The following is a 71,555-nucleotide window of genomic DNA, read 5'->3' as shown; positions in this document are numbered from 1 at the left end:
ACTTATAAATATATAAATTAACTTATAAAACTTATAAATATATAAATTCATAAATATATAAAATATATTATAATAAATAGATAAATATTATAGAAATTATATTATAATAAATAAATAAATACATAATATAGAAATAAATGGCATTCTAAAGAATGCCTCCCAGAATGCATTAAAGAAATTCTCGTTCTTTTGCTCTTGAATCAAAAGGATTTTAATGTTGTTCGTTCCAGGTAAGGGGGGGTGCCGATGGTGGGAGCTGAGCCAAGGGCCCAGAACAAGGGCCTTGGCCATGGGGAGGTGCTCTGCAAAATGCAGCTCAGTCCCTGGTGTGTGGTGTGACCTGGCTCCGCACCGGCCTCTGCTCAGGTCGCCTGTGGCTGCAGCCCTGGCCCGGGGACGCTCAATGGCCTGTCCTGGCCTCAGAGTGTGGAGCTGAAAACCCAGCCTGGGAGCACCCCATTTCCCGGTCCTTGTGCACCCTCAGCTGTGACTGGGACCCCGGCACAGGCCACTGGGATTTCATTCCTGCTGTGGGTGCCACTGTCTGCTGAAGGGCACAGAGCAGCAGAGCAGTGGAAGAGGGAGGACAGGAGATGAGAAGGCTGAGCCGAACAGCAGGGAGCAGGAGGCAGCAAAGCCTCTGACTCAGGAGGGGACACAAACGCAGGGACAGCGACCCACATTCCAGCTCCTTTTCCCGCCCCCACCGCGCTCCCAGCCTTTCCACGGCCGCGCTCCCGCCGGCGGCTGCCGCTCCGGGCACTGTCCCCTTGCCCGGGACGGCAGAGCTGCTGCAGCCCCAGGGCCCGGCACACGGCCGCACTCGCAGCTATGGCCGCCCCCGGCGCAGAGCCCCCGGGCGCTGCCCCCGCCGCCCGCACCCGCTGCCCGCAGGGGAAGGGGCTTCGCGCTGCCAGGGATGCGCTCCAGGCGCCTGCGGAACCGGGAACCGGGGAAGCGGGAACCACTGCGGGAAGGGGGAGCTGGGGACTGCGGTCCCGGCCATGCGGGAACCAGAGCTCGGGGGCACCACGGACAGGGGCTCACGGGGACTGGGGGGAAGCGGGGACGGAGGCACCGTGGGAAGCAGGAAGAGAGTGACGGGAGCAGCGCGGCAAGGACGGACCGGGAACGGGAGGGACCGGGGGAAGGAGGAATCGGGGACCGGGGAAAGGGGGAATCGGGGACGCGGGGACCGGGCAATCGCGGTCCCAGCGACACCGGCGCTGGAACCGGGAGTGAGGAGAGCGCCCCGCGCCGGGAGCCACGGAGCTGCCGCTGACGTCATCACCCGGCGCCGAGCGCCGTCCCCGCCGCAGTGAGGCGCTCTGCGCCGGGAGCCACGGAGCTGCCGCTGACGTCATCACCCGGCGCCGAGCGACGTCCCCGCCGCAGTGAGGCGCTCAGCAGCCCCCGCCGACGGCCTCAGCACCTACTTCAGCACCATGGTGTCTGTGCGGCTCTGCTGGGATGGCGAGAACCACAGAATCACAGAACGCTGAAGGTTGGAAGGGACCTCTGGAGGTCATCTAGTCCAACCCCCTGCACACGCAGGGTTGCCTAGAGCACGTGGCACAGGACTGCATCCAAGCGGGTTTTGAAGATCTCCAGAGAAGGAAACTCCACAACCTCTCTGGGCAGCGTGTTCCAGCGCTCTGTCACCTTCACTGTTAAGAAATTTTTCCTTAAGTTCATGTGCAACTTATGGTGCTTCAGTTTGTGGCCATTACCTCTAGTTCTGTCGGTGGCCACCAGGGAAAAGAGGCCAGCACCATCCTCCTCACTGCCTCCCTTGAGGTACTTATATACACTGAGTAGATCCCCTCTCAGCCTTCTCTTCTCCAGGCTGAACAGGCCCAGCTCCCTCAGCGTCTCCTCATGGGGCAGATGTTCCAGGCCCCTGATCATCCTTGTGGCCCTGCGCTGGACTCTCTCCAGCAGCTCCACATCTCTCTTGTACTGTGGAGCCCAGAACTGGACACAATACTCCAGATGCGGCCTCACCAGGGCTCAGTAGAGGGGCAGGATCACCGCCCTCGACCTGCTGGAGATGCTCTTCTTAATGCACCCTAGGATCCCATTGGCCTTCTTGGCCACAAGGGCACACTGCTGCCTCATGGTCAACTTATCCTCCACCATGACGCCCAGGTCCCTCTCTGCAGAGCTGCTCTCCAGAAGGTCGGTCCCCAGCCTGTGCTGGTGTCTGGGGTTTTTCCTCCCCAGCTGCAGAACCTTGCACTTGGCCTTGTTGAATTGCATGAGGTTTTTCACCGCCCAGTTGTCCAGTCTGTCCAGGTCCCTCTGGATGGCAGCGCAGCCCTCTGGGGTATTGGCTACTTCTCCCAGTTCGTAATCATCAGCAAACTTGCTGAGGGAGCACTCTGTGCCTTCATCCAGGTCATTGATGAATAAACTGAACAGGACTGGACCAAGGACTGACCCCTGGGGGACCCCGCTAGCTACAGGCCTCCAACCAGACTCGGCACCGCAGATCACCACCCTCTGAGCTCTGCCATCCAGCCAGTTCCTAATCCACCTCACTGTGCACTCATCTATCCCACACTTCCAGAGCTTGCCTAGGAGGATGTTGTGAGGGACGGTGTCAGAAGCCTTGGTGAAGTCGAGAAAGGCAACATCCACCGCTCTCCCCTCATCTATCCAGCTGGTCATTCCATCATAGAAGGCTATCAGATTAGTCAAGCAAGATTTCCCCTTGGTGAATCCATGCTGACTACTCTTGAGCACCTTCTTGTCCTCCACGTGCCCGGAGACAACAGCCAGTATGAGCCGTTCCATCACTTTTCTGGGGACAGAGGTGAGGCTAACTGGCCTGGAGTGGCCTGGATCCTCCTTCTTGCCTTTTTTGAAGACTGGCGTGACATTGGCCTTCTTCCAGTCTTCTGGCACCTTTCAAAGGTGTTGGAGAGTGGCTTAGCTATGACATCTGCCATCTCCCGCAGCACTCTGGGGTGCATCCCATCAGGGCCCATGGATTTGTGGGTATCGAGTTTCCTTAGGTGCTCTCTGACCCAATCTTCCTCTACTCAGGGGGAGTCTTCCTCTCTCCAGGCTTCTTCTCTTGTCCCTAGGGCCTGGGGCTCTAAAGGGCTGCCCTTGGTAAACACCGAAGCAAAGAGGGCATTCAGCAAATCTTCTTTTTCTGTGTTATTTGTAACCAGGGTGCCCATCCCGTTCACCAGCGGACCCACGTTTTCCCTGATCTTCCTTTTGCTGAGAAGCGGCTGGCCGTGCTGCGGCGGCTCTGGGTGCTCACCGTGCTGGGGCTCCAGTTCGTCTTCGAGCTGCTGCTGTGCCGCAAGCTGGCAGAGGGCACGCGCGAGCTCTGGTACGGGCTGGTCATGGCGCCCGTCTTCATCCAGCTGCAGCTGCTGCTGCTCCGCGCCTGCCGCGTGAACTGAGGGGGCGACGCGGCTGGGCCGGTCCCGGCGCCTGCTCCACTGCCGGCCAGGACGGGCCCGAGGTGCCGGGGGCTGCGGCCCAGAGCGGAGCCGCTGCGGAGCAGCCGCGTCAGGACGGGGCAGCGCTGAGCCCCGAGCAGCAGGCGCGGGGCCCGGGGGCCTGCGCTGCCCTCAGCGCCAGGCTTCACTCCAGCCACGGCGATTCTGACATCTCCGCAAAGGCCCCGTTTGTGCCGCGTCGCCAACGTCGGCCTCGCTTGGCTCTCGTGTGAATGTGTCCTGATGTGCAGGCCCTGTTGGACGGGCCAGTGAATGTAAAGCAAAACTGTAGAGATAAGGGAATTATACACATACAGCTCCTTGTTTGTTGTTGTTGTTTTTTTTACCCCTGGAAAGTGGGGGCCTTTGCCACCTCCAAGCCCAGCGCACCAGCAGCATCTTTGCCACCCCTTGATATTTCTGGCACCTTTAACGACACACGCTGGAGGGAAAAGATGTGAGAAAGAAATGCCTCTTCTTTACACGGTGAGACTTGAGTCACCATCCCTCATGGGCGCTTTGACCTGGCTTGTTCTCCTTGGTGTGAGGTGTTGTTAGGTCCGGTATCCGAACTGACAGGGAGAGAGACAACCACCATAGATATATTGTCTTTTATTAATAGAAGAAAGATAATAAGTATTACCAGCTAGCTGGGGTCCGGGCTTTCCCACGCAGGGGTCACACCACGGACCCCGACCACTTCGAGCGTCCCTCTTTTATACCGTTCTTACCCAAGAGTGTTCCCCCTCCCGTTTTCCTGTTTTGCATTCTTGTTAATGTTATCTATTTTGCTGAATTAAAACATCTGGATAAGCAGCCCCCCTATCATCCTGATTGAGGGCAGGGCACCCTAACCCCGCCACCTATCAAGGGTCCAGACCTTGCCATGAGCAGGGCATCCTGACCCTGCCATCTATCAAGGGTTCTGCCCCTGCCATGAGCAAGACATCCGGACTCTGCCAGTTATCATGGGTCCTTGTGCTCTAAGACTCAGCTTATTCTACATTAGCTATTTAACCCCTACCTTCCCTGCTAATGCACCCTACATTCCCCCCTTTTTCTTTTGCTAATATCAGAGAATCCTTTCTCGATCTTTCTGAGTTTGTCGCATGAACATTATGTGCATAGAATTAACTCGATTTGTAGCTTTTTCCATTACCCCCATTACACATTTCCACATTATACAGATACACAGTAACAGTAATAACAGAATTACAAATACGTGTAATCCTTCTTTTATCAGTCCTGATATCCACCCAGGTAACCCTCCAAACAATGACTCTAGCCATCCGTCCATCAGTCCTTCTTCCCGTGTTATCTTCTGAGTGTGTTCCTTGAGCCAGCGCAATTGTTGTTGAATCGATTGGCTATGGTCCGACAGGTTAAAACAACATAGTCCTTCAAACTCCTCACATCCCTGTCCATGGGCGAGGAGCAAGAAGTCTATAGCCGCTCTGTCCTGTAGTAGTGCGTGTCGCAGGCTGTTCTGATCGAGCAGGAGTTGTTCCAATACCTCGGTTGTCGCATTTGCTTGCTTCTCACTCCAACAGGCTAACTTCGAAAGCTCCCTTAATGCATTTCCTGCTGCAGCTCCTGGCACAAAGATAGCTAAGGCGACCCGCGCGGTTACAGATATTAATTGTACGTTATCATCACATTCCGGTGTTAAACCAAGGGAACGCTTTTGCCTTCTTTGTTCCTGCTTCATAGTTAACAACTTAGCTCTAGACGGGGCTATCATTGCCAGTTGCCCTAAATAACACGGTCCCCCATAGGCATTCTTAGGTATTCCCTGCCATGCTCTATCCCCACAAATTAGAAACACTCCATCTGGCAAGGCCTTAGCGGTATCATTATTCCATAGTAAATCTGTCCTATTATGTACCTGTCCTGATGGATCCCCCCCATATGCTCCTAAGGGTAATCCCGCAGGGTACCGTTCTTGTAACCCATCGACTGTCCCATTTATCCCACAGAATGTCCCGTTTGCATATATGGGACCGAAGGTTCCATCTCCTCCTATGGTCTTACGCCAGTCGAATATTGGGTCGGGAGATACATCAGTCCAACCCGAAGCATTCCACCATTGGGGCCTAGGGCCTCCTTTAATTATAATGTTCCATTGTGCCAGGAATCTCACTCCTCCCTTTTCTCCAAAAAACTTGTCCCCAAACATAAAACACGTTTGGGTCCAATTATTGGAACTATTTCCAATTGCTTGTGCCCCCATCAAATTGAGCTCTTGCGGGTCCCAAGGCAATGAGGTATTTAATCCCTTAATTAGCCTTACGGCACATTCCGAGGCACTTACTACCCCTGAACAGTTTCCCGTAGATACTTTTTTAAAACTGTTGTCATCAAATCCCGGCTTCCCAAACAAGCAGGTTCTGAATGGATTACTAGCGGTGGTGAGGGACAGGCAGAATTCCTGATTCCCCGTGTTATTTGCCCAAGTCACCCACATATTACTTCTCTCTTCTATGTTGTATATCCCATTAGAACACCTCAGAATCATAATTAGCAGGACCATAATTACCCAAATTGTGTTACTGTACATTTTTCCTAATTAATTTCAATTTCAGAGGATTGTTACTATTCCTTCGAACCTCCCACTCCTCTGCTTTCTTCCGCTCTTCTTTGTTTAGCTTCCGGACGTGGGAATGGTGAATCCAATGTCCTATTCCATCGACCTTAACGGCAGTGGGTGTTACTAAAATTACTACATAAGGTCCCTTCCATCTGCTTTCTAATGTTTTTGGGTTATGCCTTTTTACCCACACCCAATCTCCAGGTTCGATATCCATTTCTGACCCCTTCTGATTTCTTTTATACCAGTTTTGTAGTAATGGGAATAACTCATCTTGTATTTCTTTTAAGATCTGCATCTCTTTCCTCATTCCTGAGTTTTTAGTTATTCCCTTCCTTATCTCTAACGGATATACTGGGGGTAGGGTCCCAAACATTATTTCAAATGGTGTAAAGTCTAGTACATATGGAGTTATCCGGACCCGGTATAGGGCAAAAGGTAGCATTGTTACCCAGTTCTCTTCAGTCTCTTTTACTAGCTTAGCAAGGGTTTCCTTTAAGGTTCTGTTCATCCTTTCCGCCTGACCCGAACTTTGAGGATTATAGGCACAATGCAATTTCCAGTTGGTTCCCAGTGCTCGGTCTAATTCCTGTGTAACCCTTGCCACAAAAGCTGGTCCATTATCAGACCCGATGCTCACCGGTATCCCATATCTGGGGATTATTTCTTCCAAAAGTTTTTTCGGTACCACCTGGGCTGTTTCTTGCTTAGTGGGAAAGGCCTCCACCCACCCTGAAAAGGTGTCTACTAATACCAACAGATATCTATATCCGTATTTACCTGGTTTTATTTCTGTAAAGTCTACTTCCCAATGCCTTCCAGGCTCACCACCCCTTTCCCTTATACCTTCATGTACCTTCCTGACCCTCAATGGTTTCATTTCCGGACATGCTTGACACCCCTCTATTATCCCTCTTAATATTTTCCTCTGATCTTGGAATCTCAACCCAAACTTTTCTATTAACAGTCCCATTTTTCTTTCCCCCAAGTGTGTGGTACTGTGTAACTGTTGCACCATCTTCTGTTCCAACCACTTAGGAATTAACATTCTTCCTTCTGTATCGTAATGTCCTTCTCCTGCACTTTGCTTTTCTGCGACCTTTTGAATCCACTCCCTCTCCTCCGGGGTGTATTCATCCTCTCCAGTTTCCTCTTCTTCTCTTAAAGTGTTGTGAGTCAGGGCTAGTACCCTTTGTATTTGTCCTTCTAACGCAGCTCGCCGGGCTGCACTATCTGCAGCTGCATTCCCTCTACTTATCGTATCGGTTTTCTTCTGATGTCCTAAGGTATGCACAATTGCCACTGCTTTTGGTTTCTGCAAAGCTGACAGCAAGTGCAAAACCTCTTCTTTGTTTCGGATTTCTTTTCCTGCGGAGGTAAGAAATCCCCTTTCTCTGTATATTGCTCCGTGTATATGCACTGTCCCATATGCGTAGCGACTATCTGTATAAATCGTCACTCGCTCTCCTTCTGCCATTTCTAGTGCCTTAGCCAAGGCTATCAGTTCCGCTCTCTGAGCCGAAGTGCCGTCTGGTAAACGCTGGCTCCAAACTATTTCTCCCTTCTGATTTACCACTGCAGCTCCCGCCCTTCTTTTTCCTTGCTCGACCAAGCTACTTCCATCTGTAAACCACACTTTTCCCCCTTGTAGTGGCTCATCCTTTAAATCTTCCCGCACTGTCGCAGTTTCAGCTAACACCTCCTGACAATTATGCACAGGTGTTTCATATTCTGGGTTAGGTAGGAGGGTGGCTGGATTTAAAGTCGTTGGGGACGTATACATAATTCTTCCTGGGTTTAAAAGCAAGGCTTGATAATGAGTCAGCCTAGCATTTGTTATCCATCTTTCAGGCGGCTGTTTGAGTAATGCCTCTGCGTAACGAGGAGCCGTTACATACAGCTTTTGCCCAAACGTGAGTTTGTCTGCGTCCTTAACCATTAACGCCACGGCTGCAATAATTCTAAGTCATGAGGGCCACCCTGCGGCAACTGGGTCTAATTTCTTTGATAAGTATGCCACTATCCTTTTCCAAGGTCCTTGCTTCTGCGTTAACACTCCCTTAGCAATTCCCGCTCTTTCGCTCACATATCTGGGTCCGGGAGTGCAAGTGCAGGGGCCTCGAGCAGGGCTAATCTCAGTTCCTCAAAAGATTTTCCCATAGCTTCTGTCCACTGCCAGTCCGGTTTCTCTCGACTCGCCTCATACAGAGGTTTCGCTTTTTCTGCAAATCCAGGTATCCACAAACGGCAGTATCCTACTGTCCCCAAGAATTCTTGAACCTCCCTTGGAGATCTGGGCTCCTGAATCCGAAGAACAGTCTCTTTCATGGCATCAGTTAGCCATCTCCTACCATCTCGTATCTTATATCCCAGATATGTTACTTCAGGACTACATAGCTGAGCTTTCTTAGCACTTGCTCGGTAGCCTAGTTTATTTAATTCTTGCAACAACTTCCTTGTACCTTCCTCGCACTCCTCTTTCGTTCTTGCTGCTAGCAGCAGATCATCCACATACTGAAGCAATTTCACACTAGGATTCTGTCTCCTGAATTCACTCAAATCTTCCTGCAGTATTTCATTAAACAAAGTCGGCGAATTTTTGAACCCTTGTGGTAATCGGGTCCAAGTTAACTGACCCTTGTATCCGCTCTCGGGATCTTCCCATTCAAAAGCAAACATTTCCTGGCTCTGTTTTGTCAGGGGGATGGTAAAGAAGGCATCCTTTAAGTCTAAAACTGTATACCATCCCATATCTGGTGGCATCGTACTTAACAGAGTGTATGGATTCGGGACTGTAGGATGCACATCCTCCACTCTTCTCTCAGATCTTGAACTGGCCTGAAATCTCCTCCGGGCTTCTTTACTGGCAGTAGAGGAGTATTCCAAGGAGATTTGCATTTACGCAGAATGCCAGCTTCCAGTAACCTTTTAATGTGCTTCGCTATCCCTTGTCGAGCTTCAGGGGTCATTGGGTACTGTTTAACGCTAATCGGGTGAGCTCCTGGTTTTAATTCCACGACCAGAGGAGTTTTCCCTTTAACCTCTCCTACCCCTGAATTCTCTGCCCATACTTCCGGGAGTTCCCTCATCCATTTTTGAGTTTCTGGTCCAATTTCTTCCTTCCTCTCTTCATACAGTCTATATTCGTCCTCTAATCTAACAGTCAGGACCTGTATTGGTTGTCCTTCCCGGTCATTGATCTTTACCCCATCGTCCTCGAAATATATCCTTACCCCCAATTTAGTTAGGAGATCCCGGCCCATTAAGGGTACCGGACTCTCCGGTATATACAAGAATGAATGTGTGATTTGTCTATTAGCTACATCTACCTTCCTTTCTGATGTCCACCGATATACCTTACTCCCATTTACCCCTCGTACTCGAGCTTTCCTTGTCGATAGTTTCCCCGCTGCTTTATTTATTACTGAGTATTCAGCCCCTGTGTCTACCAGAAATTTTACACGTTTCCCTTCCATTTCTAATTCTACCCAAGACTCGGGGAAGGGTTCCGAGTCCCGGCCCCTTCAGTCACTATCTTCTTTTGCCACCAGTACTCTAGGTGGCCTCCTTTCTCCTTTTTCTGGACACTCATTTTTCCAGTGTCCTTTCTTTTTGCAAATTGCACATTGATCCTTTCGCCCACAGCCCGGCGGCGGAGCCACGTGACGGCGGCGGCCAATGGCAGGCGGCGGTCGCGGCCGCGGCCTGCGAGGATGACGTGAAATGGCGGCGGCGCTGCTGCTGGTGCTCGGCGCTGTCCGGGCGCGTTACGAGGCGCTTCTCGCCGTTCAGGGCCCGTTGCTGCCGAGTATGAACGGCGGGCAAGCTCGTTACCTGCAGCACGCGGCTCCCCCGTGGGGGAAGCGCTGCTGTCACGCGGGGGAGCCGCTCCTGAGCCTCGTGCAGGAGCAGGAGGAAGGTTCTTGGCCCTCGAGGTCCCCAGCGAAAGCAGAGGCCTCGTGCAGGAGCAGGAGGAAGGTTCTTGGCCCTCGAGGTCCCCAGCGAAAGCAGAGGGGCAAAGCAGGAGAGCGGAGACCTGCCCTAGGAGGCCGCCAGGAGGGCTGCCGGCACCAGGGACACACGTCAGCCACCACCGCGGCTGGGGCGAGATGAAAGGGAAGAGCAACCGCACGCAAGGAGGTCGGAACGCACCGTGAACGCGTTACCTGTGTCCCCAGGAACCTCCGTGGGACCTGCGTGGCCAGGCCTCCCCCCGTCCTTCGTATGGCCACCATGGAGCTGAAGCGCACAGGTCACTGACCAAAGCCCACGGAATCCACCAGCATGGAGCTACCAAAGGCTCCAGGAGGCCCTTGGATGAGCACAAGGCTGTTCTTGTATTTAGCACTTCGGTACCTAAACTTTAGCACCGTAAACACAATAGTTGGGAGTTATTGGTCAGGTAGAAAGGGAGGGCACAACAGTCATCACCCTACTGATTTTGTAGGTAGGAAATGTGATAATGCACAAAACAACAGGCAGTAGCTGCAACAGTTGCTCTACTAGTATCCATAGGCACTCACACAGATCACTTCGTTGTCACACACATTTGGAAATGGTTTTTTCCCAAGCTCATTTGGAGCTCATCAGGTGTGTCGGGGTAGGCCAAAGGCTTTATGCATTGCCAATAACATATTGGCTACTTTGTAACGTAGGAAACAATTCAAATCTTAGTTGAAAAGGTTTTTTTCTTAGAGAGACAATGGATTTTCCAAGAGAGATATGACCCTGTGTTAGGAACATACGAAAACAGAGAAAAGTATACAGATGAAACTGATTGATAACGTCATCACTGGCAGATGGAAACATCAATATTAGCTGGAAGAGACACCCTTGCGTACAGATTAACGGAGCAGGTGAATGAATAATGGCTTTCTGATAATTTGCAGCATGCAGGCTGCATTGTGACCTAACTGACATGCTGCAAGTCATTTTTCCTCTTTTGGGAGAATTGTTAGAATTAGGAAAACCATTTAATTTTGTCAACTGTAGCCACAAGAATACTGAGACAAGCCTCTGCAAAATGTTATCTCCAATCCGAATGGCACAGTTGTTAAATTTTTGTTTTGTTTCATTAGGCAAAGTGTTCTGTTGAAAGGCTTAAGGATGACAGAAAAGAGGATATAGGCATTTTCAGTAACTGTTCTTTTTAAAATTTTTTTTTCTTAACATGCTACCAAGTTTCTTTTGGTGCAGTCCTATTAGTTGAACGATTGTAATTTATATGCCCAAAGTGTAACACTGTATTTGCTGAAGGTCAAGATATAAGAAAGAATTGATTGCAAAAGTTTTGATGATAAATGTCTTGACTAGGAATACAGCAGAGAAGATGGAAAGGGATCTTACTTATTTTCAGATATTAAGACTGACAAGAGAGAAATACGTGATACATTATGGGAAACAGTATTTCCTAGAATGCCACTTAAGGCAAAACTTGGCCTTTTTCTGCAAGGAAGTCTTCCCCATCTCTCCTTCTGGCTGACCAAAACACCTTCCCCAGCCTTACCTGGAGTCTCTCCTACCTTGGTGCTCTCCATCTCAAACAAACCTGGTGATCTTCCTCTCTCCAGCCACTGCGCAGCAATCCCTTGTTCCAGCTCTCCTTGCTGCTGGGCCCCTGTGCCACGACTCACCTTGTCCTTCCGTCCTCTGCTGAGGACCCTTCCAGCCAGAGCCCTCACTGTGGAGCCACTACTGCTCCCAGCTAGACCCAGGACTGCTGCTTAGGCTGCCCCGGGCCTTCCTAAGGCATTACCTGTTACAGTTTATCATCAAGATCTTATTCTGTTTATTTATATAAATTAAATAAAAAGGCTATAATATATCAAAAATATAAATAATTTCCAGAATACATAAATACGTTACAAAAGTGGCTCCTTTTTTAAAAAAAATAACAATGTGTCCTTTTTGCCAAGACCTTTTCAGATCCAAAGCCCTCAAAACACATCAAAGTCAGAAGAGCTCACAAAATACATATAAAAGATGACCTTTTAGGGTCCAGGAGTTTGTGCAAGAGTTCCAGATGATGTTCACAACTTCTTTTACAATAGGTTTAAGAAGAGACTGTTCAAGGAAGAGATTTAATCGCTATAATACCATCTCCTTAAAAAAACAAAAACAAAAAACCCCACCTCTGTCAAGGATGTGCTCTGATCGGACTACAAAGACAAGGTAACACAGCCCTCAGAAAATGGAGCAGATTATATCTTGGAGATCCCAGCACGCCAATACCTGCTACATGCTGGACACACACAGTGGAATGTTGGAATCCAGGCTTTCACACAATTGCTGGTGTTAGAGGACACTGCAAAGCCATGAGAAATAGTTTAGAAGAACAGCTGCACACAGATTGAGGAGTTTTACCAGAGACCACCAAATTAACCAAGGACAGCAAAGGCCTCTTATTTCCACAATGTCCCCTGCGTAGCAATCAGTAGGGCCGCTCAAATACTGAATAAATAACTACTTGGAGAGTCTGAAGATTCAGGAAAAAAGATCTTATTAGGGAACTAAAACTTATTAGGAAAAAATGGAAAGCAAAGATAAAGAGGAGAAGCAGCAGGGGAGTGCACCAACAGGAGGGATCTTTGCAGCTGCCGCTGGAAATGGGAGAGAGGCTCCATTCAGTAGCGTTTCCTCTGTCTTCCGTTCCCCTTGCCTTTGGCTTCCTTCTCCTTCCGCTCTGCAGCCGTGGTGAAGGTGATACAGTAAGCATCTAGAAAATCCATCAGCTTTGCCTTGGAAATCTTCATGCCGTTTGCTTTCAGCTCTCGGTGCAGTGCAGCCAGCTCAATTGGCTCGTAAAAGAGGACCTTGTGGTACAGGACTGAATTTGAAATGATGCAGTTTCCCACTGCGTCCAGTGTATCTGCTTCCTGGGCTGCTGTCTGAGAAGCTGGGAGCTCCTCTTCCTCATCTTCGGATATATTGCTACAAGAACTAAAAGTGAGAAAAAGTGCAAAAAACAATCAAGGAAACAACTGGTCATCAAGGGCACACTCAGAGATGCCCAAGTCCCTGGCTGCCAACCCTTGCAATGCCCTGTGTAGGATCTCCGACACCAGCAATTGCCAAAGGGAGGGAGGCAGAACACGCCACGTGTTCTGCAAACCTGCACATCAAGCTGTGCCGGTGCTGCCCGGCATTCCTTGCTCCTGCTGCACTACTGCTGACACACTTGCTCTGTGCAGCACCACACGCAGTGCTCACCGAGCAGCGCTCCCTGCTCCTCTTGCAGGCTCTCACTCAACCCTGCGAGGCTCCTTGCAGTGCCAGCTTTGAGCTCTGCCCATGTGCAGTTTCACCCGTGAGCATTTCTGTGCTCTCAGAATAGCTCACTAGCAATTAGACTGAAACGTACAACAGAAGAACTTACTTCAAGTGACAAAAGCTCAGGGAAGCTGGCTACAGTACAGATCCCCTGTATTCTGCATTGACACTTATATTTCCCATTTTCCCAGCTCATCTCTGTGCTGCACAGTAGACTCCTTCGTTAGTATTTTGTTCCCCTACCTCTGTATACCAGTAGAGACGTCACTGCCATCCAGCGAGGATGAAGATTCCTGAGAATATGAAGATTCCTGAGATGATGAGAGCATCAGCTCCTCCTTATCAGCTACCAGAGAGCCCCTCTCTGGAGATACAGTTGGTGTGTTCTGCTCCCTGGTTCCTCTGGGCTGATACATCCTTTCATTTCCTTTCTCAGCTGCTGCACAGCCTGTTGCAGGGGGTGTGACCAAACCCTCGCCCCCAGCACCCTGCCCAGCGAGTGCTGAAGAAGCCTTAACAACCTGCTGCTTTTTTCTCACGGTTTCTGAGATTTTGGCACGTTTCCCACCAGCATGCCCGTTAGTCTTCAGCTGCCTACGGCGCTTGGCTGGAGGCCTCTGTGGGGGAAGCTGGGAGGATGGGATATCATCCTCTGTGTCAATATCCACATCCGTATCCACGTCCTGGTGAGGATACTGGAATATGGCCTTCAACTTTAACACCATCTGGCGTTTTGGGAAAGGACGAACTCCAAATCTGAAAGAGAAAGGTAGGACTTAAGCCTAAGATAATGCTGCGCCTTCCACTGCTATAGCTCAGCAATGTGACCAGGCCAGGAAGCTCAGTGGCCAGCTGGAAGAGCATGACATTGGAAAACCATCAAGTTTTCCCCTTTAGCACAGTAGCTGCCTTTCACACCACCTACCAGCAGGTTTCTCACAGAATCACAGAATGGTTGGGGTTGGAAGGGACCTCTCGAAATCATCTAGTCCAACCCCCCTGCTCCAGCAGGGACACCTAGAACATGTGGCACAGGGTGACATCCAGGCGGGTTTGGAAGATCTCCAGGGGAGGAGACTCCACAACCTCTCTGGGCAGCCTGTTCCAGGGCTGTGACACCCAAACAGTAAAGAAGTTCTTCCTCATATGGAGATGGAACTTCCATGCATTTTTTCTGCTCATAAAGAGATGTACTTGTACTTTTTTTTTTCTAGATATACTTGTAGAAGCAGTGCTAACCTGCTCAACTCCCTCTTCAGTTCTGGGGTCTTCATAAGGGAGTAAGCTGGCATTGGTGTCATAGGAGTCTCAGGAGACTTGTCCTTCTCTTGACAGGCAGGTTCTGCAACAGAATGAAATTGTCATCAGAATTAGTACAGAAGGATATAGGAGGGATGATATCTTCCCCTCCTGGTGGCAGATATTTTAATGTTATATAGTAACTGTTTAAGAAGAACTACTTGTCTGCAAGCTGCTCTACTAAATACCTTTATACTGAACAGATCAACACTTTCGTCTTCCTTGGGTCTAGGATATTTGCTTTTTAGTGTCTTTAAATCAGAAAACAAATTGAGCCATATGTTAGGTCTGAATAAAAAAGCCCACTGGAGGCTTTGATAGAACTGCTGCAAGGTAATTAAAAATATATGTTTACTGAATTCTGTGAAGTGGTTCTTTCCCAAGGAAGAAAATTGCATAGGAGAGACTTGATGCAGAAGAAACTGAACAAGTCAAGGTTCTGGGGGCCTGAATTAGATACTGATTTAGTGATACTGATTTCCTGATACTGTGAAGCACAGTCAGTCTCAGGTCATGTTCTAAATCCTGCTTGTTAAACTAATTACTTACGATAGTATAATTAGTAATATATCTAATAAATATTAAGGGATAAATTACTGTTCTTAGAGCTTAGATGGAAGGAACTGTCCTAGTAAGCAGCTGACCCCAGAAGGGTATGACCCCAGAGGCTAGTGTTCTCTGTGTCATCAGACATTCAAGCAGACAAGGCCCAGCTCCTGACACCACTAAGTGCAATCTGGTGGCAAAGAGCAGCTTGGCCCTTAGTCTTGTGTGCGTCCTGAAACCGCTCACTGTGTCCTCCAGTTGGGACCAGTGCCGGACACACAAAAATCTGTTGGAAGAGCCTACAATCAGCAAACACAAGGGCAGGGCAAGTCAAAGCAAAGGCAAATCAGAAGAGCTTTGCAGGAAAATATGCAGAGAGCCTACCCGTGGGCAGGAGAGGCACCTACTTCCAGCCAACCTCTATCTTCTACCACTGGAAGCAAAGCTTACCCGATGTCTTCGTGTAATTGTTAGCACATACATCAGTGATGAATGCATGAAAAACAAGACCCATTACTGCAAGGAATAATCATTCCCTAGCATGCAAAGTGAAGGCTGTTTGATTTTTTTTCCCCTCCCAGGTAATGTCTCATCATTTCTACAATGCATACGATCACTGTCAAAGCAGCAGCATGAATGGATCACAAATGGCTACGCTCCAACTATCCCACGTATTTAGTTGCACTCCCCCACATCAGAAGCTGACTGTACCTTCTTGTGCCTGGCCCTGACTGCTTTGGATGAGAAGGCCAAAACACCCTCTCAATATAGCAGGTGAACAACAAACAGGATGATCACCTAAAATGACAACAATTTAACCTACTTCAGTGAACTCTGTACAGATACAAGCTCTCACCGGGAGTCTTTGCAAGGTCTGTCGGACAGGCATCTGCCGAAGCTGACACCTTCTCAGTTAAAAAAAGCATCTGTGGGAATTCCTCCTCTTCACTATCCGAAACTTCCCAGAATCTGGGCTTCAGGAAACTTTCAGGAGAGCCAGACTCTGGTAACTTCCTCTCTTGTTCTAGCTCCATTTCATCATCAGAAGATGAAAAAATAATATCAGCCTCTTTTCTGTTCTGGACTGCAACATCCGGAGTTTTTATGACTGGTGTTGACAAAACTGAAGCATATTTATGCTTGTTTAAATCAGTGCAGAAAAGCTCTTTTGGAGAAATTGTGCTCTCTATGTTCCGATTTCCTGATGTAATGTCCTGCTCATTGGCTTTCTGGAAAGCTATTTTGGGAGACAGGAATGGTTTTTGATTTCTCTCTGGTGTTTTTGCTTCTCTGGGAAATTTCCTATCCGATTCTGAAGACATAGGTGAAGAACCAACAGCAGGATAAAAAGACATATAAGATTTGAGAGGAGGACTGCCACAAAAACCATCCCTGTGTGGAGAGAGGTCTTTTTGTGACTTGGAGTAAGGAAGCAAATCATTAACATCAGCATGTTTTTCGCTAACAGCCTTTCCTGACTCTTTGATAACTTCTTTCATTGGAGAAGGCTCACAGTATTCTATCTGATTTTTGGAAAATAAGCATTTATAATTTTCACGCCTATCAGTATCATTGTGCAGTGAACAGTTGGTGAATTGTTGTTCTTCCAAGCGGTCTCCTTCTCCCATATTATGTGAAGCCTCAGACAACTTGAAATCTTTCCCACTTTCCCATCTCCTAACCCACTTCTGAGGCTCAAACTGACAAGACTCAAAATTGATGCTTGTGGCATTCCCATTTTTGCATCCACTTGTATTCTGCATTTTCTCTTCTTCAGACAAGTCACATTTGGATGTTTCCACATCATTGTCTTCCCTCAGATGTTTGAAGTCATTGCTTATCAAGGCAGATACGGACCTTTTTGCCTCTTTTTTCTTAGTCTGCTGGTTCGCACCTTGGGCTACCTCAGTATCCCTACAGATGTTGTAATCTGTGCCTTCACTCATCTCCAGTTTGTCTTGAACCATTTTTCTTTGAGTTGCAGCAAACTCATATATTTCCTCCGGCTCCTGTTCACCCACCCTGTTGTCGTCTTCCTTCTGGCATGCAGGGTTTAGCACAGCTTCTTCTTCCTCATCTTCAGCCACCCACACTGAGTTCAGGAGCTCTTTGAAGTTCTCAGCTCTGTTATCATTATCTTCATCGTCTCTCGCAGAGAGGAGATCATCTTCTGGATCCACTCCAGAAGATGCCTGGCTCTCTTCAGCGCAGTCCTTACACTTGAGCACAAGTTCCCTTAAATCAAACCTGCAAGAATGTAACAGAAATGTTAATCTCCCTCAAAATTCATTCAAAATTCCAAAATGTTATAGTTGCCTCATCAATCTAGTGAGTCTTGTAAAGAAAGTTAAATTTAATTTGTGAAACTGTTGTGCCAAATTAGACATGCAGTTTCAACATTAATAAAGTCAATAACAATTTCAGGTTTTCACTCCGTGTCACCATAATCTTCTCAGGTTTCACACTTATTTCCTCCATTCCAAACAATGCATCGCTGCCACTACAGAGGATAATCAGTTCTCCTTGATTAGGTATGAGTTTAACTGACTATCAACATAAAAGAGCAGATTTTTTTTCCTGGTCTTTTTCAGAATTACTTTAAAAGGAGGACACCTACATTTCCAGAACTAAGTGATTTTGATCCGATAGAATGTGTTTCATCTGCTGCTGTTTCAAGTTCATTATCTAACACATGTCTAGGATCATGACTGACATAACAAATTAGCATTCCCTGCATCCACATAATGCAAGTCTCATTCAGATTAAGTGTGTCACTAGGGCAATGCTTTGAGAATTACACTCATCACCATTGCCACCATCAGCTGTCATTAAAGATCATGAGACAAAACTTGGCAAAAGTGTTCTAGTCATAAACCAAAAATAGAAAATCTCAAGCAGATGTAACCTGAAGAAAGATTCATGAAAAAATGAGGCTCTTCTGTTCATATTTCACTTAAGATGGAAGCAGAGGTACTTGCATCTCAAGTGAAATGAGTTTTGTGAAAGCCACTGAAACCACAACAGAAGGTATCAGGTTAAAGTCCATGTGGCTGAAAGCATGAGGTGACCCAAAGCACACTCATATGATACAAACCTGGTAGCCAAAGCCCTCAGCTGGGGCACGATTCTAGCAGGGATGTCAGTATAAGCAGTGTAAAGATATCGCAGGAGTGCGAGGACTGCCTCTTTTGTCACATCACTCAGCAGCACCCGGCGCGTCTGCTCGTCGTCATCGTCCTTCACCTTCACATATATCCCTTCGTCGTAAACCTGTGCGGTAAAAGGAAAGCAAACAAGGTCCACTTCCTCATAAAGGAACAACACCAGCAGTATCTGCTCTCTATCAGGCCACTAATTTTTTTTTTTTTTTTTTTTTTTTTTTGTGTCAAAGTCTGTTCCTATGGCTAGGATTTGATGCCTCAGAGGGAAGCTAAAATGACCAGAGATACAGAGCTCCCTGGGGAATAGGGAGCTCCATACAGCTGTTAACTTGTACCCTGAAGCTTTCAAGGACCCCTCATAAATGGTCCTAAGCACCTTGAGTTGAAACTGCTGTAATCATGCATGAGGACAAAACGAATTCTACTGATTCCAGAAAGAATGACAAAACTTTGTCAAGAAGTTGGTATGGTCTGGTGGCAGCTCTGTCAGAGGGCAAGTTCCTGTCTTCAGCCCACTGCCTTTCATTGCCTTTGCAGGAAATTGCACAGGAGCAGGCTGGAAACTGTATGAACCAAAATGCTTCTGGGAACACAGAAATTACTTCACTGGCCTTGCCAAAGGCACAGGTCAATGCAGCTACCTCCATAGCACCTGTGGGAGTGACAGACCTCTGTCTGGGTTAGTTACAAGCACAGCTTGTAAATACTGTCTACTCCATAATCAGCAGGTCCAGAGTGACTTGCCACTGGATCTCCAAATACTCTGTGCTTACTGTACGGCATCACTAACTCATTTGTTGTGATCAGTCTGGAATAGACGGTCAAACTCCTGTTACTGCAAAGGGGCTTTACTCGAGGGGAAGAGAAGAGTCTAACAGCAGTACTTACCAGCTGAACAGCCCGTGGACAGCGTGCATACAGCACAAACATATGGGCATAAAGGATTTCTCCCGAGTCCACTTGAAACTGGATATCACTCAAGTAGGCGTTGTTAACCATGATATTGTAATCTTCTGCCAGCATCCTGAAAGAGGACTAGAACATAGAAGGGACACAAAGACAGAAGTTGTTACAGCTGTAAGGCATTTTCCTGGCAGATAAGGAGGCAACAGCCCAGTTTGTCAGCACTGCTGTACTCTGGGTCCCAGCGTGGGTATGGCTGCCTTTGCCTTCTCAGGACTAACAGAATCCTTATCAGTGCAAGGTCTTCCATAAGAGACGTAAGCAACCTAGTCCAACACACATCTCTGGCTTTGTTTCCCTCCTTCTCCTCTCTTCAAAGCTTAGCAGCTGTGAAGAGGCAGTCACATGCTGTCTTCCACTCTACTTGTGGAACAGCCTTTTGCATTACAGCACATCATCATCCTCGGATCTTTACCACATCATTTCCTGATGTGGCAGAGCCACTGCCTGCAGTTGGCCTCTTGCTCTGCTGTCTTCCACCATGTTTTTGAAAGCTGTAATTCCCACCTTGATGGAACTGAACTCAGTTCATAACAATTGCATAGAGCAAGAGGAATGAGGATGACCCAGGGGCAAGGTAATGAGCCTTTCTTCTCTTGTTCACTGTTTTGGTCTAGCAATGACACCTGGGAAGAAACCCTCTGCAACAAGGGGGCAACACAGAATAAAAGAAATGCAGGTATCTAGTCCAAAGGAACTTGTGCACTTGTTACTGAAATCTCCTTTGAAAATTCCTTTATTTATTTACTTTTAAGTATTTACTCTTATAATTTTAGACTCCTTTACTGAAAGTTTGGGGAAGGCTGGTTGCCCAAGCTATCTGTGACTAGTTTAATGTCTGGCACTACCCCTACTACAAACCCATACAAGGCAATCTTCTAAAGACTCAGACTCCCTAGGTAGCAGTGTTGCTTCTGGAGGTGGCCAGTGCTTCAGAGAAGCGTGAAATACCTGCAGCCCATGGTTGAGGGAGGCTGCCTGACTGTAAGTAGAAAGCAGCTTTACCTGAGACACTAATTGTTGACCTTGTACTTTCTGAACCTAGCGCAGACTGGAAGAAAGGCAAGTTTTATCCAACTCCATGAGATGTAGTTCCACCAGAAACAGCAGAGCTCTTTATTTTATTAGCAGGTTTCTAGGTTGGTTCAGTGGGAACTCAGCCTCTCTACTTGCTTCAGTGTGTTTGCAAGGAGCCAATACCAGTTAGCATGGAAACGGCAGCACACGCTGGGCCATTTCTTCCAGGCTTCACAGGTGGGCTAGAGGAGACTCTGCACGTCATGGACTGCTCTCCAAGGGCAAGACAGGAAGCTCAGTCTGGAAACCTGTTAGGTGTTTCTTGCTCTCTTTTTCTTGGCAGGTAGGACACCTGCAAGACGGTACCCCGAGAAGGCAGGCACTGCTTTCCAGGCAGGAAGCCCAGAACAGCCTTCCTGCTGACACTAAAATTATGACTCGAAAATGGGGAAATTAAGTAAGAACAGAAATATTCTGGCTGCACCATTCTCTGTGCAAAAGAAAGACTGGAAAGGAAGATAAGAGGAGAGGCATTGACAAAGTTCTGGTCAGAACCATGCAAAATGGGTGCGTACATGAGCCTGGATGAAACCCCAGACAGTTCTGTCTCTCCTGGTCTCCAGGAAGTGTGGCCTGTGTCATCTAGGCTGGGCATCAAAGCAGAGTACTACCTAAGTGCTGAGCAGATACATCCCTAGTAACTACCCCCAAATACTCTATGCACTACAGCCTCAATATTTAACCTGGTTCTCTGTGTAAATTATGCACAAATTTGCTTTATGTTACCTGTTATTTTAAATTAAGTAGGACAAACACTCTGAAACACCCACAAGCCTGCCTGTGGGCATCAATGAAACATCACGTATTTGGACTTCAGCTTTGCCTAGGATGATTCCTGTGAGTGACTGTAATGCTTAAACATCTCTGTTTCTGTGAAAATGAATGGGAAATACTCCATACTTCTGGAAATTAATCAAATAGGAGAGGCTTTTTTTTAACAAATAAACAATACAAAAATACAGTGCAAATAAACAATACAAAAATACAGTGCAAATAAACAATACAAAAAAGGGGAAAAATAACATTTGTCCTTACATTTATATCGTTGCTTCTCGGAAATCTCTTCTCTATGGGTAGAAGGGCAAAGCCACTTAGTGAAGAATCACTGGAAGTCAATTCTTTTCCTCAAAGAAGAAAAGGCACATCTCAAGTCATGTACAACCTTCTTGTAAGACAGAATGAAGTGGCAACTCTTAACTGCCATTTCTTCCTTGCCATGACAACTCCCCAAGAGACTCCTGTCCCAGGCTGACATTTCTGAGCTGAATGGTTCAGCCTCCCCCTCTTGGCTTTATCAGATGCATTTGGTTTTCTTGGCATATGACCAGCAGCCATTTGCTGCAGCTTAATAGGAGAACTGAGGGAATTTTACCCAAGTCAAGTACAAAGCAGAGAGACATTAGATTTAGTTACTGATGAGTGAACAGGAGACACACAGTGCATATATTTGCTAAATGGTTGGACAATTTTAAGGCTACCATTGGTCTTGGAATGTGCCGTTGTGCAATGCACACCACTGTAACCAGGGAAGTTAGAGCTGCTCTTGAAGGAATTCTAGGTGGTGGACTTTTTTCAGCCTGTACAGATCAACTTCAGGGACTGTGTATCCATGTACCAACACAACATCATCTCTTAACGCTCTTCTTTCACCAGGTCTTCTCCTGGTGAAACCTCGTAAGACAGTGCTGTCGGCAAAAGCCACTAGGCAGAAAAGAGCATATATTTTGGGGATATATTTTTGCCTCACGATTGGCCGTGTCTGGGCCCCCAGCTGGCAGAAATGCATCTGACACCTTTAAAGGATTTTTAAAATAAAATTTAGAAGCTGCTGTCTAAGAGGAGCTCTTCTTAAATATTGGGATCTATGAATCATTTCAGAAATGTCAACTTGATTGTACCTAAAGCCTACTACAGAACAATGCCCCCAAATATCACCCCCTGGATCAACAATATCATCTTGAGGCTGCTGCCACTGCTCTCCAAGTTCAGTATGGCTAAACGTGGCTCCTCATAGCTGATGACACCAGAGAGGAGGCTCATGAGGCTGCCAGAACTTACTTGGCTGCTCTACTTCCTGAGCGTCGTTAAGCTCAAGCCTCCACTGAGTTTGTGCTTCCATGGCCAACTCAATCAGTTGCTGCAGAGTCTGAACATGAACCTTCTCACCCTGAGACGAAATCTGTCCAGCCTGTTCAGAGCCGGAGTCGGCTTCATCAGCAGCTTTTTCTCCAGTCTCTGGAGAAGCAGGATAATGAGGACTGAGATCAGGCTGAAGTTGCTGAGATACTTCTGGTTGATCAGATCCCACTGATGGCAGAGAAGTCTCTGACTTACAAATCTGATCAAAGGAGAGAAAAAAAAAGACATCGATAAATTAATTTTGTATGTATTTGCAGAGCTCAGAGTACAGTCTCTGAATTGATCTCTAGTTCATACTTTCAAAATATCTTAATAAATATTAAAAAATACTTTGAGCGATCCCCAGATACATACTTGCTCTCCAAGAAGATAGTGCTATAAGGCGACAGACTAAAAGGTCCTGTCTGTTTCTGTAGGCAGCATTTATAAAACTACAGAAAAACGAGAGGCAAGACATCTGGATAATAACAGAGTGAGACCGCCCGGTTTAAAACTGGATCACAGTCCTGCATGCACCTTCAGGCAGTGGGATACATGGGGAAAGCCTGAAATGCAAACGCTTCAGTTTACAACCCTAGGAGTGCCCACCCCCTCCTCAGTGTAACACACAAGCATCCATCTTCAGTGTGAACTTTCCACACTGTTCCTTGCTGCCTTGATACAAAACATGAGTAAAGAAAGAGAAAGGCTCTGATTATAATCAGTCAGAGAAAAGTATCAAGAAGGAACACAAGAGTCAGGCTACTGTAAAAATAGCTAAGCTAGTGGCAAAATGAAGAGGCTCAAGCCCTCTCACTCAGTGCTCTGCTCCCATTTGTTTTGTCTTCCAAAAGCCCAAAGAACAGCACGGCAACACAAGCCTCAGCCTCCTGTCCAAAAGGGAGAAGTGAAAGTTCAAGATCACCAAACCTACTTGTGTGAGACCAGGGGACAGTTGTGCAGGAGCAGAGAGCATGCAGAGCATGGGGTGACTCACTTACATGGCAGAAAAGAGAAGGGCTACAGAGCAAGTAAACTGTGGCACACAAATACCAGAGGAAGGAGAAAAGAGCATCCCACCTGCACAGTTATGCAAGGTACGATTGGAGGGGTCAGTTCAGCAGTGTAGAATGATTCAGGGTCGCAGGGCCCTGTTAGAGCACTGCTGTTCCATAAAGGGCAGTCCTTGTTTCTGGGCGATGGCATGAGCCAGTCTGTTTTCTCAGATCCATCCTCCAAAATCCTACTGGTGGGAAGCCGAGGAGTGGAAGGGAATTCCATCTCTTGTGTAAGCACCATGGCGGCTCGCTCTTCAGTCCTTTTGCGGGCTGTCTCTGGATCCCGCAGCAGTAACGGTGGAGGAGTAGTTGGGCCTCTTTTACGTGTTCTTTTCTCTTTAAAAAGAAAAGCAAAAGAAACCCAAATAAATGAACAGCTGAACACATAAGCAGAGGAACTGAACCTGCCAGCTTTTTCAAGTGTTGCAGTTGGCAATGATCAAAATGCAACTACAGCAGAACACAAGACTTCTGCAATAAGTCCCAAGCCTCCCGTTACTTCTGCCAGAGAAACAAACCTTCAGGGAAGACTTATTCATGCACACATGGTCCTGCTGGGCTGAGCTGTCAAATCAGATCACTATGAAAGCAACTGATACCTATGTGCAGGCTACCTTCCAGACCCTTTGAACAGTGAGCGTACAGTGCTTTTGGCGAGTTAGCAGCGCTTCACTCAAAAAAGAGAGAGAGAGAGAGAAGAAAAAAGACTCCAAAGCCATGAAGGACTGCTTTTGGTGCATCTTGATCACTGGTGATGGTCACTCATGTCAAACCACAGCACATATGAATCCTGCACAGCTATCATTTGTCAGGTCTGTTTCTCAGGTCTGTTTCTTTACTGCCTTTGACTTACTAATTCCCAATATAATTGGCAGTGGTTATCAGCAGGAAGAGATTGAGGAGAGCCACGAAGAGCAAAGTGTCTCCTATGTGCAGAACTCAACCTTCCCCCAGGGCAACTGGCTTCTTTTCTGACCATTTTTGTGCATTTAAATAGCAAACCACAGGTTCAACGTGTGTAGTTGTATGCACATATACTTCAGAAAGAAAGCAGAGCAAGGAGAGAAGGATGAAAAAGTTGCATAATCAAGGGTATGGGACAGTGAATAAGAAAAATGCACTGCAAAAAAAATAACAATGGTCTTTTCATGTTTTCCCTTTGGGATTTATTAAAAAAACAACTCATCTTAAAAACATTCTATAGTTTTGAAACAATCAACCAGTGAAATAAATATAAGACTCAGAATGGATTTCAGTGAAACATCCTGCAGCCTCCCTTGGCTATCTGTATGTGGATACTTTGCATTACTCCATCTCGGACAACTTAAATGAAACAGAAGTGTGCTTGTCATCCCCTATGCCCAACAGAAAAGTTGGTAGTGAAGAGCAGGCTGTTACATCACTCCTCCAATAGTATAGCCTGAGACACTCACGGTGACACATACCTGATCCAGGCTTCCATTTGATTGGCAAGGCAGCCACGGGTTTCATATTTGCAGCTACTGCTGCTTGTTCACGCTTTTCTTGCTCCAAGAGAGAGCGTGACATTGCCATAGCAACCTGCAGATCTTCATCCTGAGGTTCCATTTTGATCCTCTTTTTCATTTCCTTTGAGTCATCTCCGGAGAACTCTTTGCGCTTTGATATGTTTGGTTGATTGCTGAAACGTAAGAATGCAGCAGAAAGCCCAAGTTAACCTAACATAACTGGATCAGAGACAAGAAACCCTGAGCACTTCAGACCAGCTGCCCCACTTCCTCAGAGAGATTCCCATATCCAGAATAATAAGAAAGCATCAACAGTACTTTTTTCTGTGGAGGAAAGAAAAGGATTTCTTATCATGCGTGGAATTCACAGCAATTTGGAGAAAATCTTATTTTGGAAAGGTAAACATAAGACTGCAGCACTGACAAACTGCCTTTTTTTTTTTTTTTTTTTTTTTTGCAAGGGCAGGAATGGCCTTAACCATCTGCTACCTCAAACCTAAACTTTGTATCAAAGGGCAAAAATCAGGTTGAAGTCAAGAACACCGTCACCAAAACCGTTCTGCCAATCTTACACTTCCACAGTAAACAAGCAATGGCCCTTCCTCAGCACAATAAGACTTAAAAGTCCTTTGGATACATTTCAGGCAGGCACCACTCGCTATACTCTGAACATGGTGCTCAAATCCCAAAGAGCAGATACATCTCTGCACCCAGCACAATTCAGAACATCCTGTATGTTTCCTCCTTGACTCTGTGGATAAGGCCCATGTATCCAGGACAGCAACGAGCCGAAAAGCTGAGGCCTTGGAAACACGGATACTCCAAAGAGACTGTATGCTCATATAGCATGTTCTGCTTAATAAGCTCAACCACGCTATTCAGCTTTATTACGTAATTACTTCTCAGAGCATAAATATTTCTGACAAATTAGTGTAAGATTATTTACTTCCCATTTTGCTCCTGTCTGCTGACTCATAGTCATCCACCACCTGATCACTTTTGAAGGAAAGCAAGATTTTCACCAAAATCTTACCTGGGATACTTAGGAGAGACAACTCCAAACTGAGACACCTGCAGTGCCTGAAGCAGCATTTTAGGAGGAACATCCATCTTCACAGCACAGCGTTTCAAGTGAGTAGTTTGGCTCTCGGAAGTTTGGAAATGTTTGCCACAGACGAGACAATCAGGGATTGCTGGTTTGCTGGAGGAGGAGATCTCTGCTGCCTCCATCTCATCCAGACACCTGGAGGATGATGGAAATAAAACAAAACAAAATAAAATAAAATGCTCTTTCTGAACCTTGCCTCCTGAAATGCTGTAATTGAGCAACTCCAACTACTTAAGCAAGCTGTTTACAATACTTTCTTTACAGAGAAGCACAGACATTTCATTCATAAAGAGCTAGCTGTATGTACTATTTTAACAGTATTTGATATTTACCACTAAGGAAACTGTTATAGAGTGCTGGCATCAATTTAAGCCCACACCATTCTGACAAAAGAAAACACAAGGATCCTTCCCTTAGCCTTCCACTCTCATTACCTGTGGAAAGCAAAGGTCTATAGTGCATATATATATAGTATTTACAAAGGTATATAGTGCATAGTTTTACAAAAGTATACAGTGCATAGTCTATGTGCATCTTGCAAAACAGTATCACATCTTTCCTTCAGCGAATAGCTCAGATTTGCAAACAGCTGACATACCAAATGTTCTTAGGAAATCATTATTTAATTGAATAAATGGGTTGAAATGGGCAGATTTTGAAATGGACACTAATGGGTAGCTTTGCTACCTAGTCTGCAATTACATCTTCTCTAAGGCACTGCTGCTGAAAGCCACACTGGCCTTTCATGCTAGTGCTTCACCTATTAACGTGCTGCCCCCGTCGTGTTGTGTTCATGGCTGAAAGATCCTTCTGGCAGATCTGACAAAAAAACAAGCCCTTCTCCTCTAGGCTTTCCGGGACTTCCTCCTTGATCTTCTGCTGAAGGGCAAAAGCCAAAGCACCATCGTCCTTTGTGGATGGAAGATCGTGGGTAACTGGCACAGAAGGGAGAGATGATAGAGTTAAACATCTTGTAGTGAAAGGCATGAAACTGTTACATTTGTCATGATTATTTTATTAACTTAAAAAACCCCTGCAATCTTCCTGTTGCATCTTCACATCTCATTTCTCACAAGGGAATGCACAAACAGTACAGGAGAGCACTACCCCAGGAGTGGAAGGTGGCAATTGGTTCATCGCACATTATGTATCAGAACCAAAAGGAGAGTTATGTTTTAGATGAAGTTTCTGGGAGAACATGGGGTCTTAAACATTACATATTAAGCACAGGAAATTCTCATGTCCATAGAGAACCAGCAGGGCCTTGACTTTTAAAGGGGCCTTGACTTTTAAAGCACCAAAACACCAAAAAAAGTGCTATGAATTCAAATTGCTACGGATTCAATTCATCTGCATAGAACATCCTATTTTGTAAGTGCTCAGAGATTTACAGAAGACACGGAGTAACTAAGGTCATATTTATATGAGCTACACAATATTGCCCCCGAGAAGAATGACTAGATTTACTGATGCTGTTAGAATCTCAACCTGTTTCCAGAAAGTAAATTCTCTCTCCAGAACTTAACATAAAATCAAATTTCAGCCGCACAAAAGATCTAGGAGAAAAGTATAGAGATCAATACACATTTATCAATAGAGAAAGCAAGTTCTCAGACATGTGGAGCGATTTATTCAGCATCACACAAGCCACCTGTCCAGCTGTGAACAAAGTCCAGGAATCCAGACTGCTGCTCATGCAATCACCCTAAGCAGCCCTCAGCACTCTCCATGCACACACAGGAGCTAAATAACAGCAGAAACGTACCTTTTTCCGGGTTCTCTTCCTCGCTTTCATCAGAGGAATTCCTGCTAGCTGCAGCCTTTGGCAAGCTATCGCCCAGGCTATGTTTTAGCTGCTCAGGTGCCACTCTCTTGAAGTGCTGCATTCCCTCCACCGCCAGCTTTGCTGCCCGCACCTTCGACCCAGGCAGCAGTGGTGTCTTCAAGGTGTCTGAAGAGCAGGTCTCTGGTTGTGAAGGACGGAAGGATAGTGTAGTCTGGGAACAGTCACTCGGAGCATTCACTGAAGGGGACAAAGCACAGTTTCCCAGTCAGAATTAAACAGGTAACTGAGCTGCCCAGGGAGCTCTTGGGAAGCTTCCCAAAACAGCAACCTGAGATAGTCAAAAAAAATGAACATGTTTCTACTCTGATCTTCAAGCCCTATCCATGCTTCGGACTTTCAGGCTCAGAACCAAGCAACAGGTGTTCCTAAGGAGGGGTGGTAACGAGCAGCAGGCTAACAGCTCAGTGTATCTCCGCTCTGCTTTGAGGCAACCTGTGAGATCAGACCAAAGATCTCACCAGCCCAGTTTCTGAGTGCAGTCACTAGTAGATAATTACGAAAGGGTATCAGGCAGAACAAGTACAAAATAATCCTTCTCCTGGTTGACCTTAGCTGTCAGTTTAAGGATTTCATGCACTGGTGACTGCCTTCTGGTCATCATATTTAGTCATCACTGAAAGACCAATCCTTCATGAATTAACCCAGAACCTTTCTTAATTTATTTTCTTGGCCTTGGTGACAGTCAATGGCAACATAATTCAACATTCAATACAATAACACACTGTGAAAAAACACTTTGATATAATCTAAACTTGCTTCTTGATGATTTGAGGGATGATTTACATTCTGAAGTCGCAAAAAAAAAGGTAATGACTCCCTCATATATCACTCAGCACTTAGGTTTCACCTTACTGAAGAACTGCATACCTCCTCCAGACTTCTAAAGAGCTCTACTGAACTGAGTCTTTTCAGTACTAGCCTATTTTCTGTCTGAAAGATTTCGGTGCACGCACCTGTCAGATTCCTCTTGGTAGAGTAACTGGTCACTGTGCGCAGCTGGCTGTCAGGGAAAGCGCTTCTCCTGTCTTCTTGTGACGTCCCACCACTACTGCAGGGCACAGCATCATCGTCTTCTTCACGCATCCCTGTCAGCACCTTAGAACCCAAATTTTGTGGCAAATCTTTCCCCTTCACTACTGGAAAGCACTGATCGATTTGGCTCCCAGGAACAGATCTGCCTGTTGTAGTGGTCTTTATCCATTTCTGAACCTTCTTTGTTGCCTCAGTATCCTCAGCTTTCTCCTCAGTATCCTCAGCTTTCTTCTTTGCCCTACCGACAATTTTTGCCCACACTACTTTAAATTCATTGTCCTCTTCATCCATGGTGCTGCAGGCTGCAGTAATGCTGCCTAGCAGCGCTACAGGGAAAGATCTCAGGAACAGTCAGGGCTGCGTCTTCTCTGGCTCGCCGCCTTCATTCTTCAGACGCCAGCACTTCTCCACTGTTCCAATGGTGGACTTTCCTCTGGGATTAATTCATCTGCGCAGAATATATTATAGCATTTAGTGCAGCACATTCTCCAAGGACCCTGCTTATTTTCACTCAGCACAGTGATGACTTTCTTGTTCAGAGGATTTTGGAATGGAAGTGAAGCATTTCAATCTGCCCAAAGCATGTGTAGGATCTTCATGGTACGCTAGAGGGCTTCAGAAAGATTTACTGAAGCCCTTTAATGGAAAAACCTCTAAAAGGTGGATATGTAAGATGGTATACGCAGATGCAGTGTGAAACAGGCCTCTGGTACCAATTTGAAAGAGGACATTCTTTGAAGACTCTTCTTTGAAGGAGAAGAGATTCTCATATAAAATATTGCAGCACATAAGTATAATAGCACATATTGACCCAAAACACTAATACTGTACTTTCCGCACAGACAGACACAGGCCACATTCAAAAGCATGCTGACTTCTCCTTTGAGGTCAGAATCCTGCCTGGAGCTCAGAATTTGAGATGTCCCACTTGTATATGCATCCATATCTACATTTATATAACACAGCAAAAATGAATGTATTCACTCCCACAAGGTGGGGAGGAAAGACTGTCACTCGGAGTGCAAAATTTCATTTTGTGACACAGCATATTTAAAGAAGAGAGCCTGTCCCCATGCTGAAAAGCAGCTAGCAGAGTAAGGCTTAGCAGTGCTTGGCCTTGCAGAAGAGTTTCTCGGACAGATGAGAGAGCACATCTAACAAATGTGCCCACCCTTCTTTCACCTCTGAGTTCTTACCTCCTCCTTTGGCTACTCAGTAGACACTGACCATGTTTCATAAACTGTTGTCAAATACACCAGATAAAAGTATTGTCTCTTTCTTAGCTGGTTTAAATTAGCTTCTTAAACTAACTTAAAAAAAAACTGATTTAACTAAGTTTCTTAAACTTTCTCTACAGTAAGAATAACAGTGCTAGCTAGTGATTTCTTGGAACAGCAATAGGTACAATAACATCCATATGGAAATGCCATCAATCCCTGAGCAACACTAGAACTAGATTTCTATTCTTAGACATTTTGATTGTCCTCTTCTTCCTAGCCATATGTTCACTACGGTTCTGGCTATTTTAATGGAGCTTTTATATTGACTCCCAAATCCATTTCTTTCAAAACTTAAACAGAGTGTTTCATTTGGAATGGCAGCAGCTGTGGTTCAGTTTCTCCAATAAAGCTCTGGGCACCAAAAGACTCAAAATGCAGGAAGAACACAAGCAGGATTGTTTTCTCAAATGGCTTGGCTGCAGCCATGCAAGGCTAAGGAATGCTGGTTACACATTTTCACAGGTCAGCCTTTCCTATAAGCAATTACAGATGTTAATGGATTTATCTATTTTAAATTCCACCTCCCAAACCTGCAGAGGACTTTGCTGTGAGTCTTAGATCATTTCCTGAGAGAGAAATTGACATTTTCTGTAACTAGTTCATAAATTTATTTTTTTCAGACAGAATCTTGGAGTAGTTATCACTACAAATTGACCTTTTTTTTTTTTTTTTCCTAAGTAGGAGGAGGCACACAGAGAATCTCACATCCTCCATGGCTTTAATTAACTCTCACAGTCATATGCATACACATGTCATATTATTTACGGTGACTTCCTGATGTTAAACTTTTGTTTGCAATTAATACTGAATGCCCCAGACAGATCACGTGAGATGCATAAGCAATGCAAACCTAAGGATTAATCTATCTTACTCCTCCATCTACAGACGTATAGTGAGGCATAGGCACAGACCAGGATCCTCTAAATACATCTGATCATGCTGTTATTGATGTACCTTAAAGCCCCTTTGGCACCATCTTGTAGAGCTTGTCAAGTAACGGTTTTGCAAAATTATTTATTTCAATATAGAATTCGATTAATTTTGTAAGATTTTAGGACTCTACAAATCACACAAGCTGGTCAAATAAAATAAACAGCAGCACTTACCTATCCACTTAGATGTTCAGTCTATAGCCCAACTGAACCTTTTGATGTATATAATCAAAATAGCACAGAGCAGCAAGAACCTAGATGGTTCTTGAAGATGGAACCTAGAAATTGGGAGGAAAGGGTTAGATTTTAGTGTATTTTTACTAATTCCTCTTTTTGCTCAAGTTCCAAGCTTCAGAGGGTGGGAGAAGGTGACAGCACATGCTCTAATGGTGCTAAGTTTAGCCACTTCCACAAGTACCTGTGTACTTAAATATGTGTGTGAATTCAAATATTACTCAGGATCTGCTCAGCCCAGCACTGCTCCCAGCAGTGAACAGCACTGCTCCTGCAGAAAACAAACAAACAAACAAACAACAAACCCCCCCAACGCAGCTCTTTGGAGGTCAGAATAGATCAGGCTAGATAAAGTCCTGAATAACACAACCCAATTCGAGAGCTGACCCTATTTTGAGCAGAAAGTTGGGACTCATGATACCATGAATAGTCTGCCCTTTCTTTTTCCATCTTGTTTCCTAATAACTTGCTTGAACCCAGAACCACAACTCTATGGCACACTCTCTCCTACTGAGACATAATGCAAGAGCTGCACAGTGCAGGTTCTCTGGCTTTGTGGAAGTGCCAATATAATATATAATACTGAGGAGAGAGAACAGGAGTTACTCAGTGAGCAGAGCACAAATATAAGTGTAGAAGACAAATTCCAAATCAGGTACTAACCTTTCTGCTCTAGTCTCTGTCAGTCTTCCTATGCCAGACAAGGGTAACTGAAACAGATAGGGAAATACAAGCAATGACAAATTAACAAGCAAAAAATAACGGCTAAAAAAAAAAAAAAAAAAAAACAGATTTTAAGAAGCAACCTTAGCAATGACCAGCATCATTGTCTACCAGACACTACCCACTTATGTTCCCTCATAACCCATCAGTGCATCATGTTCATGTTTCCTTTAAAGCAACCCCCCTCACTAGTACCTCGTACATAAGGCAAAACATTTTATATCTAGTAAAATTTTTATCACGTTCCAGAAATGAATTTTAAATCGGTACTTACATGACAAAAACTGCCCCTGTTTTTTAAGTGTTATAGAAACTAACCTCCTATTTTACAGAGCATCTTATTGAAAACAGAAAAACTTCACATTATACCTCCTATGGAAGGATAAAGGGGAAGTAATCATAAAAATAAAAAGTAACGGTTGCTCAGTGCAAATTTTCATGGCTTGTATGCAAACACAGTAACATACAAATCAGGAATCTATGCAGCGGGTGTTTCAAAATGAAAAATACAACTGAGAATTAAGCACAGAGCCGCGGCCCGCGGAGGGGATCGGGGGGCGCCGGTGCCGCCGCTCCCGCCCGGTCCTCGCCGGCCCCGGCCCGCCGCTGACCTCTCCGCCGCAGCCGCGGCTCCCTCCGCTCCTCGCACCCCGCCACAACACCGGGAAGGACCGCAGCGAAGCGCATGCACCGCGCGCCAACGGCCCGCGCTTGCCGCTGCTCGGGCGGTGCGCGCAGGCGCGTCCGAGCCGAGCGACGCAGGCGCAACACAGACTTCCTGACGCCACAGCGGTTGCCGTGGTGACGGGCCCCGCCCTGCGAGCCGGGCCCAACGGCCGCCGCTCGCCAACGGCGCCCCCTGAGGGCCGCCCGCCCCGAGCGCGGGAAAATAAATTAAAAAAAACGCTCAAATATGGAGTAAAACCCTAAAACACCGATCCGCTGGGCACACCGCTCACCCGCTCTCGGGCAAAAACAGCGCCAAAGCACGAAAACTTACAGCAGGGAGGGGCGCTTCTATTAAGAATTAAGGTCTTTGAAACATCCAATGCTAGAAACACATACATGTTGAGGAGATAAAGACAGAGCCTCTGCTTGCGAGCATCAAATATTTGCTTTTTCAGCTCTGTGGTTAAAACCCGCAGTGGTCATTTGCGGGCCACAAAGCTGCTGCTAAAGTCCATTAAATCCTCCTGCTCCAGGGATTTAACAAGCCCCTTCCTGCTTGCAATGAAGCTGGAAGGTGGACAGCTCCATCGCTCAGGCTTTCACAGAGCCCATCGGTCAAGCGACAGAGCATTACCTTTCATTTGTGCTTTCTGCTACCTGGAGTTGACAAGGAAGACGGATGTTGCCTTTCCACAGCATTTAGTTTGGGCTCAGATCACACACTGCATTTTAATTTCAGACTGTGTTCAAAAGCAATTGAGTTAGTTGTGGCTAAAGGTCTAAAGGTTTGAAGCTTGCAAAAACTGACATGAAAAACTCCTTTGTTTTTGTGTCTTTCAACACTTCTGCTGGTTTATTCAACTTCTTTCTTAAGTTGCTACACTTCATGGGAATTAGAAATGCTCTTAAGAAAATCCTGCAAGAACTTGCAAGCAAATATTGCACAAATATACCGAAAATACTCCAGTTAGGAGGTACTGAGACATTGCATCGGTTCCACAATTACTACTAAGCCAAGTCACAGTAATATTTTGCTGCACAGTACTATAAATGCCATTCTTGAGCACCAAATACTTAAAATAAAAACCCAAACTAAATGTTAGAGACACAGGAAACATAGTATAGGGAGAGAGCTAAATTATTCCAAACAATCTTACTTTTGCCTTCATATTCTCATCTGTGTTTCCAAATAGACAAAGCAAGGCAGGGACTAAGCAAGAGACAAAACCCTTATATACAGCCCTTAAAAACTAACACATAAGGTAAAACCTTAGCTTTCTAGAAATGTCAGATCACATTCCTCACCTTCCAGCATAGCACTTGCTAGTACTGAGCCCCAAAGGCCAAGTTCTCTGGGATAGATGTTACTGGGCTAGGTGGCGAATCGCACTGAATTGCCCAATGAAAAACACTGACACTTAAAAGCGGAGGATCCCTCAAAAATGTGAAATGCATTACACGCACAGGAATCTGTTTTTTCATCATCTGAATCATTTACAACTTGTGTCCAACTTCTATACGACAACCACCTTGAACCTTGCTGATCCATGTGAATACCTTGCAGCCTTTTTAAAATCTGCACTTAAAAACAACCAGCTGTATTGTAGTATTATTATATAAACAGACTCCAAAGCAAAGAGATTTAACAGTATCTGCTAGTATCTGTAGATGTTCATACTGGTAAACCTGTATCTATTTCACAGCACATTTCTATGCTTCTGACCATTGCTGCAATGCAACAAGGTCATCGTTGCTACAAAAGCCTCCATTTGCTATTTGCACCCAAGAGTATTTGGAAGACGCTGCCACAGTAACAGGCTTAGAGAGAGGAAGGAGCTTTCCCAAAATTATGCAGCTGATCAGAGGCAGGATATCAGATTCCCTGCGGAGGAGCTGATCTACAAGACTTTTGTTACTAAAACTCACTTTTTTGTCCCATTAGGGAAGTGGTCTGTGTCTGAGATGACCAGCCAGTCCCTGATCCATCATCTTTGCATTTGAAGAGCAGCTGCGACCGGTCCCAGCTATTGGAGTTTGCAGCCACTCACTTAGGGCCTGCGATGTCACCTTCTGGGCACAAGAAGCTCCAGTTCCCCAAGAGTGGCGGTGACGTGAGCGCAGGGGCAGCAGTGGAAGGCACACGTGGTTCCTGCTAACCGGGGAGTGCAGATTCCCCTGGCTCAATGCAGGCAGCTGGGAGATAACAGCTCCCTACTGAACTTCAGCCGAACAGTATAGCTAAAAATGGCTTGGAGCAATGACATGGGACTGAAATGATGTGCTGGAATAATTAATAGTACTGGAAAAGGTACAGAAAGGTAACATGGATGCCCAGGTTTGGAGCAGCCTCTGTATGAGAAATGATTTAACGGGGTGTTCCGCCCAAGAAAGGTTCATCTGATGGGAGATATCAGAGCTCTGTAAGAACACGCATGTCCTGCAGAGGGTGGGCAGCCATCTGCCCTGCGCTGTTTATTCCAAAACAAGAACCACGGGCATCCAGCGAACCAGTAGAAGGCAGCTTCAAAGCAGAGGATGTGGTTCCTCACAAAGCGCTGCAAGCTGCAGAATTCCTCAATGTAAGTTAGGCTGGATGCTAAAACACCCGCAGATGCAGACAGCAATAAAACACACAGCGGGTTATGAAATACCCCACACCGCGGCTGGCTCGGGAGTGCCCGAAGCCGCAGAAGACCCGGTTCGGACGGCGCGGGGGGCCCTTACCTGCACGGGCGCTGCTCAGGGGCGCCTGGAGCCGGCAGAGCCACCGCTCCTCGTCCTGCTCCATGTGGGAGATCAGGTTCCGCCGCTGCCCGGAGCTCCTGCCGGGGGAAGGGAAAGGGGAGAGCAGAGCCCGGCCGCCCGCCCCGCCGGGGCGCCTGCGCCGGGGTCCAGAGAGCAGCGACGCGCGGCCTCGAGGCGACAGCCGCGCTGCCCGGGCCCGCGGGGCCGGGTCCGACCGTGTAGCGGCCGCCGCGAGGCCGGGCCGAGCCGGGCCGAGCCCGGCCGGGCCGCTACCCGCTCCGGGCTCGCCCACAGCCCGGCGGCGGAGCCACGTGACGGCGGCGGCCAATGGCAGGCGGCGGTCGCGGCCGCGGCCTGCGAGGACGACGTGAAACGGCGGCGGCGCTGCTGCCGGTGCTCGGCGCTGTCCGGGCGCGTTACGAGGCGCTTCTCGCCGTTCAGGGCCCGTTGCTGCCGAGTATGAACGGCGGGCAAGCTCGTTACCTGCAGCACGCGGCTCCCCCGTGGGGGAAGCGCCGCTGTCACGCGGGGGAGCCGCTTCTGAGCCTCGTGCAGGAGCAGGAGGAAGGTTCTTGGCCCTCGAGGTCCCCAGCGAAAGCAGAGGGGCAAAGCAGGAGAGCGGAGACCTGCCCTGGGAGGCCGCCAGGAGGGCTGCCGGCACCGGGGCCCAGGCGTCAGGGACACACGTCAGCCACCACCGCGGCTGGGGCGAGATGAAAGGGAAGAGCAACCGCACGCAAGGAGGTCGGAACGCACCGTGAACGCGTTACCTGTGTCCCCAGGAACCTCTGTGGGACCTGCGTGGCCAGGCCTCCCCCCGTCCTTCGTATGGCCACCATGGAGCTGAAGCGCACGGGTCACTGACCAAAGCCCACGGAATCCACCAGCATGGAGCTACCAAAGGCTCCAGGAGGCCCTTGGATGAGCACAAGGCTGTTCTTGTATTTAGCACTTCGGTACCTAAACTTTAGCACCGTAAACACAATAGTTGGGAGTTATTGGTCGGGTAGAAAGGGAGGGCACAACAGTCATCACCCTACCGATTTTGTAGGTAGGAAATGTGATAATGCACAAAACAACAGGCAGTAGCTGCAAAAGTTGCTCTACTAGTATCCATAGGCACTCACACAGATCACTTCGTTGTCACACACATTTGGAAGTGGTTTTTTCCAAAGCTTATTTGGAGCTCATCAGGTGTGTTGGGGTAGGCCAAAGGCTTTATACATTGCCAATAACATATTGGCTACTTTTTAACATAGTAAACAATTCAAATCTTTGTTGAAAAGGTTTTTTTCTTATAGAGACAATGGATTTTCCAAGAGAGATATGACCCTGTGTTAGGAACATACAAAAACAGAGAAAAGTATACAAATGAAACTGATTGATAACGTCATCACTGGCAGATGGAAACATTAATATTAGCTGGAAGAGACACCCTTGCGTACAGATTAACAGAGCAGGAGAATGAATAATGGCTTTCTGATAATTTGCAGCATGCAGGCTGCATTGTGACCTATCTGACATGCTGCAAGTCATTTTTCCTCTTTTGGGAGAATTGTTAGAATTAGGAAAACCATTTAATTTTGTCAGCTGTAGCCACAAGAATACTGAGACAAGCCTCTGCAAAATGTTATCTCCAATCCGAATGGCACAGTTGTTAAATTTTTGTTTTGTTTCATTAGGCAAAGTGTTTAGTTGAAAGGCTTAAGGATGACAGAGAAAAGAGGATATAGGCATTTTCAGTAACTGTTCTTTTTTAAATTTTTTTTTCTTAGCATGCTACCAAGTTTCTTATGGTGCAGTCCTATTAGTTGAACGATTGTAATTTATATGCCCAAAGTGTAACACTGTATTTGCTGAAGGTCAAGATATAAGAAAGAATTGATTGCAAAAGTTTTGATGATAAATGTCTTGACTAGGAATACAGCAGAGAAGATGGAAAGGGATCTTACTTATTTTCACATATTAAGACTGACAAGAGAGAAATATGTGATACATTATGGGAAACAGTATTTCCTAGAATGCCACTTAAGGCAAAACTTGGCCTTTTTCTGCAAGAAAGTCTTCCCCCATCTCTCCTTCTGGCCGACCAAAGCACCTTCCCCAGCCTTACCTGGAGTCTCTCCTACCTTGGTGCTCTCCATCTCAAACAAACCTGGTGATCTTCCTCTCTCCAGCCACTGCGCAGCAATCCCTTGTTCCAGCTCTCCTTGCTGCTGGGCCCCTGTGCCACGACTCACCTTGTCCCTCCGTCCTTTGCTGAGGACCCTTCCAGCCAGAGCGCTCACTGTGGAGCCACTACTGCTCCCAGCTAGACCCAGGACTGCTGCTTAGGCTGCCCCGGGCCTTCCTAAGGCATTACCTGTTACAGTTTATCATCAAGATCTTATTCTGTTTATTTATATAAATTAAATAAAAAGGCTATAATATATCAAAAATATAAATAATTTCCAGAATACATAAATACATTACAAAAGTGGCTCCTTTTTTAAAAAAAATAACAATGTGTCCTTTTTGCCAAGACCTTTTCAGATCCAAAGCCCTCAAAACACATCAAAGTCAGAAGAGCTCACAAAATACATATAAAAGATGACCTTTTAGGGTCCAGGAGTTTGTCCAAGAGTTCCAGATGATGTTCACAACTTCTTTTACAATAGGTTTAAGAAGAGACTGTTCAAGGAAGAGATTTAATCGCTATAATACCATCTCCTTAAAAAAACAAAAACAAAAAACCCCACCTCTGTCAAGGATGTGCTCTGATCGGACTACAAAGACAAGGTAACACAGCCCTCAGAAAATGGAGCAGATTATATCTTGGAGATCCCAGCACGCCAATACCTGCTACATGCTGGACACACACAGCGGAATGTTGGAATCCAGGCTTTCACACAATTGCTGGTGTTAGAGGACACTGCAAAGCCATGAGAAATAGTTTAGAAGAACAGCTGCACACAGATTGAGGAGTTTTACCAGAGACCACCAGATTAACCCAGGACAGCAAAGGCCTCTTATTTCCACAATGTCCCCTGCGTAGCAATCAGTAGGGCCGCTCAGATACTGAATAAATAACTACTTGGAGAGTCTGAAGATTCAGGAAAAAAGATCTTATTAGGGAACTAAAACTTATTAGGAAAAAATGGAAAGCAAAGATAAAGAGGAGAAGCAGCAGGGGAGTGCACCAACAGGAGGGATCTTTGCAGCTGCCGCTGGAAATGGGAGAGAGGCTCCATTCAGTAGCGTTTCCTCTGTCTTCCGTTCCCCTTGCCTTTGGCTTCCTTCTCCTTCCGCTCTGCAGCCGTGGTGAAGGTGATACAGTAAGCATCTAGAAAATCCATCAGCTTTGCCTTGGAAATCTTCATGCCGTTTGCTTTCAGCTCTCGGTGCAGTGCAGCCAGCTCAATTGGCTCGTAAAAGAGGACCTTGTGGTACAGGACTGAATTTGAAATGATGCAGTTTCCCACTGCGTCCAGTGTATCTGCTTCCTGGGCTGCTGTCTGAGAAGCTGGGAGCTCCTCTTCCTCATCTTCGGATATATTGCTACAAGAACTAAAAGTGAGAAAAAGTGCAAAAAACAATCAAGGAAACAACTGGTCATCAAGGGCACACTCAGAGATGCCCAAGTCCCTGGCTGCCAACCCTTGCAATGCCCTGTGTAGGATCTCCGACACCAGCAATTGCCAAAGGGAGGGAGGCAGGACATGCCACGTGTTCTGCAAACCTGCACATCAAGCTGTGCCGGTGCTGCCCGGCATTCCTTGCTCCTGCTGCACTACTGCTGACACACTTGCTCTGTGCAGCACCACACGCAGTGCTCACCGAGCAGCGCTCCCTGCTCCTCTTACAGGCTCTCACTCCACCCTGCGAGGCTCCTTGCAGTGCCAGCTTTGAGCTCTGCCCATGTGCAGTTTCACCCGTGAGCATTTCTGTGCTCTCAGAATAGCTCACTAGCAATTAGACTGAAACGTACAACAGAAGAACTTACTTCAAGTGACAAAAGCTCAGGGAAGCTGGCTACAGTACAGATCCCCTGTATTCTGCATTGACACTTATATTTCCCATTTTCCCAGCTCATCTCTGTGCTGCACAGTAGACTCCTTTGTTAGTATTTTGTTCCCCTACCTCTGTATACCAGTAGAGACGTCACTGCCATCCAGCGAGGATGAAGATTCCCGAGAATATGAAGATTCCTGAGATGATGAGAGCATCAGCTCCTCCTTATCAGCTGCCAGAGAGCCCCTCTCTGGAGATACAGTTGGTGTCTGTCTACAGTTGGAGATTTTGGCACATTTCCCACCAGCATGCCCGTTAGTCTTCAGCTGCCTACGGCGCTTGGCTGGAGGCCTCTGTGGGGGAAGCTGGGAGGATGGGATATCATCCTCTGTGTCAGTATCCACATCCGTATCCACGTCCTGGTGAGGATACTGGAATATGGCCTTCAACTTTAACACCATCTGGCGTTTTGGGAAAGGACGAACTCCAAATCTGAAAGAGAAAGGTAGGACTTAAGCCTAAGATAATGCTGCGCCTTCCACTGCTATAGCTCAGCAATGTGACCAGGCCAGGAAGCTCAGTGGCCAGCTGGAAGAGCATGACATTGGAAAACCATCAAGTTTTCCCCTTTAGCACAGTAGCTGCCTTTCACACCACCTACCAGCAGGTTTCTCACAGAATCACAGATCGGTTGGGGTTGGAAGGGACCTCTCGAAATCATCTAGTCCAACCCCCCTGCTCCAGCAGGGACACCTAGAACATGTGGCACAGGGTGACATCCAGGCGGGTTTGGAAGATCTCCAGGGGAGGAGACTCCACAACCTCTCTGGGCAGCCTGTTCCAGGGCTGTGACACCCAAACAGTAAAGAAGTTCTTCCTCATATGGAGATGGAACTTCCATGCATTTTTTCTGCTCATAAAGCGATGTACTTGTACTTTTTTTTTTCTAGATATACTTGTAGAAGCAGTGCTAACCTGCTCAACTCCCTCTTCAGTTCTGGGGTCTTCATAAGGGAGTAAGCTGGCATTGGTGTCATAGGAGTCTCAGGAGACTTGTCCTTCTCTTGACAGGCAGGTTCTGCAACAGAATGAAATTGTCATCAGAATTAGTACAGAAGGATATAGGAGGGATGATATCTTCCCCTCCTGGTGGCAGATATTTTAATGTTATATAGTAACTGTTTAAGAAGAACTACTTGTCTGCAAGCTGCTCTACTAAATACCTTTATACTGAACAGATCAACACTTTCGTCTTCCTTGGGTCTAGGATATTTGCTTTTTAGTGTCTTTAAATCAGAAAACAAATTGAGCCATATGTTAGGTCTGAATAAAAAAGCCCACTGGAGGCTTTGATAGAACTGCTGCAAGGTAATTAAAAATATATGTTTACTGAATTCTGTGAAGTGGTTCTTTCCCAAGGAAGAAAATTGCATAGGAGAGACTTGATGCAGAAGAAACTGAACAAGTCAAGGTTCTGGGGGCCTGAATTAGATACTGATTTAGTGATACTGATTTCCTGATACTGTGAAGCACAGTCAGTCTCAGGTCATGTTCTAAATCCTGCTTGTTAAACTAATTACTTACGATAGTATAATTAGTAATATATCTAATAAATATTAAGGGATAAATTACTGTTCTTAGAGCTTAGATGGAAGGAACTGTCCTAGTAAGCAGCTGACCCCAGAAGGGTATGACCCCAGAGGCTAGTGTTCTCTGTGTCATCAGACATTCAAGCAGACAAGGCCCAGCTCCTGACACCACTAAGTGCAATCTGGTGGCAAAGAGCAGCTTGGCCCTTAGTCTTGTGTGCGTCCTGAAACCGCTCACTGTGTCCTCCAGTTGGGACCAGTGCCGGACACACAAAAATCTGTTGGAAGAGCCTACAATCAGCAAACACAAGGGCAGGGCAAGTCAAAGCAAAGGCAAATCAGAAGAGCTTTGCAGGAAAATATGCAGAGAGCCTACCCGTGGGCAGGAGAGGCACCTACTTCCAGCCAACCTCTATCTTCTACCACTGGAAGCAAAGCTTACCCGATGTCTTCGTGTAATTGTTAGCACATACATCAGTGATGAATGCATGAAAAACAAGACCCATTACTGCAAGGAATAATCATTCCCTAGCATGCAAAGTGAAGGCTGTTTGATTTTTTTTCCCCTCCCAGGTAATGTCTCATCATTTCTACAATGCATACGATCACTGTCAAAGCAGCAGCATGAATGGATCACAAATGGCTACGCTCCAACTATCCCACGTATTTAGTTGCACTCCCCCACATCAGAAGCTGACTGTACCTTCTTGTGCCTGGCCCTGACTGCTTTGGATGAGAAGGCCAAAACACCCTCTCAATATAGCAGGTGAACAACAAACAGGATGATCACCTAAAATGACAACAATTTAACCTACTTCAGTGAACTCTGTACAGATACAAGCTCTCACCGGGAGTCTTTGCAAGGTCTGTCGGACAGGCATCTGCCGAAGCTGACACCTTCTCAGTTAAAAAAAGCATCTGTGGGAATTCCTCCTCTTCACTATCCGAAACTTCCCAGAATCTGGGCTTCAGGAAACTTTCAGGAGAGCCAGACTCTGGTAACTTCCTCTCTTGTTCTAGCTCCATTTCATCATCAGAAGATGAAAAAATAATATCAGCCTCTTTTCTGTTCTGGACTGCAACATCCGGAGTTTTTATGACTGGTGTTGACAAAACTGAAGCATATTTATGCTTGTTTAAATCAGTGCAGAAAAGCTCTTTTGGAGAAATTGTGCTCTCTATGTTCCGATTTCCTGATGTAATGTCCTGCTCATTGGCTTTCTGGAAAGCTATTTTGGGAGACAGGAATGGTTTTTGATTTCTCTCTGGTGTTTTTGCTTCTCTGGGAAATTTCCTATCCGATTCTGAAGACATAGGTGAAGAACCAACAGCAGGATAAAAAGACATATAAGATTTGAGAGGAGGACTGCCACAAAAACCATCCCTGTGTGGAGAGAGGTCTTTTTGTGACTTGGAGTAAGGAAGCAAATCATTAACATCAGCATGTTTTTCGCTAACAGCCTTTCCTGACTCTTTGATAACTTCTTTCATTGGAGAAGGCTCACAGTATTCTATCTGATTTTTGGAAAATAAGCATTTATAATTTTCACGCCTATCAGTATCATTGTGCAGTGAACAGTTGGTGAATTGTTGTTCTTCCAAGCGGTCTCCTTCTCCCATATTATGTGAAGCCTCAGACAACTTGAAATCTTTCCCACTTTCCCATCTCCTAACCCACTTCTGAGGCTCAAACTGACAAGACTCAAAATTGATGCTTGTGGCATTCCCATTTTTGCATCCACTTGTATTCTGCATTTTCTCTTCTTCAGACAAGTCACATTTGGATGTTTCCACATCATTGTCTTCCCTCAGATGTTTGAAGTCATTGCTTATCAAGGCAGATACGGACCTTTTTGCCTCTTTTTTCTTAGTCTGCTGGTTCGCACCTTGGGCTACCTCAGTATCCCTACAGATGTTGTAATCTGTGCCTTCACTCATCTCCAGTTTGTCTTGAACCATTTTTCTTTGAGTTGCAGCAAACTCATATATTTCCTCCGGCTCCTGTTCACCCACCCTGTTGTCGTCTTCCTTCTGGCATGCAGGGTTTAGCACAGCTTCTTCTTCCTCATCTTCAGCCACCCACACTGAGTTCAGGAGCTCTTTGAAGTTCTCAGCTCTGTTATCATTATCTTCATCGTCTCTCGCAGAGAGGAGATCATCTTCTGGATCCACTCCAGAAGATGCCTGGCTCTCTTCAGCGCAGTCCTTACACTTGAGCACAAGTTCCCTTAAATCAAACCTGCAAGAATGTAACAGAAATGTTAATCTCCCTCAAAATTCATTCAAAATTCCAAAATGTTATAGTTGCCTCATCAATCTAGTGAGTCTTGTAAAGAAAGTTAAATTTAATTTGTGAAACTGTTGTGCCAAATTAGACATGCAGTTTCAACATTAATAAAGTCAATAACAATTTCAGGTTTTCACTCCGTGTCACCATAATCTTCTCAGGTTTCACACTTATTTCCTCCATTCCAAACAATGCATCGCTGCCACTACAGAGGATAATCAGTTCTCCTTGATTAGGTATGAGTTTAACTGACTATCAACATAAAAGAGCAGATTTTTTTTCCTGGTCTTTTTCAGAATTACTTTAAAAGGAGGACACCTACATTTCCAGAACTAAGTGATTTTGATCCGATAGAATGTGTTTCATCTGCTGCTGTTTCAAGTTCATTATCTAACACATGTCTAGGATCATGACTGACATAACAAATTAGCATTCCCTGCATCCACATAATGCAAGTCTCATTCAGATTAAGTGTGTCACTAGGGCAATGCTTTGAGAATTACACTCATCACCATTGCCACCATCAGCTGTCATTAAAGATCATGAGACAAAACTTGGCAAAAGTGTTCTAGTCATAAACCAAAAATAGAAAATCTCAAGCAGATGTAACCTGAAGAAAGATTCATGAAAAAATGAGGCTCTTCTGTTCATATTTCACTTAAGATGGAAGCAGAGGTACTTGCATCTCAAGTGAAATGAGTTTTGTGAAAGCCACTGAAACCACAACAGAAGGTATCAGGTTAAAGTCCATGTGGCTGAAAGCATGAGGTGACCCAAAGCACACTCATATGATACAAACCTGGTAGCCAAAGCCCTCAGCTGGGGCACGATTCTAGCAGGGATGTCAGTATAAGCAGTGTAAAGATATCGCAGGAGTGCGAGGACTGCCTCTTTTGTCACATCACTCAGCAGCACCCGGCGCGTCTGCTCGTCGTCATCGTCCTTCACCTTCACATATATCCCTTCGTCGTAAACCTGTGCGGTAAAAGGAAAGCAAACAAGGTCCACTTCCTCATAAAGGAACAACACCAGCAGTATCTGCTCTCTATCAGGCCACTAATTTTTTTTTTTTTTTTTTTTTTTTTTTGTGTCAAAGTCTGTTCCTATGGCTAGGATTTGATGCCTCAGAGGGAAGCTAAAATGACCAGAGATACAGAGCTCCCTGGGGAATAGGGAGCTCCATACAGCTGTTAACTTGTACCCTGAAGCTTTCAAGGACCCCTCATAAATGGTCCTAAGCACCTTGAGTTGAAACTGCTGTAATCATGCATGAGGACAAAACGAATTCTACTGATTCCAGAAAGAATGACAAAACTTTGTCAAGAAGTTGGTATGGTCTGGTGGCAGCTCTGTCAGAGGGCAAGTTCCTGTCTTCAGCCCACTGCCTTTCATTGCCTTTGCAGGAAATTGCACAGGAGCAGGCTGGAAACTGTATGAACCAAAATGCTTCTGGGAACACAGAAATTACTTCACTGGCCTTGCCAAAGGCACAGGTCAATGCAGCTACCTCCATAGCACCTGTGGGAGTGACAGACCTCTGTCTGGGTTAGTTACAAGCACAGCTTGTAAATACTGTCTACTCCATAATCAGCAGGTCCAGAGTGACTTGCCACTGGATCTCCAAATACTCTGTGCTTACTGTACGGCATCACTAACTCATTTGTTGTGATCAGTCTGGAATAGACGGTCAAACTCCTGTTACTGCAAAGGGGCTTTACTCGAGGGGAAGAGAAGAGTCTAACAGCAGTACTTACCAGCTGAACAGCCCGTGGACAGCGTGCATACAGCACAAACATATGGGCATAAAGGATTTCTCCCGAGTCCACTTGAAACTGGATATCACTCAAGTAGGCGTTGTTAACCATGGTATTGTAATCTTCTGCCAGCATCCTGAAAGAGGACTAGAACATAGAAGGGACACAAAGACAGGAGTTGTTACAGCTGTAAGGCATTTTCCTGGCAGATAAGGAGGCAACAGCCCAGTTTGTCAGCACTGCTGTACTCTGGGTCCCAGCGTGGGTATGGCTGCCTTTGCCTTCTCAGGACTAACAGAATCCTTATCAGTGCAAGGTCTTCCATAAGAGACGTAAGCAACCTAGTCCAACACACATCTCTGGCTTTGTTTCCCTCCTTCTCCTCTCTTCAAAGCTTAGCAGCTGTGAAGAGGCAGTCACATGCTGTCTTCCACTCTACTTGTGGAACAGCCTTTTGCATTACAGCACATCATCATCCTCGGATCTTTACCACATCATTTCCTGATGTGGCAGAGCCACTGCCTGCAGTTGGCCTCTTGCTCTGCTGTCTTCCACCATGTTTTTGAAAGCTGTAATTCCCACCTTGATGGAACTGAACTCAGTTCATAACAATTGCATAGAGCAAGAGGAATGAGGATGACCCAGGGGCAAGGTAATGAGCCTTTCTTCTCTTGTTCACTGTTTTGGTCTAGCAATGACACCTGGGAAGAAACCCTCTGCAACAAGGGGGCAACACAGAATAAAAGAAATGCAGGTATCTAGTCCAAAGGAACTTGTGCACTTGTTACTGAAATCTCCTTTGAAAATTCCTTTATTTATTTACTTTTAAGTATTTACTCTTATAATTTTAGACTCCTTTACTGAAAGTTTGGGGAAGGCTGGTTGCCCAAGCTATCTGTGACTAGTTTAATGTCTGGCACTACCCCTACTACAAACCCATACAAGGCAATCTTCTAAAGACTCAGACTCCCTAGGTAGCAGTGTTGCTTCTGGAGGTGGCCAGTGCTTCAGAGAAGCGTGAAATACCTGCAGCCCATGGTTGAGGGAGGCTGCCTGACTGTAAGTAGAAAGCAGCTTTACCTGAGACACTAATTGTTGACCTTGTACTTTCTGAACCTAGCGCAGACTGGAAGAAAGGCAAGTTTTATCCAACTCCATGAGATGTAGTTCCACCAGAAACAGCAGAGCTCTTTATTTTATTAGCAGGTTTCTAGGTTGGTTCAGTGGGAACTCAGCCTCTCTACTTGCTTCAGTGTGTTTGCAAGGAGCCAATACCAGTTAGCATGGAAACGGCAGCACACGCTGGGCCATTTCTTCCAGGCTTCACAGGTGGGCTAGAGGAGACTCTGCACGTCATGGACTGCTCTCCAAGGGCAAGACAGGAAGCTCAGTCTGGAAACTAGTTAGGTGTTTCTTGCTCTCTTTTTCTTGGCAGGTAGGACACCTGCAAGACGGTACCCCGAGAAGGCAGGCACTGCTTTCCAGGCAGGAAGCCCAGAACAGCCTTCCTGCTGACACTAAAATTATGACTCGAAAATGGGGAAATTAAGTAAGAACAGAAATATTCTGGCTGCACCATTCTCTGTGCAAAAGAAAGACTGGAAAGGAAGATAAGAGGAGAGGCATTGACAAAGTTCTGGTCAGAACCATGCAAAATGGGTGCGTACATGAGCCTGGATGAAACCCCAGACAGTTCTGTCTCTCCTGGTCTCCAGGAAGTGTGGCCTGTGTCATCTAGGCTGGGCATCAAAGCAGAGTACTACCTAAGTGCTGAGCAGATACATCCCTAGTAACTACCCCCAAATACTCTATGCACTACAGCCTCAATATTTAACCTGGTTCTCTGTGTAAATTATGCACAAATTTGCTTTATGTTACCTGTTATTTTAAATTAAGTAGGACAAACACTCTGAAACACCCACAAGCCTGCCTGTGGGCATCAATGAAACATCACGTATTTGGACTTCAGCTTTGCCTAGGATGATTCCTGTGAGTGACTGTAATGCTTAAACATCTCTGTTTCTGTGAAAATGAATGGGAAATACTCCATACTTCTGGAAATTAATCAAATAGGAGAGGCTTTTTTTTAACAAATAAACAATACAAAAATACAGTGCAAATAAACAATACAAAAATACAGTGCAAATAAACAATACAAAAAAGGGGAAAAATAACATTTGTCCTTACATTTATATCGTTGCTTCTCGGAAATCTCTTCTCTATGGGTAGAAGGGCAAAGCCACTTAGTGAAGAATCACTGGAAGTCAATTCTTTTCCTCAAAGAAGAAAAGGCACATCTCAAGTCATGTACAACCTTCTTGTAAGACAGAATGAAGTGGCAACTCTTAACTGCCATTTCTTCCTTGCCATGACAACTCCCCAAGAGACTCCTGTCCCAGGCTGACATTTCTGAGCTGAATGGTTCAGCCTCCCCCTCTTGGCTTTATCAGATGCATTTGGTTTTCTTGGCATATGACCAGCAGCCATTTGCTGCAGCTTAATAGGAGAACTGAGGGAATTTTACCCAAGTCAAGTACAAAGCAGAGAGACATTAGATTTAGTTACTGATGAGTGAACAGGAGACACACAGTGCATATATTTGCTAAATGGTTGGACAATTTTAAGGCTACCATTGGTCTTGGAATGTGCCGTTGTGCAATGCACACCACTGTAACCAGGGAAGTTAGAGCTGCTCTTGAAGGAATTCTAGGTGGTGGACTTTTTTCAGCCTGTACAGATCAACTTCAGGGACTGTGTATCCATGTACCAACACAACATCATCTCTTAACGCTCTTCTTTCACCAGGTCTTCTCCTGGTGAAACCTCGTAAGACAGTGCTGTCGGCAAAAGCCACTAGGCAGAAAAGAGCATATATTTTGGGGATATATTTTTGCCTCACGATTGGCCGTGTCTGGGCCCCCAGCTGGCAGAAATGCATCTGACACCTTTAAAGGATTTTTAAAATAAAATTTAGAAGCTGCTGTCTAAGAGGAGCTCTTCTTAAATATTGGGATCTATGAATCATTTCAGAAATGTCAACTTGATTGTACCTAAAGCCTACTACAGAACAATGCCCCCAAATATCACCCCCTGGATCAACAATATCATCTTGAGGCTGCTGCCACTGCTCTCCAAGTTCAGTATGGCTAAACGTGGCTCCTCATAGCTGATGACACCAGAGAGGAGGCTCATGAGGCTGCCAGAACTTACTTGGCTGCTCTACTTCCTGAGCGTCGTTAAGCTCAAGCCTCCACTGAGTTTGTGCTTCCATGGCCAACTCAATCAGTTGCTGCAGAGTCTGAACATGAACCTTCTCACCCTGAGACGAAATCTGTCCAGCCTGTTCAGAGCCGGAGTCGGCTTCATCAGCAGCTTTTTCTCCAGTCTCTGGAGAAGCAGGATAATGAGGACTGAGATCAGGCTGAAGTTGCTGAGATACTTCTGGTTGATCAGATCCCACTGATGGCAGAGAAGTCTCTGACTTACAAATCTGATCAAAGGAGAGAAAAAAAAAGACATCGATAAATTAATTTTGTATGTATTTGCAGAGCTCAGAGTACAGTCTCTGAATTGATCTCTAGTTCATACTTTCAAAATATCTTAATAAATATTAAAAAATACTTTGAGCGATCCCCAGATACATACTTGCTCTCCAAGAAGATAGTGCTATAAGGCGACAGACTAAAAGGTCCTGTCTGTTTCTGTAGGCAGCATTTATAAAACTACAGAAAAACGAGAGGCAAGACATCTGGATAATAACAGAGTGAGACCGCCCGGTTTAAAACTGGATCACAGTCCTGCATGCACCTTCAGGCAGTGGGATACATGGGGAAAGCCTGAAATGCAAACGCTTCAGTTTACAACCCTAGGAGTGCCCACCCCCTCCTCAGTGTAACACACAAGCATCCATCTTCAGTGTGAACTTTCCACACTGTTCCTTGCTGCCTTGATACAAAACATGAGTAAAGAAAGAGAAAGGCTCTGATTATAATCAGTCAGAGAAAAGTATCAAGAAGGAACACAAGAGTCAGGCTACTGTAAAAATAGCTAAGCTAGTGGCAAAATGAAGAGGCTCAAGCCCTCTCACTCAGTGCTCTGCTCCCATTTGTTTTGTCTTCCAAAAGCCCAAAGAACAGCACGGCAACACAAGCCTCAGCCTCCTGTCCAAAAGGGAGAAGCGAAAGTTCAAGATCACCAAACCTACTTGTGTGAGACCAGGGGACAGTTGTGCAGGAGCAGAGAGCATGCAGAGCATGGGGTGACTCACTTAAATGGCAGAAAAGAGAAGGGCTACAGAGCAAGTAAACTGTGGCACACAAATACCAGAGGAAGGAGAAAAGAGCATCCCACCTGCACAGTTATGCAAGGTATGATTGGAGGGGTCAGTTCAGCAGTGTAGAATGATTCAGGGTCGCAGGGCCCTGTTAGAGCACTGCTGTTCCATAAAGGGCAGTCCTTGTTTCTGGGCGATGGCATGAGCCAGTCTGTTTTCTCAGATCCATCCTCCAAAATCCTACTGGTGGGAAGCCGAGGAGTGGGAGGGAATTCCATCTCTTGTGTAAGCACCATGGCGGCTCGCTCTTCAGTCCTTTTGCGGGCTGTCTCTGGATCCCGCAGCAGTAACGGTGGAGGAGTAGTTGGGCCTCTTTTACGTGTTCTTTTCTCTTTAAAAAGAAAAGCAAAAGAAACCCAAATAAATGAACAGCTGAACACATAAGCAGAGGAACTGAACCTGCCAGCTTTTTCAAGTGTTGCAGTTGGCAATGATCAAAATGCAACTACAGCAGAACACAAGACTTCTGCAATAAGTCCCAAGCCTCCCGTTACTTCTGCCAGAGAAACAAACCTTCAGGGAAGACTTATTCATGCACACATGGTCCTGCTGGGCTGAGCTGTCAAATCAGATCACTATGAAAGCAACTGATACCTATGTGCAGGCTACCTTCCAGACCCTTTGAACAGTGAGCGTACAGTGCTTTTGGCGAGTTAGCAGCGCTTCACTCAAAAAAGAGAGAGAGAGAGAGAAGAAAAAAGACTCCAAAGCCATGAAGGACTGCTTTTGGTGCGTCTTGATCACTTGGTGATGGTCACTCATGTCAAACCACAGCACATATGAATCCTGCACAGCTATCATTTGTCAGGTCTGTTTCTCAGGTCTGTTTCTTTACTGCCTTTGACTTACTAATTCCCAATATAATTGGCAGTGGTTATCAGCAGGAAGAGATTGAGGAGAGCCACGAAGAGCAAAGTGTCTCCTATGTGCAGAACTCAACCTTCCCCCAGGGCAACTGGCTTCTTTTCTGACCATTTTTGTGCATTTAAATAGCAAACCACAGGTTCAACGTGTGTAGTTGTATGCACATATACTTCAGAAAGAAAGCAGAGCAAGGAGAGAAGGATGAAAAAGTTGCATAATCAAGGGTATGGGACAGTGAATAAGAAAAATGCACTGCAAAAAAAATAACAATGGTCTTTTCATGTTTTCCCTTTGGGATTTATTAAAAAAACAACTCATCTTAAAAACATTCTATAGTTTTGAAACAATCAACCAGTGAAATAAATATAAGACTCAGAATGGATTTCAGTGAAACATCCTGCAGCCTCCCTTGGCTATCTGTATGTGGATACTTTGCATTACTCCATCTCGGACAACTTAAATGAAACAGAAGTGTGCTTGTCATCCCCTATGCCCAACAGAAAAGTTGGTAGTGAAGAGCAGGCTGTTACATCACTCCTCCAATAGTATAGCCTGAGACACTCACGGTGACACATACCTGATCCAGGCTTCCATTTGATTGGCAAGGCAGCCACGGGTTTCATATTTGCAGCTACTGCTGCTTGTTCACGCTTTTCTTGCTCCAAGAGAGAGCGTGACATTGCCATAGCAACCTGCAGATCTTCATCCTGAGGTTCCATTTTGATCCTCTTTTTCATTTCCTTTGAGTCATCTCCGGAGAACTCTTTGCGCTTTGATATGTTTGGTTGATTGCTGAAACGTAAGAATGCAGCAGAAAGCCCAAGTTAACCTAACATAACTGGATCAGAGACAAGAAACCCTGAGCACTTCAGACCAGCTGCCCCACTTCCTCAGAGAGATTCCCATATCCAGAATAATAAGAAAGCATCAACAGTACTTTTTTCTGTGGAGGAAAGAAAAGGATTTCTTATCATGCGTGGAATTCACAGCAATTTGGAGAAAATCTTATTTTGGAAAGGTAAACATAAGACTGCAGCACTGACAAACTGCCTTTTTTTTTTTTTTTTTTTTTTTTTGCAAGGGCAGGAATGGCCTTAACCATCTGCTACCTCAAACCTAAACTTTGTATCAAAGGGCAAAAATCAGGTTGAAGTCAAGAACACCGTCACCAAAACCGTTCTGCCAATCTTACACTTCCACAGTAAACAAGCAATGGCCCTTCCTCAGCACAATAAGACTTAAAAGTCCTTTGGATACATTTCAGGCAGGCACCACTCGCTATACTCTGAACATGGTGCTCAAATCCCAAAGAGCAGATACATCTCTGCACCCAGCACAATTCAGAACATCCTGTATGTTTCCTCCTTGACTCTGTGGATAAGGCCCATGTATCCAGGACAGCAACGAGCCGAAAAGCTGAGGCCTTGGAAACACGGATACTCCAAAGAGACTGTATGCTCATATAGCATGTTCTGCTTAATAAGCTCAACCACGCTATTCAGCTTTATTACGTAATTACTTCTCAGAGCATAAATATTTCTGACAAATTAGTGTAAGATTATTTACTTCCCATTTTGCTCCTGTCTGCTGACTCATAGTCATCCACCACCTGATCACTTTTGAAGGAAAGCAAGATTTTCACCAAAATCTTACCTGGGATACTTAGGAGAGACAACTCCAAACTGAGACACCTGCAGTGCCTGAAGCAGCATTTTAGGAGGAACATCCATCTTCACAGCACAGCGTTTCAAGTGAGTAGTTTGGCTCTCGGAAGTTTGGAAATGTTTGCCACAGACGAGACAATCAGGGATTGCTGGTTTGCTGGAGGAGGAGATCTCTGCTGCCTCCATCTCATCCAGACACCTGGAGGATGATGGAAATAAAACAAAACAAAATAAAATAAAATGCTCTTTCTGAACCTTGCCTCCTGAAATGCTGTAATTGAGCAACTCCAACTACTTAAGCAAGCTGTTTACAATACTTTCTTTACAGAGAAGCACAGACATTTCATTCATAAAGAGCTAGCTGTATGTACTATTTTAACAGTATTTGATATTTACCACTAAGGAAACTGTTATAGAGTGCTGGCATCAATTTAAGCCCACACCATTCTGACAAAAGAAAACACAAGGATCCTTCCCTTAGCCTTCCACTCTCATTACCTGTGGAAAGCAAAGGTCTATAGTGCATATATATATAGTATTTACAAAGGTATATAGTGCATAGTTTTACAAAAGTATACAGTGCATAGTCTATGTGCATCTTGCAAAACAGTATCACATCTTTCCTTCAGCGAATAGCTCAGATTTGCAAACAGCTGACATACCAAATGTTCTTAGGAAATCATTATTTAATTGAATAAATGGGTTGAAATGGGCAGATTTTGAAATGGACACTAATGGGTAGCTTTGCTACCTAGTCTGCAATTACATCTTCTCTAAGGCACTGCTGCTGAAAGCCACACTGGCCTTTCATGCTAGTGCTTCACCTATTAACGTGCTGCCCCCGTCGTGTTGTGTTCATGGCTGAAAGATCCTTCTGGCAGATCTGACAAAAAAACAAGCCCTTCTCCTCTAGGCTTTCCGGGACTTCCTCCTTGATCTTCTGCTGAAGGGCAAAAGCCAAAGCACCATCGTCCTTTGTGGATGGAAGATCGTGGGTAACTGGCACAGAAGGGAGAGATGATAGAGTTAAACATCTTGTAGTGAAAGGCATGAAACTGTTACATTTGTCATGATTATTTTATTAACTTAAAAAACCCCTGCAATCTTCCTGTTGCATCTTCACATCTCATTTCTCACAAGGGAATGCACAAACAGTACAGGAGAGCACTACCCCAGGAGTGGAAGGTGGCAATTGGTTCATCGCACATTATGTATCAGAACCAAAAGGAGAGTTATGTTTTAGATGAAGTTTCTGGGAGAACATGGGGTCTTAAACATTACATATTAAGCACAGGAAATTCTCATGTCCATAGAGAACCAGCAGGGCCTTGACTTTTAAAGGGGCCTTGACTTTTAAAGCACCAAAACACCAAAAAAAGTGCTATGAATTCAAATTGCTACGGATTCAATTCATCTGCATAGAACATCCTATTTTGTAAGTGCTCAGAGATTTACAGAAGACACGGAGTAACTAAGGTCATATTTATATGAGCTACACAATATTGCCCCCGAGAAGAATGACTAGATTTACTGATGCTGTTAGAATCTCAACCTGTTTCCAGAAAGTAAATTCTCTCTCCAGAACTTAACATAAAATCAAATTTCAGCCGCACAAAAGATCTAGGAGAAAAGTATAGAGATCAATACACATTTATCAATAGAGAAAGCAAGTTCTCAGACATGTGGAGCGATTTATTCAGCATCACACAAGCCACCTGTCCAGCTGTGAACAAAGTCCAGGAATCCAGACTGCTGCTCATGCAATCACCCTAAGCAGCCCTCAGCACTCTCCATGCACACACAGGAGCTAAATAACAGCAGAAACGTACCTTTTTCCGGGTTCTCTTCCTCGCTTTCATCAGAGGAATTCCTGCTAGCTGCAGCCTTTGGCAAGCTATCGCCCAGGCTATGTTTTAGCTGCTCAGGTGCCACTCTCTTGAAGTGCTGCATTCCCTCCACCGCCAGCTTTGCTGCCCGCACCTTCGACCCAGGCAGCAGTGGTGTCTTCAAGGTGTCTGAAGAGCAGGTCTCTGGTTGTGAAGGACGGAAGGATAGTGTAGTCTGGGAACAGTCACTCGGAGCATTCACTGAAGGGGACAAAGCACAGTTTCCCAGTCAGAATTAAACAGGTAACTGAGCTGCCCAGGGAGCTCTTGGGAAGCTTCCCAAAACAGCAACCTGAGATAGTCAAAAAAAATGAACATGTTTCTACTCTGATCTTCAAGCCCTATCCATGCTTCGGACTTTCAGGCTCAGAACCAAGCAACAGGTGTTCCTAAGGAGGGGTGGTAACGAGCAGCAGGCTAACAGCTCAGTGTATCTCCGCTCTGCTTTGAGGCAACCTGTGAGATCAGACCAAAGATCTCACCAGCCCAGTTTCTGAGTGCAGTCACTAGTAGATAATTACGAAAGGGTATCAGGCAGAACAAGTACAAAATAATCCTTCTCCTGGTTGACCTTAGCTGTCAGTTTAAGGATTTCATGCACTGGTGACTGCCTTCTGGTCATCATATTTAGTCATCACTGAAAGACCAATCCTTCATGAATTAACCCAGAACCTTTCTTAATTTATTTTCTTGGCCTTGGTGACAGTCAATGGCAACATAATTCAACATTCAATACAATAACACACTGTGAAAAAACACTTTGATATAATCTAAACTTGCTTCTTGATGATTTGAGGGATGATTTACATTCTGAAGTCGCAAAAAAAAAGGTAATGACTCCCTCATATATCACTCAGCACTTAGGTTTCACCTTACTGAAGAACTGCATACCTCCTCCAGACTTCTAAAGAGCTCTACTGAACTGAGTCTTTTCAGTACTAGCCTATTTTCTGTCTGAAAGATTTCGGTGCACGCACCTGTCAGATTCCTCTTGGTAGAGTAACTGGTCACTGTGCGCAGCTGGCTGTCAGGGAAAGCGCTTCTCCTGTCTTCTTGTGACGTCCCACCACTACTGCAGGGCACAGCATCATCGTCTTCTTCATGCATCCCTGTCAGCACCTTAGAACCCAAATTTTGTGGCAAATCTTTCCCCTTCACTACTGGAAAGCACTGATCGATTTGGCTCCCAGGAACAGATCTGCCTGTTGTAGTGGTCTTTATCCATTTCTGAACCTTCTTTGTTGCCTCAGTATCCTCAGCTTTCTCCTCAGTATCCTCAGCTTTCTTCTTTGCCCTACCGACAATTTTTGCCCACACTACTTTAAATTCATTGTCCTCTTCATCCATGGTGCTGCAGGCTGCAGTAATGCTGCCTAGCAGCGCTACAGGGAAAGATCTCAGGAACAGTCAGGGCTGCGTCTTCTCTGGCTCGCCGCCTTCATTCTTCAGACGCCAGCACTTCTCCACTGTTCCAACGGTGGACTTTCCTCTGGGATTAATTCATCTGCGCAGAATATATTATAGCATTTAGTGCAGCACATTCTCCAAGGACCCTGCTTATTTTCACTCAGCACAGTGATGACTTTCTTGTTCAGAGGATTTTGGAATGGAAGTGAAGCATTTCAATCTGCCCAAAGCATGTGTAGGATCTTCATGGTACGCTAGAGGGCTTCAGAAAGATTTACTGAAGCCCTTTAATGGAAAAACCTCTAAAAGGTGGATATGTAAGATGGTATACGCAGATGCAGTGTGAAACAGGCCTCTGGTACCAATTTGAAAGAGGACATTCTTTGAAGACTCTTCTTTGAAGGAGAAGAGATTCTCATATAAAATATTGCAGCACATAAGTATAATAGCACATATAGACCCAAAACACTAATACTGTACTTTCCGCACAGACAGACACAGGCCACATTCAAAAGCATGCTGACTTCTCCTTTGAGGTCAGAATCCTGCCTGGAGCTCAGAATTTGAGATGTCCCACTTGTATATGCATCCATATCTACATTTATATAACACAGCAAAAATGAATGTATTCACTCCCACAAGGTGGGGAGGAAAGACTGTCACTCGGAGTGCAAAATTTCATTTTGTGACACAGCATATTTAAAGAAGAGAGCCTGTCCCCATGCTGAAAAGCAGCTAGCAGAGTAAGGCTTAGCAGTGCTTGGCCTTGCAGAAGAGTTTCTCGGACAGATGAGAGAGCACATCTAACAAATGTGCCCACCCTTCTTTCACCTCTGAGTTCTTACCTCCTCCTTTGGCTACTCAGTAGACACTGACCATGTTTCATAAACTGTTGTCAAATACACCAGATAAAAGTATTGTCTCTTTCTTAGCTGGTTTAAATTAGCTTCTTAAACTAACTTAAAAAAAAACTGATTTAACTAAGTTTCTTAAACTTTCTCTACAGTAAGAATAACAGTGCTAGCTAGTGATTTCTTGGAACAGCAATAGGTACAATAACATCCATATGGAAATGCCATCAATCCCTGAGCAACACTAGAACTAGATTTCTATTCTTAGACATTTTGATTGTCCTCTTCTTCCTAGCCATATGTTCACTACGGTTCTGGCTATTTTAATGGAGCTTTTATATTGACTCCCAAATCCATTTCTTTCAAAACTTAAACAGAGTGTTTCATTTGGAATGGCAGCAGCTGTGGTTCAGTTTCTCCAATAAAGCTCTGGGCACCAAAAGACTCAAAATGCAGGAAGAACACAAGCAGGATTGTTTTCTCAAATGGCTTGGCTGCAGCCATGCAAGGCTAAGGAATGCTGGTTACACATTTTCACAGGTCAGCCTTTCCTATAAGCAATTACAGATGTTAATGGATTTATCTATTTTAAATTCCACCTCCCAAACCTGCAGAGGACTTCGCTGTGAGTCTTAGATCATTTCCTGAGAGAGAAATTGACATTTTCTGTAACTAGTTCATAAATTTATTTTTTTCAGACAGAATCTTGGAGTAGTTATCACTACAAATTGACCTTTTTTTTTTTTTTTTCCTAAGTAGGAGGAGGCACACAGAGAATCTCACATCCTCCATGGCTTTAATTAACTCTCACAGTCATATGCATACACATGTCATATTATTTACGGTGACTTCCTGATGTTAAACTTTTGTTTGCAATTAATACTGAATGCCCCAGACAGATCACGTGAGATGCATAAGCAATGCAAACCTAAGGATTAATCTATCTTACTCCTCCATCTACAGACGTATAGTGAGGCATAGGCACAGACCAGGATCCTCTAAATACATCTGATCATGCTGTTATTGATGTACCTTAAAGCCCCTTTGGCACCATCTTGTAGAGCTTGTCAAGTAACGGTTTTGCAAAATTATTTATTTCAATATAGAATTCGATTAATTTTGTAAGATTTTAGGACTCTACAAATCACACAAGCTGGTCAAATAAAATAAACAGCAGCACTTACCTATCCACTTAGATGTTCAGTCTATAGCCCAACTGAACCTTTTGATGTATATAATCAAAATAGCACAGAGCAGCAAGAACCTAGATGGTTCTTGAAGATGGAACCTAGAAATTGGGAGGAAAGGGTTAGATTTTAGTGTATTTTTACTAATTCCTCTTTTTGCTCAAGTTCCAAGCTTCAGAGGGTGGGAGAAGGTGACAGCACATGCTCTAATGGTGCTAAGTTTAGCCACTTCCACAAGTACCTGTGTACTTAAATATGTGTGTGAATTCAAATATTACTCAGGATCTGCTCAGCCCAGCACTGCTCCCAGCAGTGAACAGCACTGCTCCTGCAGAAAACAAACAAACAAACAAACAACAAACCCCCCCAACGCAGCTCTTTGGAGGTCAGAATAGATCAGGCTAGATAAAGTCCTGAATAACACAACCCAATTCGAGAGCTGACCCTATTTTGAGCAGAAAGTTGGGACTCATGATACCATGAATAGTCTGCCCTTTCTTTTTCCATCTTGTTTCCTAATAACTTGCTTGAACCCAGAACCACAACTCTATGGCACACTCTCTCCTACTGAGACATAATGCAAGAGCTGCACAGTGCAGGTTCTCTGGCTTTGTGGAAGTGCCAATATAATATATAATACTGAGGAGAGAGAACAGGAGTTACTCAGTGAGCAGAGCACAAATATAAGTGTAGAAGACAAATTCCAAATCAGGTACTAACCTTTCTGCTCTAGTCTCTGTCAGTCTTCCTATGCCAGACAAGGGTAACTGAAACAGATAGGGAAATACAAGCAATGACAAATTAACAAGCAAAAAATAACGGCTAAAAAAAAAAAAAAAAAAAAACAGATTTTAAGAAGCAACCTTAGCAATGACCAGCATCATTGTCTACCAGACACTACCCACTTATGTTCCCTCATAACCCATCAGTGCATCATGTTCATGTTTCCTTTAAAGCAACCCCCCTCACTAGTACCTCGTACATAAGGCAAAACATTTTATATCTAGTAAAATTTTTATCACGTTCCAGAAATGAATTTTAAATCGGTACTTACATGACAAAAACTGCCCCTGTTTTTTAAGTGTTATAGAAACTAACCTCCTATTTTACAGAGCATCTTATTGAAAACAGAAAAACTTCACATTATACCTCCTATGGAAGGATAAAGGGGAAGTAATCATAAAAATAAAAAGTAACGGTTGCTCAGTGCAAATTTTCATGGCTTGTATGCAAACACAGTAACATACAAATCAGGAATCTATGCAGCGGGTGTTTCAAAATGAAAAATACAACTGAGAATTAAGCACAGAGCCGCGGCCCGCGGAGGGGATCGGGGGGCGCCGGTGCCGCCGCTCCCGCCCGGTCCTCGCCGGCCCCGGCCCGCCGCTGACCTCTCCGCCGCAGCCGCGGCTCCCTCCGCTCCTCGCACCCCGCCACAACACCGGGAAGGACCGCAGCGAAGCGCATGCACCGCGCGCCAACGGCCCGCGCTTGCCGCTGCTCGGGCGGTGCGCGCAGGCGCGTCCGAGCCGAGCGACGCAGGCGCAACACAGACTTCCTGACGCCACAGCGGTTGCCGTGGTGACGGGCCCCGCCCTGCGAGCCGGGCCCAACGGCCGCCGCTCGCCAACGGCGCCCCCTGAGGGCCGCCCGCCCCGAGCGCGGGAAAATAAATTAAAAAAAACGCTCAAATATGGAGTAAAACCCTAAAACACCGATCCGCTGGGCACACCGCTCACCCGCTCTCGGGCAAAAACAGCGCCAAAGCACGAAAACTTACAGCAGGGAGGGGCGCTTCTATTAAGAATTAAGGTCTTTGAAACATCCAATGCTAGAAACACATACATGTTGAGGAGATAAAGACAGAGCCTCTGCTTGCGAGCATCAAATATTTGCTTTTTCAGCTCTGTGGTTAAAACCCGCAGTGGTCATTTGCGGGCCACAAAGCTGCTGCTAAAGTCCATTAAATCCTCCTGCTCCAGGGATTTAACAAGCCCCTTCCTGCTTGCAATGAAGCTGGAAGGTGGACAGCTCCATCGCTCAGGCTTTCACAGAGCCCATCGGTCAAGCGACAGAGCATTACCTTTCATTTGTGCTTTCTGCTACCTGGAGTTGACAAGGAAGACGGATGTTGCCTTTCCACAGCATTTAGTTTGGGCTCAGATCACACACTGCATTTTAATTTCAGACTGTGTTCAAAAGCAATTGAGTTAGTTGTGGCTAAAGGTCTAAAGGTTTGAAGCTTGCAAAAACTGACATGAAAAACTCCTTTGTTTTTGTGTCTTTCAACACTTCTGCTGGTTTATTCAACTTCTTTCTTAAGTTGCTACACTTCATGGGAATTAGAAATGCTCTTAAGAAAATCCTGCAAGAACTTGCAAGCAAATATTGCACAAATATACCGAAAATACTCCAGTTAGGAGGTACTGAGACATTGCATCGGTTCCACAATTACTACTAAGCCAAGTCACAGTAATATTTTGCTGCACAGTACTATAAATGCCATTCTTGAGCACCAAATACTTAAAATAAAAACCCAAACTAAATGTTAGAGACACAGGAAACATAGTATAGGGAGAGAGCTAAATTATTCCAAACAATCTTACTTTTGCCTTCATATTCTCATCTGTGTTTCCAAATAGACAAAGCAAGGCAGGGACTAAGCAAGAGACAAAACCCTTATATACAGCCCTTAAAAACTAACACATAAGGTAAAACCTTAGCTTTCTAGAAATGTCAGATCACATTCCTCACCTTCCAGCATAGCACTTGCTAGTACTGAGCCCCAAAGGCCAAGTTCTCTGGGATAGATGTTACTGGGCTAGGTGGCGAATCGCACTGAATTGCCCAATGAAAAACACTGACACTTAAAAGCGGAGGATCCCTCAAAAATGTGAAATGCATTACACGCACAGGAATCTGTTTTTTCATCATCTGAATCATTTACAACTTGTGTCCAACTTCTATACGACAACCACCTTGAACCTTGCTGATCCATGTGAATACCTTGCAGCCTTTTTAAAATCTGCACTTAAAAACAACCAGCTGTATTGTAGTATTATTATATAAACAGACTCCAAAGCAAAGAGATTTAACAGTATCTGCTAGTATCTGTAGATGTTCATACTGGTAAACCTGTATCTATTTCACAGCACATTTCTATGCTTCTGACCATTGCTGCAATGCAACAAGGTCATCGTTGCTACAAAAGCCTCCATTTGCTATTTGCACCCAAGAGTATTTGGAAGACGCTGCCACAGTAACAGGCTTAGAGAGAGGAAGGAGCTTTCCCAAAATTATGCAGCTGATCAGAGGCAGGATATCAGATTCCCTGCGGAGGAGCTGATCTACAAGACTTTTGTTACTAAAACTCACTTTTTTGTCCCATTAGGGAAGTGGTCTGTGTCTGAGATGACCAGCCAGTCCCTGATCCATCATCTTTGCATTTGAAGAGCAGCTGCGACCGGTCCCAGCTATTGGAGTTTGCAGCCACTCACTTAGGGCCTGCGATGTCACCTTCTGGGCACAAGAAGCTCCAGTTCCCCAAGAGTGGCGGTGACGTGAGCGCAGGGGCAGCAGTGGAAGGCACACGTGGTTCCTGCTAACCGGGGAGTGCAGATTCCCCTGGCTCAATGCAGGCAGCTGGGAGATAACAGCTCCCTACTGAACTTCAGCCGAACAGTATAGCTAAAAATGGCTTGGAGCAATGACATGGGACTGAAATGATGTGCTGGAATAATTAATAGTACTGGAAAAGGTACAGAAAGGTAACATGGATGCCCAGGTTTGGAGCAGCCTCTGTATGAGAAATGATTTAACGGGGTGTTCCGCCCAAGAAAGGTTCATCTGATGGGAGATATCAGAGCTCTGTAAGAACACGCATGTCCTGCAGAGGGTGGGCAGCCATCTGCCCTGCGCTGTTTATTCCAAAACAAGAACCACGGGCATCCAGCGAACCAGTAGAAGGCAGCTTCAAAGCAGAGGATGTGGTTCCTCACAAAGCGCTGCAAGCTGCAGAATTCCTCAATGTAAGTTAGGCTGGATGCTAAAACACCCGCAGATGCAGACAGCAATAAAACACACAGCGGGTTATGAAATACCCCACACCGCGGCTGGCTCGGGAGTGCCCGAAGCCGCAGAAGACCCGGTTCGGACGGCGCGGGGGGCCCTTACCTGCACGGGCGCTGCTCAGGGGCGCCTGGAGCCGGCAGAGCCACCGCTCCTCGTCCTGCTCCATGTGGGAGATCAGGTTCCGCCGCTGCCCGGAGCTCCTGCCGGGGGAAGGGAAAGGGGAGAGCAGAGCCCGGCCGCCCGCCCCGCCGGGGCGCCTGCGCCGGGGTCCAGAGAGCAGCGACGCGCGGCCTCGAGGCGACAGCCGCGCTGCCCGGGCCCGCGGGGCCGGGTCCGACCGTGTAGCGGCCGCCGCGAGGCCGGGCCGAGCCGGGCCGAGCCCGGCCGGGCCGCTACCCGCTCCGGGCTCGCCCACAGCCCGGCGGCGGAGCCACGTGACGGCGGCGGCCAATGGCAGGCGGCGGTCGCGGCCGCGGCCTGCGAGGACGACGTGAAACGGCGGCGGCGCTGCTGCCGGTGCTCGGCGCTGTCCGGGCGCGTTACGAGGCGCTTCTCGCCGTTCAGGGCCCGTTGCTGCCGAGTATGAACGGCGGGCAAGCTCGTTACCTGCAGCACGCGGCTCCCCCGTGGGGGAAGCGCCGCTGTCACGCGGGGGAGCCGCTTCTGAGCCTCGTGCAGGAGCAGGAGGAAGGTTCTTGGCCCTCGAGGTCCCCAGCGAAAGCAGAGGGGCAAAGCAGGAGAGCGGAGACCTGCCCTGGGAGGCCGCCAGGAGGGCTGCCGGCACCGGGGCCCAGGCGTCAGGGACACACGTCAGCCACCACCGCGGCTGGGGCGAGATGAAAGGGAAGAGCAACCGCACGCAAGGAGGTCGGAACGCACCGTGAACGCGTTACCTGTGTCCCCAGGAACCTCTGTGGGACCTGCGTGGCCAGGCCTCCCCCCGTCCTTCGTATGGCCACCATGGAGCTGAAGCGCACGGGTCACTGACCAAAGCCCACGGAATCCACCAGCATGGAGCTACCAAAGGCTCCAGGAGGCCCTTGGATGAGCACAAGGCTGTTCTTGTATTTAGCACTTCGGTACCTAAACTTTAGCACCGTAAACACAATAGTTGGGAGTTATTGGTCGGGTAGAAAGGGAGGGCACAACAGTCATCACCCTACCGATTTTGTAGGTAGGAAATGTGATAATGCACAAAACAACAGGCAGTAGCTGCAAAAGTTGCTCTACTAGTATCCATAGGCACTCACACAGATCACTTCGTTGTCACACACATTTGGAAGTGGTTTTTTCCAAAGCTTATTTGGAGCTCATCAGGTGTGTTGGGGTAGGCCAAAGGCTTTATACATTGCCAATAACATATTGGCTACTTTTTAACATAGTAAACAATTCAAATCTTTGTTGAAAAGGTTTTTTTCTTATAGAGACAATGGATTTTCCAAGAGAGATATGACCCTGTGTTAGGAACATACAAAAACAGAGAAAAGTATACAAATGAAACTGATTGATAACGTCATCACTGGCAGATGGAAACATTAATATTAGCTGGAAGAGACACCCTTGCGTACAGATTAACAGAGCAGGAGAATGAATAATGGCTTTCTGATAATTTGCAGCATGCAGGCTGCATTGTGACCTATCTGACATGCTGCAAGTCATTTTTCCTCTTTTGGGAGAATTGTTAGAATTAGGAAAACCATTTAATTTTGTCAGCTGTAGCCACAAGAATACTGAGACAAGCCTCTGCAAAATGTTATCTCCAATCCGAATGGCACAGTTGTTAAATTTTTGTTTTGTTTCATTAGGCAAAGTGTTTAGTTGAAAGGCTTAAGGATGACAGAGAAAAGAGGATATAGGCATTTTCAGTAACTGTTCTTTTTTAAATTTTTTTTTCTTAGCATGCTACCAAGTTTCTTATGGTGCAGTCCTATTAGTTGAACGATTGTAATTTATATGCCCAAAGTGTAACACTGTATTTGCTGAAGGTCAAGATATAAGAAAGAATTGATTGCAAAAGTTTTGATGATAAATGTCTTGACTAGGAATACAGCAGAGAAGATGGAAAGGGATCTTACTTATTTTCACATATTAAGACTGACAAGAGAGAAATATGTGATACATTATGGGAAACAGTATTTCCTAGAATGCCACTTAAGGCAAAACTTGGCCTTTTTCTGCAAGAAAGTCTTCCCCCATCTCTCCTTCTGGCCGACCAAAGCACCTTCCCCAGCCTTACCTGGAGTCTCTCCTACCTTGGTGCTCTCCATCTCAAACAAACCTGGTGATCTTCCTCTCTCCAGCCACTGCGCAGCAATCCCTTGTTCCAGCTCTCCTTGCTGCTGGGCCCCTGTGCCACGACTCACCTTGTCCCTCCGTCCTTTGCTGAGGACCCTTCCAGCCAGAGCGCTCACTGTGGAGCCACTACTGCTCCCAGCTAGACCCAGGACTGCTGCTTAGGCTGCCCCGGGCCTTCCTAAGGCATTACCTGTTACAGTTTATCATCAAGATCTTATTCTGTTTATTTATATAAATTAAATAAAAAGGCTATAATATATCAAAAATATAAATAATTTCCAGAATACATAAATACATTACAAAAGTGGCTCCTTTTTTAAAAAAAATAACAATGTGTCCTTTTTGCCAAGACCTTTTCAGATCCAAAGCCCTCAAAACACATCAAAGTCAGAAGAGCTCACAAAATACATATAAAAGATGACCTTTTAGGGTCCAGGAGTTTGTCCAAGAGTTCCAGATGATGTTCACAACTTCTTTTACAATAGGTTTAAGAAGAGACTGTTCAAGGAAGAGATTTAATCGCTATAATACCATCTCCTTAAAAAAACAAAAACAAAAAACCCCACCTCTGTCAAGGATGTGCTCTGATCGGACTACAAAGACAAGGTAACACAGCCCTCAGAAAATGGAGCAGATTATATCTTGGAGATCCCAGCACGCCAATACCTGCTACATGCTGGACACACACAGCGGAATGTTGGAATCCAGGCTTTCACACAATTGCTGGTGTTAGAGGACACTGCAAAGCCATGAGAAATAGTTTAGAAGAACAGCTGCACACAGATTGAGGAGTTTTACCAGAGACCACCAGATTAACCCAGGACAGCAAAGGCCTCTTATTTCCACAATGTCCCCTGCGTAGCAATCAGTAGGGCCGCTCAGATACTGAATAAATAACTACTTGGAGAGTCTGAAGATTCAGGAAAAAAGATCTTATTAGGGAACTAAAACTTATTAGGAAAAAATGGAAAGCAAAGATAAAGAGGAGAAGCAGCAGGGGAGTGCACCAACAGGAGGGATCTTTGCAGCTGCCGCTGGAAATGGGAGAGAGGCTCCATTCAGTAGCGTTTCCTCTGTCTTCCGTTCCCCTTGCCTTTGGCTTCCTTCTCCTTCCGCTCTGCAGCCGTGGTGAAGGTGATACAGTAAGCATCTAGAAAATCCATCAGCTTTGCCTTGGAAATCTTCATGCCGTTTGCTTTCAGCTCTCGGTGCAGTGCAGCCAGCTCAATTGGCTCGTAAAAGAGGACCTTGTGGTACAGGACTGAATTTGAAATGATGCAGTTTCCCACTGCGTCCAGTGTATCTGCTTCCTGGGCTGCTGTCTGAGAAGCTGGGAGCTCCTCTTCCTCATCTTCGGATATATTGCTACAAGAACTAAAAGTGAGAAAAAGTGCAAAAAACAATCAAGGAAACAACTGGTCATCAAGGGCACACTCAGAGATGCCCAAGTCCCTGGCTGCCAACCCTTGCAATGCCCTGTGTAGGATCTCCGACACCAGCAATTGCCAAAGGGAGGGAGGCAGGACATGCCACGTGTTCTGCAAACCTGCACATCAAGCTGTGCCGGTGCTGCCCGGCATTCCTTGCTCCTGCTGCACTACTGCTGACACACTTGCTCTGTGCAGCACCACACGCAGTGCTCACCGAGCAGCGCTCCCTGCTCCTCTTACAGGCTCTCACTCCACCCTGCGAGGCTCCTTGCAGTGCCAGCTTTGAGCTCTGCCCATGTGCAGTTTCACCCGTGAGCATTTCTGTGCTCTCAGAATAGCTCACTAGCAATTAGACTGAAACGTACAACAGAAGAACTTACTTCAAGTGACAAAAGCTCAGGGAAGCTGGCTACAGTACAGATCCCCTGTATTCTGCATTGACACTTATATTTCCCATTTTCCCAGCTCATCTCTGTGCTGCACAGTAGACTCCTTTGTTAGTATTTTGTTCCCCTACCTCTGTATACCAGTAGAGACGTCACTGCCATCCAGCGAGGATGAAGATTCCCGAGAATATGAAGATTCCTGAGATGATGAGAGCATCAGCTCCTCCTTATCAGCTGCCAGAGAGCCCCTCTCTGGAGATACAGTTGGTGTCTGTCTACAGTTGGAGATTTTGGCACATTTCCCACCAGCATGCCCGTTAGTCTTCAGCTGCCTACGGCGCTTGGCTGGAGGCCTCTGTGGGGGAAGCTGGGAGGATGGGATATCATCCTCTGTGTCAGTATCCACATCCGTATCCACGTCCTGGTGAGGATACTGGAATATGGCCTTCAACTTTAACACCATCTGGCGTTTTGGGAAAGGACGAACTCCAAATCTGAAAGAGAAAGGTAGGACTTAAGCCTAAGATAATGCTGCGCCTTCCACTGCTATAGCTCAGCAATGTGACCAGGCCAGGAAGCTCAGTGGCCAGCTGGAAGAGCATGACATTGGAAAACCATCAAGTTTTCCCCTTTAGCACAGTAGCTGCCTTTCACACCACCTACCAGCAGGTTTCTCACAGAATCACAGATCGGTTGGGGTTGGAAGGGACCTCTCGAAATCATCTAGTCCAACCCCCCTGCTCCAGCAGGGACACCTAGAACATGTGGCACAGGGTGACATCCAGGCGGGTTTGGAAGATCTCCAGGGGAGGAGACTCCACAACCTCTCTGGGCAGCCTGTTCCAGGGCTGTGACACCCAAACAGTAAAGAAGTTCTTCCTCATATGGAGATGGAACTTCCATGCATTTTTTCTGCTCATAAAGCGATGTACTTGTACTTTTTTTTTTCTAGATATACTTGTAGAAGCAGTGCTAACCTGCTCAACTCCCTCTTCAGTTCTGGGGTCTTCATAAGGGAGTAAGCTGGCATTGGTGTCATAGGAGTCTCAGGAGACTTGTCCTTCTCTTGACAGGCAGGTTCTGCAACAGAATGAAATTGTCATCAGAATTAGTACAGAAGGATATAGGAGGGATGATATCTTCCCCTCCTGGTGGCAGATATTTTAATGTTATATAGTAACTGTTTAAGAAGAACTACTTGTCTGCAAGCTGCTCTACTAAATACCTTTATACTGAACAGATCAACACTTTCGTCTTCCTTGGGTCTAGGATATTTGCTTTTTAGTGTCTTTAAATCAGAAAACAAATTGAGCCATATGTTAGGTCTGAATAAAAAAGCCCACTGGAGGCTTTGATAGAACTGCTGCAAGGTAATTAAAAATATATGTTTACTGAATTCTGTGAAGTGGTTCTTTCCCAAGGAAGAAAATTGCATAGGAGAGACTTGATGCAGAAGAAACTGAACAAGTCAAGGTTCTGGGGGCCTGAATTAGATACTGATTTAGTGATACTGATTTCCTGATACTGTGAAGCACAGTCAGTCTCAGGTCATGTTCTAAATCCTGCTTGTTAAACTAATTACTTACGATAGTATAATTAGTAATATATCTAATAAATATTAAGGGATAAATTACTGTTCTTAGAGCTTAGATGGAAGGAACTGTCCTAGTAAGCAGCTGACCCCAGAAGGGTATGACCCCAGAGGCTAGTGTTCTCTGTGTCATCAGACATTCAAGCAGACAAGGCCCAGCTCCTGACACCACTAAGTGCAATCTGGTGGCAAAGAGCAGCTTGGCCCTTAGTCTTGTGTGCGTCCTGAAACCGCTCACTGTGTCCTCCAGTTGGGACCAGTGCCGGACACACAAAAATCTGTTGGAAGAGCCTACAATCAGCAAACACAAGGGCAGGGCAAGTCAAAGCAAAGGCAAATCAGAAGAGCTTTGCAGGAAAATATGCAGAGAGCCTACCCGTGGGCAGGAGAGGCACCTACTTCCAGCCAACCTCTATCTTCTACCACTGGAAGCAAAGCTTACCCGATGTCTTCGTGTAATTGTTAGCACATACATCAGTGATGAATGCATGAAAAACAAGACCCATTACTGCAAGGAATAATCATTCCCTAGCATGCAAAGTGAAGGCTGTTTGATTTTTTTTCCCCTCCCAGGTAATGTCTCATCATTTCTACAATGCATACGATCACTGTCAAAGCAGCAGCATGAATGGATCACAAATGGCTACGCTCCAACTATCCCACGTATTTAGTTGCACTCCCCCACATCAGAAGCTGACTGTACCTTCTTGTGCCTGGCCCTGACTGCTTTGGATGAGAAGGCCAAAACACCCTCTCAATATAGCAGGTGAACAACAAACAGGATGATCACCTAAAATGACAACAATTTAACCTACTTCAGTGAACTCTGTACAGATACAAGCTCTCACCGGGAGTCTTTGCAAGGTCTGTCGGACAGGCATCTGCCGAAGCTGACACCTTCTCAGTTAAAAAAAGCATCTGTGGGAATTCCTCCTCTTCACTATCCGAAACTTCCCAGAATCTGGGCTTCAGGAAACTTTCAGGAGAGCCAGACTCTGGTAACTTCCTCTCTTGTTCTAGCTCCATTTCATCATCAGAAGATGAAAAAATAATATCAGCCTCTTTTCTGTTCTGGACTGCAACATCCGGAGTTTTTATGACTGGTGTTGACAAAACTGAAGCATATTTATGCTTGTTTAAATCAGTGCAGAAAAGCTCTTTTGGAGAAATTGTGCTCTCTATGTTCCGATTTCCTGATGTAATGTCCTGCTCATTGGCTTTCTGGAAAGCTATTTTGGGAGACAGGAATGGTTTTTGATTTCTCTCTGGTGTTTTTGCTTCTCTGGGAAATTTCCTATCCGATTCTGAAGACATAGGTGAAGAACCAACAGCAGGATAAAAAGACATATAAGATTTGAGAGGAGGACTGCCACAAAAACCATCCCTGTGTGGAGAGAGGTCTTTTTGTGACTTGGAGTAAGGAAGCAAATCATTAACATCAGCATGTTTTTCGCTAACAGCCTTTCCTGACTCTTTGATAACTTCTTTCATTGGAGAAGGCTCACAGTATTCTATCTGATTTTTGGAAAATAAGCATTTATAATTTTCACGCCTATCAGTATCATTGTGCAGTGAACAGTTGGTGAATTGTTGTTCTTCCAAGCGGTCTCCTTCTCCCATATTATGTGAAGCCTCAGACAACTTGAAATCTTTCCCACTTTCCCATCTCCTAACCCACTTCTGAGGCTCAAACTGACAAGACTCAAAATTGATGCTTGTGGCATTCCCATTTTTGCATCCACTTGTATTCTGCATTTTCTCTTCTTCAGACAAGTCACATTTGGATGTTTCCACATCATTGTCTTCCCTCAGATGTTTGAAGTCATTGCTTATCAAGGCAGATACGGACCTTTTTGCCTCTTTTTTCTTAGTCTGCTGGTTCGCACCTTGGGCTACCTCAGTATCCCTACAGATGTTGTAATCTGTGCCTTCACTCATCTCCAGTTTGTCTTGAACCATTTTTCTTTGAGTTGCAGCAAACTCATATATTTCCTCCGGCTCCTGTTCACCCACCCTGTTGTCGTCTTCCTTCTGGCATGCAGGGTTTAGCACAGCTTCTTCTTCCTCATCTTCAGCCACCCACACTGAGTTCAGGAGCTCTTTGAAGTTCTCAGCTCTGTTATCATTATCTTCATCGTCTCTCGCAGAGAGGAGATCATCTTCTGGATCCACTCCAGAAGATGCCTGGCTCTCTTCAGCGCAGTCCTTACACTTGAGCACAAGTTCCCTTAAATCAAACCTGCAAGAATGTAACAGAAATGTTAATCTCCCTCAAAATTCATTCAAAATTCCAAAATGTTATAGTTGCCTCATCAATCTAGTGAGTCTTGTAAAGAAAGTTAAATTTAATTTGTGAAACTGTTGTGCCAAATTAGACATGCAGTTTCAACATTAATAAAGTCAATAACAATTTCAGGTTTTCACTCCGTGTCACCATAATCTTCTCAGGTTTCACACTTATTTCCTCCATTCCAAACAATGCATCGCTGCCACTACAGAGGATAATCAGTTCTCCTTGATTAGGTATGAGTTTAACTGACTATCAACATAAAAGAGCAGATTTTTTTTCCTGGTCTTTTTCAGAATTACTTTAAAAGGAGGACACCTACATTTCCAGAACTAAGTGATTTTGATCCGATAGAATGTGTTTCATCTGCTGCTGTTTCAAGTTCATTATCTAACACATGTCTAGGATCATGACTGACATAACAAATTAGCATTCCCTGCATCCACATAATGCAAGTCTCATTCAGATTAAGTGTGTCACTAGGGCAATGCTTTGAGAATTACACTCATCACCATTGCCACCATCAGCTGTCATTAAAGATCATGAGACAAAACTTGGCAAAAGTGTTCTAGTCATAAACCAAAAATAGAAAATCTCAAGCAGATGTAACCTGAAGAAAGATTCATGAAAAAATGAGGCTCTTCTGTTCATATTTCACTTAAGATGGAAGCAGAGGTACTTGCATCTCAAGTGAAATGAGTTTTGTGAAAGCCACTGAAACCACAACAGAAGGTATCAGGTTAAAGTCCATGTGGCTGAAAGCATGAGGTGACCCAAAGCACACTCATATGATACAAACCTGGTAGCCAAAGCCCTCAGCTGGGGCACGATTCTAGCAGGGATGTCAGTATAAGCAGTGTAAAGATATCGCAGGAGTGCGAGGACTGCCTCTTTTGTCACATCACTCAGCAGCACCCGGCGCGTCTGCTCGTCGTCATCGTCCTTCACCTTCACATATATCCCTTCGTCGTAAACCTGTGCGGTAAAAGGAAAGCAAACAAGGTCCACTTCCTCATAAAGGAACAACACCAGCAGTATCTGCTCTCTATCAGGCCACTAATTTTTTTTTTTTTTTTTTTTTTTTTTTGTGTCAAAGTCTGTTCCTATGGCTAGGATTTGATGCCTCAGAGGGAAGCTAAAATGACCAGAGATACAGAGCTCCCTGGGGAATAGGGAGCTCCATACAGCTGTTAACTTGTACCCTGAAGCTTTCAAGGACCCCTCATAAATGGTCCTAAGCACCTTGAGTTGAAACTGCTGTAATCATGCATGAGGACAAAACGAATTCTACTGATTCCAGAAAGAATGACAAAACTTTGTCAAGAAGTTGGTATGGTCTGGTGGCAGCTCTGTCAGAGGGCAAGTTCCTGTCTTCAGCCCACTGCCTTTCATTGCCTTTGCAGGAAATTGCACAGGAGCAGGCTGGAAACTGTATGAACCAAAATGCTTCTGGGAACACAGAAATTACTTCACTGGCCTTGCCAAAGGCACAGGTCAATGCAGCTACCTCCATAGCACCTGTGGGAGTGACAGACCTCTGTCTGGGTTAGTTACAAGCACAGCTTGTAAATACTGTCTACTCCATAATCAGCAGGTCCAGAGTGACTTGCCACTGGATCTCCAAATACTCTGTGCTTACTGTACGGCATCACTAACTCATTTGTTGTGATCAGTCTGGAATAGACGGTCAAACTCCTGTTACTGCAAAGGGGCTTTACTCGAGGGGAAGAGAAGAGTCTAACAGCAGTACTTACCAGCTGAACAGCCCGTGGACAGCGTGCATACAGCACAAACATATGGGCATAAAGGATTTCTCCCGAGTCCACTTGAAACTGGATATCACTCAAGTAGGCGTTGTTAACCATGATATTGTAATCTTCTGCCAGCATCCTGAAAGAGGACTAGAACATAGAAGGGACACAAAGACAGAAGTTGTTACAGCTGTAAGGCATTTTCCTGGCAGATAAGGAGGCAACAGCCCAGTTTGTCAGCACTGCTGTACTCTGGGTCCCAGCGTGGGTATGGCTGCCTTTGCCTTCTCAGGACTAACAGAATCCTTATCAGTGCAAGGTCTTCCATAAGAGACGTAAG

General features: G+C 45.6%; 2 protein-coding genes across 2 annotated transcripts; both read right to left on the bottom strand.

Moving 5' to 3' along the window:
* Positions 1–3,956: 3,956 nt before the first annotated feature.
* On the bottom strand, positions 3,957–14,039 carry LOC148593710 (syncytin-A-like). Its single transcript, XM_088529809.1, has 3 exons — positions 13,883–14,039; positions 4,650–5,372; positions 3,957–4,030 (listed from the first exon to the last, which is right to left on the bottom strand). The coding sequence occupies exons 1-3, from the start codon at positions 14,037–14,039 to the stop codon at positions 3,957–3,959; spliced, it is 954 nt and encodes a 317-aa protein (XP_088385935.1).
* Positions 14,040–41,987: 27,948 nt separating this feature from the next.
* Positions 41,988–55,306, bottom strand: LOC148593709 (structure-specific endonuclease subunit SLX4-like). Its single transcript, XM_088529808.1, has 11 exons — positions 54,937–55,306; positions 53,903–54,160; positions 52,898–53,072; positions 52,063–52,272; positions 50,987–51,201; positions 49,563–49,876; positions 48,423–48,552; positions 45,213–45,355; positions 44,258–44,433; positions 42,846–43,410; positions 41,988–42,710 (listed from the first exon to the last, which is right to left on the bottom strand). The coding sequence occupies exons 1-11, from the start codon at positions 55,304–55,306 to the stop codon at positions 41,988–41,990; spliced, it is 3,279 nt and encodes a 1,092-aa protein (XP_088385934.1).
* Between the last annotated feature and the right edge of the window lie 16,249 nt (positions 55,307–71,555).

Source organism: Tinamus guttatus, unplaced genomic scaffold, assembly GCF_059628265.1.
Source record: "Tinamus guttatus ecotype Peru unplaced genomic scaffold, ASM5962826v1 Tinamus_guttatus_pri_ptg000348l, whole genome shotgun sequence".
Taxonomy (NCBI): domain Eukaryota; kingdom Metazoa; phylum Chordata; class Aves; order Tinamiformes; family Tinamidae; genus Tinamus; species Tinamus guttatus.
The sequence above is the reverse complement of the archived record's forward strand: the minus strand, read 5'-3'. Positions and strand labels throughout refer to the sequence as shown.

Excerpts from the sequence above, each read along its gene's own strand:
- LOC148593709 (XM_088529808.1), bottom strand. The coding sequence starts at position 55,306 with ATGGATGAAGAGGACAATGAATTTAAAGTAGTGTGGGCAAAAATTGTC. Across the intron at positions 45,356-48,422 it reads TCAGGAAGTAGAGCAGCCAA|CTTTCAGGATGCTGGCAGAA; the intron begins GTAAGTTCTGGC and ends TGTTCTAGTCCT. Across the intron at positions 44,434-45,212 it reads GTCCACGGGCTGTTCAGCTG|GTTTACGACGAAGGGATATA; the intron begins GTAAGTACTGCT and ends TTTACCGCACAG.
- LOC148593710 (XM_088529809.1), bottom strand. The coding sequence starts at position 14,039 with ATGGTGTTAAAGTTGAAGGCCATATTCCAGTATCCTCACCAGGACGTG. Across the intron at positions 5,373-13,882 it reads GAAGACTAACGGGCATGCTG|GAGCATATGGGGGGGATCCA; the intron begins GTGGGAAACGTG and ends GATTACCCTTAG. Across the intron at positions 4,031-4,649 it reads TCTGTTATTACTGTTACTGT|TTCGGATACCGGACCTAACA; the intron begins GTATCTGTATAA and ends TCTCCCTGTCAG.